Source organism: Pelodiscus sinensis, chromosome 10 (assembly GCF_052426305.1).
Source record: "Pelodiscus sinensis isolate ZL-2025 chromosome 10, ASM5242630v1, whole genome shotgun sequence".
Lineage (NCBI taxonomy): Eukaryota > Metazoa > Chordata > Testudines > Trionychidae > Pelodiscus > Pelodiscus sinensis.
The window spans coordinates 54,535,328-54,605,451 of NC_143061.1; the positions used below are offsets into that span (position 1 = coordinate 54,535,328).

Genomic DNA, 70,124 nt, shown 5'->3' on the forward strand with positions numbered 1-70,124 from the left:
GACCTTTGCCATGCTGGTTAACATGCTGCAAAGGCCGTTTCCCCTCTTTTGATCTCCACATCAGCTGCTGTGAACGAGTCACTTCCACACTGACTTGTTAGCTTCATTAATACAAGTCACTTCTTTCCTTTATCGTCCTTATATTCCCCCTGGCTCTGGAACTTCCACCCCAGTCCAGCTGATGAAGTGGGTTTTCCCCACGAAAACTTATGCCCTAAGAAATCTGTCTCTCAGGTGTTCACTAGACTCATTGTTTTACCAAAATTAAATGCTCTGTAAGCACAGTCAGTCTGAGCTGATTTTTTTCTTTTTTTGGTAGCTTGATTTAAATCAATGATTTTTTTGGTGATTTACATCCTTGATTGAAATCAGTCCACCCTGATTACTTGTTATTCAATTTGACAGCTCATTGCAAAACTGGGGAATCAAGAGTTAAACCAAATCACAGACCTGAGCTGGCATTAAGCTCTGGCAGCAGTTTAGGAAAAAGGCTGGTCTGCTGTCCGTGGGCTGAAGCCTTGGAGTCTGCAGTCCTGAAACCAAAGGTGTTTTCTGCTCAACTTAATGGCAACAAACAGGGCCCTAGATCATAACAGGGAGGAGAAATTGCCGGGACTCTACTGGAGCAGCAGGCTGTATGCAAGCAAACGGCAATGTGACGATGGTTCCAGTTAATACACAGTTAATCAAAATCTTAAGTCCAAAGCGGACTGAGAAATGTTACAAAGGGATCTCACAAAATGGGGTGATGGGGGAACAAAATGGCAGATGCAATTCAGTGTTGATATGTGCAAAGAAACGCCCATTGTCACACCTAATCCTAGCTATTTGTAGGATATAGTAAATTAGCTATTACTACTCAAGGAATATCTTGGAGTCAATGTGGATCGATCTCTGAAAACACTCAATCTGCAGCAGCAGTCAAAAAAGCTAATAGATTGCTAGAAACCATAGGAAAAGGATAGATAAGAAGACATCAACTATCATTATGTCACTATATAACTCTCTGATATGCCCTGTACCCACACATTGAATACTGCAGGCAGTTCAGTTTGCCCCAACTGAAAAACAGAGAATTTAGAATTGGAAAAAGGTTGCAGAAAAGGGCAACAAAAGGTATGACAGAGGGGGAGAAATTCGTGAATGTGTGGAGAAAGTGAATAGAGAATCCTCCACGTAATATAAAACTAAGGGGTCAGCGAATGCAATAATTAGGCAGCAGGTTTCAAACAGAGAGGAGTAACTTTCCCTCCCAACGTCCAGGCAGCCTGTGGAGTTCATTGCCGGGGACGTGCACAGGCCAGAAGCAGAGCTGGGCTCACACAAGAATTAGGTCGGTTCCGGGAGGGCAGGTTCCTCGCTGGCTGTTGGCCAGGAGGGCCCGGAGGGGAGCCCCGTGCTCGGAGCCGCAGGGACACGCGGGCTGCCCCAAGCCGGGGTGGGGTGACAGGACCCCTCAGCATTGCCTTGCTCTGCTCCTGCCTGGCACCCAGCAAGGCACTTCACTCCAGCCAGGTCACTCAGGGTGTGTCTACACAGCAGGGCTTCACTCGAAATCAGTGACGGAAACTGAGCTACCTCAGTCACGTAGCTTAGTGCGAAATTGGGAGCGTGGACGCAGCGCTTATTTGAAACAGAGCCTCTTCCCCCGGCTTCCCTTACTCCTCGTGCAGCGAGGGCTACAAGAGTTGGAGGAAGAAGCCCTGCAGCGTGACATGTCGACATGATTTCGACTCAGTTACTGCGAAAGAACCGCTGGTCATTTCAAGAGAATGTTGCTGGGTAGACATACCCTCACCGCCCGCCCTGCCAAGTGCGGCTCGTCCAATCTCTCCCTCCCACAGTGACCCAAGGGCTCTGCTCATTCGCTGCCCTGCTGGGGCTACTTCCCAGGGCTGGGTGGGGGGATCCAGGTGCTTTCCCATCCAGGGTTCCTCAACCCAGCAGCTCTGTTCTTTCCTCTCCCAGCCCCCACTGTCTGCCCTGCCCGGCTTCCTACAGCTCCTGGTTCTGGTTCAATCTGCTCCAGATCCAGCTCCCTGCCCTTTCCACCTGCAGCCTTCTGCTGCAAACTGTTAGCACTCAGTAGCCTGCTCCCTGGCTCTTCCTCCAGGTGCCGGCTGTGGGCTCAGTCCTACCCCCCTCCAGTCTGTGTTTGCTGGACACCCCATCACAGACTCCCCCACTCCAGATGTCTCCCCGTGGGAGGGGCAGGTATCGTCTCCCCTGCCTCTGACATAGCTAACCCCAGAGATCCCCCCCCCTCCTGCCCAGTGTCACTCACCCCCAGTGCAGGGCATCTCTTCCTTTCTTCCTGCAGGATTCTGGGTCATGCAAAGCCACCAGAAAGGCCCCTGCCCCTCTGGCTCTCCTTTCAGGGGCAGGCTGTGCAGGTAACAGGCCTACCTGGCTACCAGTCCTGCGTGAGTGGACACCCCATGGCAGTCGGAAGACCAGGCTCTGGGCTACATGCTCTGACCTAGAATGGCTGCTCTTATGTTCTTAAACTTCATCAGAATTCTCCTGGGAGGTCCCTGCAAACACTGGCCTCTGGGTGGAAATTCAGACCTGAGAGCTCGATGGGCTCTGGTGCTCAGGAAGCCACATTTCACACACACGCCCTCTAGTAGTTTCAATCTTTGAGTTTTATATTTCCTCCAGAAAATGCCCCTGCAAGTTGGCCCTGTGGGTGGTTGGAGGTGTCCAGCCCTGGGCCACATTCCCCTCTCTCTGGTCTTCACAATCTCCGCCCCAGCCCAAGCCACAACCCCGCAGTGCCGTGTGCACAGCTGTGTGGGGAGCGCTAGCGCCAGGCTCGCTCACCCCAGTGGGTCGGCCCAGGCTGGGAGGCTGCGGGCAGGGCGACGTACCCAGAGCCAGACACACCCGTTCCCAGGGAGACAGACACGCGGCCCTCCCTTCGGCCTGCGTCTGTTTAGGGGGCTGCTTAGTCCGCACCAGCGTGTTCCACCCCAACGGGCCCACGTGGCCCCTGCTGCCCCACACCAGAAATTCCCTGGGGCACGCTGCCCTCACCCTGCTTGCAACGGCGCCACCATGGAGCTGTGGGGCTGGCCATGGGGTACTCCTTGGTCATAAGGGACCGGCTCTGCCACAGACAGGGTCCCTGGCACAAAGGGCCTGGGAAGGGATCTGGCGTCTGTGAAACGACATGGTTAAATGACGAGGGGTAGTGGCCCCACACTCGACATGGAAACAACCAGGGGGAGGTTGTTGGCTCTGTGCCTGCACACGCCAGGTTTCCAGAGCTAGGGCAGGCCGATAATACACAATTCAGAGCTGTAAAAACACTGTAACGGGGCAATTTCCTGCAAGGTCCTGGACTGAGTTTCTGTTTCATTGTGGGTTGGGGGAGGGGAGCACAGTCCTCCAGGTGCTAATTCCAGTGTGTGGGGGGGAAACTGGGGAGGTGGTGGGAGTCACTGAGTTGTAAGACCTCCAGAGAGACCCCAGTCCCTCGGGGGGACCCCCCACCCTGCCTCACACTGGAGTCTCCCAGCACCCGCAGGCACAGGAAGGGTTTTGGGGTCACTAGGCCGAGTTTAATGGCTCGGGGCCTGTTTCCTGATCAGCAACTGGCCCGTCTAAGGGGGCCGCTCATCCTTAGGGAAGGCTTGGAAGGGCCGAAAACTGATTAACCTGCCTATCGCTGCTTGTGTCTTTTCTTAGACACAGCTGGAGATGGGGGGGGGGGGGTTACAAGGTTTACAGGAGCGGTCAACAAAGGCTTCCCTTGTCGACCGATCCGCGTCTAGACTCCCGCACTGTGCCAGATCAGCCGATTGCCAGCACAGCGCGGTGGCCATTTTTTAATTTTAATGAAGTGGGGATTATTTAAATCCCCTCTTCATTGACTGTGTCAGATAAACTATTTTACATGGCTCTGTCGGCAGAGCCACGTAGTCTAGACATAGACGCAGTTAGACATTGTAGAACACAGTCAGTCGACTCAAGAAAATGAACCCGAGACCCCCAGGAAAAATGATCTTCCCTGGCTTGGAGGGTTGGCCCAAATAAGAACAGTTTTAGGGTGAGGTTACAGTAAGCCTGAGTGTGTTAGAACTCCCGATGTGGATTTTGTTATTTTAAATTTGTAATTCACTTTGCTCTGCCTGTTTTCACTTGCAACCTCTTCGATCCTTGTTTGTGTTTAATAAAACCACCTTTATTTTCCATCGAGCCCAGTGGAAATACATATGATCTGGGGGAGCAATCGGCGTGTACATCCTCCTTTGATTGTGCAAGGGGCCTTACCTGAATGATTTATTTGGGGTTCTGAGCCCAGTTGGGGAGTGGGTTTCCAGAGTGCGGGGCCCGAAAAGGCATTCTCCTCAGATCTGAGGAGGATCAATGTCTGTGTTTGCTGCTCTTTGGCGGGGGAGAGGAGAAGGGGGACACAGTGAGAAACCCCACAGAGCAAGGAGGTGAGTGTCCAGATTACAAAACTCACGAGACCCTCAGGGATCATTCTTTCAGACCTGCCTCTTGATGTATGAACTCACGGGGATGGGAAGAGCCTTTGCACCTGGCTTTTGTTATGGGGCATCGTAGGCTAATATAACATTAAAGCAGGGGTGGGGGATCACTGACCCACAAAAAAATGAGTTGGGGGCTGCACACAAGTGAGAAGCCCATGACTGAGAGAGAAAAAGACGCTCCTCCCATTTCCCTCGCACACCAGAGCCGACGAGGGTCCAGGCTAGTAGATGTTCTGTGCTCCAGCCCTGTGGGTGGATGGCAGGGGGGCTGGAGTGCCAGCGTGGGCTCCCTAGTGTGGGGAGATTCCTGAGCCTCAGGGGCTGGATGTAGAGCCTGAGGTTGCCCACCCTCGCCTTAAAGAATTAGAGTTAGCTGATGTTTGGCTGAGGAGGCGTATTGTGTGTGTGTTGTGTTGTGTTGTGTTGTAAGGAAGGCCGCAATGGTTGAGTAAAAGAATCACAGTGGTCCCCTTGGAGATGTCCCTTGGGGTGCTGATCATGCCACTGACATCTGCCTTCTAGTTTTCTGGGGCTCCCCACCAGCCTGTCCTGGATCAGATCCTCTGATCTGCCCCAGAAAAAGCACAAAGTTGGCCTTACCGGCCCCCTGCAGAGCAACACAGATGCTGAATCAGTTCAGCTCTGGGAGAACTTAGCTACTAGGGCTCAGCACCCAGAAACCAACCCTCCAAAGGGACCAAAGTCCCCAAAAAAATCTGTCTTACTATGTTTGAAAGTTGTATACAGAGAACGCTTATGAGGTGTCTGCCCCCCTTTGTCAAAGTCAGAGAGATATGCACAGTGGTTACTCCCTGCCCCCCAGGTAACAATTATTTTCACTGTGCTTGATAAAAAAGAAAGGGGCTTTAATCAGTCCAAAGAGTGGGATTTAAGTGGCTGCAAGTGCAAACAGATCAAAGCAAGTTATTTAATTAAAATGACCAAAAAACACTAGCTAACTGTAATCTCCTGAGAAATTCATCTGCCATTGTGTTGCCCAATCACCTCGTTTTGTGAGGTCCTTTTGAAGCTCTTCACGGTGCGCTCCATTTTCCTTTGAAATCAAGAGGGAGAGAACTCTGGGGGTCAGGGTCCAGAAAGCAAAGAAAGCAGAACCAACATTCGATGGTATATTTTTAAAAAAAAACCTCTTGCTTTTCAAGCCAATCGCATGGTTTTGGGGCGTGACTGTCCTTTGGAGCGCTCTGGGTTGCCGTTGTGTTGTTTGTGGGGTGATGCCGACAGCAGCTGGCTGTGGCTTGCAGCAGGCGCTGGGGGCTGTTGGGTTGGAGTGATGTGAGGATTAAGCTAAAAGGATGGAGCTGTTAAAACACAAGTGTTCTTGTTTCACTGCAGAGAACAAGAATTACCTGCAGGGCTGGAGATGCAAACACTGATTGCCTGGCTCATGCCGTGTAATGACGGGGAGAGGCCAGAGAGGAGGCGGTTGAAACAACCATGAAGCGCTTGTCTCCACAAACGTAGCATGTGGCAAGCAAGGGTGTAAATCTATCCCTGGCCTCCCACGCTCTAACTGGCCGGGTGACTCCCTGCTGACATGAACTAGCCCTTCCCTAGTGTGCAGCAATCAACTCCCCTTTCCAAGCGGGGCAGCTCCTCCGACTGCCAGACACGGCGACCAGCCAACAGGGGATGGGTCCCTCAAAACTGCCTGGGTATGTGTACACTACCACCCTAGTTCGAACTAGGGTGGTAATGTAGTCAACCGGAGTTGCAAATGAAGCCTGGGATTTGAATTTCCCGGGCTTCATTTGCATCTTGCCGGGTGCCACCATTTTTAAATGTCCGCTAGTTCGGACTCCGTGCTGCGTGGCTACACGCAGCACAAACTAGGTAGTTCGGACTAGGCTTCCTATTCCGAACTACCGTTACTCCTCGTGAAACGAAGCCTAGTCCGAACTACCTAGTTTGTGCCGCGTGTAGCCGCGCGGCACGGAGTCCGAACTAGCGGACATTTAAAAATGGCGGCGCACGGCAAGCTGCAAATGAAGCCCGGGAAATTCAAATCCTGGGCTTCATTTGCAACTCCGGTTGACTACATTACCACCCTAGTTCGAGCTAGGGTGGTAGTGGAGACATACCCCCTGTTCTTTTCAGCCGCTCTGAAGCACCTGGCTCTGGCCAGTGACGGAAACAGGACCCTGGGCTAGTGGACGATTGGACTGGCCCGCTATGGTGGTCCTCACAATCAGATCAGCTTGCGCCGGGGAACCTGAATGCATGGCAGCAGATTTGACGCACGCAGTTGTGTGCAGCAGGCTGCTGGGGGACAGATTTACACCTTTATCCAGGCATTTAGACACTATCCGGAGGGCACACCGAGGGGTTTGGGAGGTGAAATCCACCCTTACCAAGAGACAGGATGCCGGGTTGGTTGCACAGACCTCTTCCCACAGTTGTTGCTCCAGTCAGTGGTCCCACTGCAGCAGCCGGGCAAGTCACTAGCTCTACGTAAACATGGATCTTCTCCCTTCCACTGGCCTGAGCCCAATGTGTCCTTCCGCCTCCGCCAAGCGCGGCTGGCCTTTGGGTTGTAGATATAGATCTTGTTGTTATGGTAACTGAGTAGGTCACTGGGGTCAGCCCAGCTAGTCTGGGCTTGTTCTAGTGAGTTCTGTGCCATAAAACGGACACTTGCACGTACGCAAGCTCTCTGCCTTTGCACTGATTTCTTCCTATCCTCTGAAACTCCCCACGACATAACAAGTGGCGACGAGGGTGGGATGCCTGTGCTGCCTCCAGCAACAAAAGAAATAGAAGTCAATGTGCGGAAACAAACTCTTTTTGGCTGTTCTGGAAGGTGGGGGTAAGAACTGACGGCGACACTGTGCAAACTGAAACTAAGATCAAGGAGCCAAGAGACTGGAAAAGAAAAAAAAGGGGGGGGGGAGTGCAGCAGCCATGGCTACACTTACAGGGCCACTGGGACCTTTTGTGGAGACGTTAGCGCAATGGCAGGTATATACTGAGCGTGTTGAACTTTTTGTTATTGCAAATGACATTAACGAAGAGAAGAAGGTGCCAATATTTTTAAGTGTCGTAGGGGCTAAGACCTACTCTCTGCTACGCAGTTTGCTGCTCCCTGTTAAGCCAGAGACCAAATCTTACAGTGACATTGTGGAAATCCCGGGGTCACGTTATGCTCCAAAACCACAGGTCATTGCAGAAAGGTACAGGGTCCATAGCAGAGACCAAAAAGAAAGTGAAACCATTGTACAATTTGTAGCCAATTTGAAAAAGCTTGCTGAACACTGTGAATTTAAGGAGATGTGAAATGATGCCCTACGGGACAGGTTAGTGTGTGGCCTGCACAGTGAAGCTATACGGAGGCATCTGTTCACAGAAGCTCTGCTCACCCTACCGAAGGCCGTTGATATTGCGGTCTCCTTGGAACTGGCCACACAGGAGGCACAATACCTTAGCGCACCCCCTGGGGTGCATAAAATGTCCCAAGAACCTACTCACAAAACAGTGGGGAGCCAGGCAAGTTACCGCTGAGGTAAGACAGGTCACCACGCATCAGAATGCTGGTGTAAGAACCTAGGGTGTATCTAAACTACATGGCTCCATAGATTAGGCTGATCGGCAAAGGGAAATGAAGCCGCGATTTAAATAATCGCGGCTTCATTTAAATTTAAATGGCTGCCGCACTGAGCCGACAAACAGCTGATCAGCTGTTTGTCGGCTCAGTGTGCTAGTCTGGATGCTCCCGCGCCGACCTGAAAGCCCTTTATCGACCTCCCCGTTATGCCTCGTAGGATGCAGTTTTGTACCTGAGATGGGAACAGCTGCTTAGGATACAAATTTGTGTGGAACAAATTTTTCAGGAGATTACAGTTAGCTAGTGTTTTTTGGTCATTTTAATTAAATAACTTGCTTTGATCTGTCTGTTTTCACTTGCAGCCACTTAAATCCCACTCTTTGGATTGAATAAAAACACGTTTGTTTTTTATCAAGCACAGTGTAAATAATTGTTACCTGTGTGTGTGTGTGTGTGTGTGTGTATAACACTAATTAGATTAGCTAGTAACCTATTAATTGAGCTCATTTGAAATAGGAATTGAAGGTGAATGGAGTTTCGGAGATTTAGTAAAGTGTAAAGCGTAGCTAGGCAGTGAACCCAGGATCCTAGGCTTAATGTAATGTTTACGATTTTAAATAGTATAGTCAGGGGAAATATACAGAACAACACAAAGTGCAGTTTTCTGGATTTACAAGAATCACAAACCGCTAAGGTGTATTGGGTAAAGAGAGGAAACAAAAACGTCCGCCAAAAGCAGGGTGTTCACAAGCCAAGAAATTAAGCTGCATCAAACGGTTCAAAAGAAAACATTACTTACCCGGAGGTACCAAAGACTCAGCCCCCACTTAGTCGTAGAGACTATAATCCAAATTCCGTACGCCGTCCGTCTGACAGACGCTGCTTTTAATTTGGGATTCTAAATCAACAGGAAGCAAAAGGTCACTGGATGTTTGAGTAGCGGCTCACAGATTACACCCACTGGGGAAGTGTATCTGAGCAGTTTGGAAATGAGGTAGTAGGCAGAGTGAACTGCTTTTCTCAGAATAATATTAAAATTAACACTAATCCTCTTAAAGAGTTGAAATTGAATCCTCTTGATTCATCGGGCTGCGTCTAGTGTTAGGATAGAAGGGAAAACAAACTCTTATCACTTACTAACCCTCCCCCGCTCTGAACTTGTGAGTAGCAGGCAGTAAGAAACGAGAGTAATACCGTTAGGTGCAATTCAATAAGTAAGATTGTTATTTGCATATTTGTATTGGTACATTTGCAGTCACAAACATTGGGGGCTGAATCGGTTGCTGTGCAATATGATTCCAAAACTAGGGGTCAAGTTAGTTGTGATTTCAAACATACCCAAGTTGGTAAAGGAAACCAGCAACGTACATTCTTTCTGCTCTGCACAGGAAGTTTCTTAGGAAAATGCAGCTGCGTCTGTCACCTACAATCTAGTTATTGTAACAGGTTTGAATTTTACAAGCAGAAACAAAGCAACCGCTCTCTTTCAATGTCTCTCTGACGCAGCCCACACAGCGATATGTGTTTACTAGTTTAAACAGTTTTACCGAAGAGCAAAAGTACGAAACAAATCAGAGCAGATCATTCGAGCGTGTCCTGTGAAACCATGTGACCATGCATTAAAGAGACAACAGCAACCAATCTGCTGCTGTTTAAAGGACACTCGCAGTCCTCATGCGGACAGAAGTGTCTTTTGTAGGGGCGCTCTTGTCTCTTGAGCAGCTTCCCAGACTGGCCAGTCGGTATTTGGATGGCTCTTTTGGCACGTGGCGGCACCTTTAAAAGGTGCCCAGAGAGTTAGGAGCTTTCTGCAGAGGAGATCCCTTACAGGGGCTTCAAACAGCCAGCGCTGTAGAGGCCCAAACTGGTTTTATTCCTACACTCGACTGTGTGGATCTGAGGAGCCACCCACTGTGCCAGCTGAATAACTGCACGGCCCTCGCGCTTCGGGCGCTGTAGTAAGGTCGGCACGGTGCCTGTGTGACTCCAGTGGCCTCCAGGAGATGTCCCACAATCCCCCGCTGGGAGCGCGCTGGTCCCCGGCGTGCACTCCAGGCAGGAGTGCGACTGCAGCGTGGCTGTTGCTGGAGGAAGTGCCCTTGTGCAAGCTCATTAGTATTAATTGTCCCCTTGTGCTCCCAGGGGAAGGAGTTGAAGCTGATTTTCACCATGACTGGGGTGCCCGGCAATGCAGCTCTAGGCCTGCTGCTCCTTCCCGGGTGTCTGGGAGCCATTTGTCTTGCCGCCGCTTTCTGCAGGGCAGGGCCATGATGGGCGGCTGCAGGCAGAAGGCCAGGCCAGTCCTCAGAGCCACGCAAGTGTGCCCTGCGGCAGCCAGCACCCCGGGGCCCTGTGGGCTCATCAGGAACAGGGGCAGCTCGGTGGGGAGGCCAGCGATGTGCTGGGGAGTGGGACAAGGCGGGAAGCAGGGGCAGGGCTGAAATAATCGAGGGGCAGGTTATTATCGTCGAATCCTAGAATCCTAGAGCGGGCAGAGACCTCAGGAGTCATCACGTCCAGCCCCCTGCCCAAGGCAGGACCAGCCCAACTCAATCAACCCGGCCAGGGCTTGGTCAAACCGGGACTTATTGTGGGGCTGAGGCCTTCCCCTCCTCATCCTCATTTGTATCACCAAAGCACCTTCCAGCCCCTGTCCTGGAGCAGCCCCCCCCGGCCCCCGTGCACAACCCACCACGAAAACCAGCCCCTGCCAGGGGAACGTACAGCCCAGAGGTCGGAGCGCCCGGGTGTGTGGAGCGCTCTGAGCCTGCGAAGGGGCAAGGGGGTGTTGAGTATTATTCACTATTATCGAATCTTCCACCGGCGTTGGGTCCCCCCATCAATCCCTTTCCTGCCCCCCACTCTCATTACCTCAGCTTCCTAGGGACGGTCGTCCTGCTTTGCTGGCCTCTTCCGCCCTTCTGAGAGGAACTCGGCCGGTGGGGAAGACGAACACGCCCTAATCATCCTAATCTCACCCGGCAGCCGGCAGCCTCTCCCCAGCCCCACCTGGCTTTCTTGGAAATGTGTCTTCTAGATAAAAGCTCCCAACTGCCGGCCGCTGTCTGACAGCCAAGGGGTTTGGGGGTGGCTCTCAATTCCCAGCCCCCGCTCCAGGGCAACCTCCTGGCCGGCACTGGACCCGTCTGGCCATTTTCAATGGATTTGCCAGTTGCTGTTAAATAATTTGATCTGCTGGTTTGTCCTGGGGCTGGAGATTTGCGTCGTTCTCACCGGCGCTGGGGCAGGACGGGAAAGTGTCTGTGCAGCGAGAGGCAGGTTCCTGCGCCCGCGGGTTCAGCAGGACCAGACCCAGCCTGTTGCATTCACAGCAGCTGTCTGCCCGGCAGCGCCCAGGCATGCGGGAGGGAGAGGGCTCGAGTCGGGGGAGGGAGGCGCCCGGAGGTGCCCCCGTTCTCTCTCTTGCACTGTGTGTGCCTGGCAAAGGGGCTGTGTGTGGAGGTGCCATGGGGGGTAACCCCACCCCACACACAGGGAGGGTTTCAGAACCCGAGGGGAAAAGGACCCTGCTCAGCCTCCTCGGGCCGGGTCTCGGGCCATGGGTTCGACAAACTGCAGAGCGCGCCCCACAGCCAAGCGGTTGCTATGGCAACGGGCCGGGCCTGGCTGCGCTCTGCTCGGCCGCGCAGCCCCCGGGCGCGGGTGCAGGGACTGCGGTGCTGCTACTGTGGGGGGCGGGGGGCGGAGCGGGACAGGGCAGAGCCGGGCCCAGAGGGTTACGGCCCCAGAGCGCAGCACGTGAGCCCCCTGCCCACTGCCCCGCCGGGTGGCTCCCAGCCCAGCGGCCCCTGCTCAGCCCCCCCCCCCCCCGCCAGCCCCGTCCCTGCGGTCACGGTGCAGTGCTGGCTCTGGGGAGCGGACGTGCTAGGAACAGCCCCGTCGCCGCAGCCTGGCACCGGCTACCCACCTGAGGATGCACCGAGGGCCGTGCTGCCTCTGCCCCGGCGCACACGCAGCTATTTGCACCCACCGCACCGAGCGACACCGGGAGAGGCTCGCCCCAGAGTGCCCCGTGGGTCAGAGGCTGAGTCAAAGGGGGGAGTAGAACTGGCATCCCCGTCTCAGGGCGCGGGTCCCCTCAGGCCTGGGCTAGGCTGTCAGGGAGGCTCCTCCCCGGCCCGCGTTGTGCGGAGCGAGGGGAGCTCAGCGCACACCTGCCAGACTGGGCCTTGCAGGGGCCTGGAGGCAGAAACTGAGGCGCAGGGGATCTGGCACCAGGAGTCCAGGCAGCGGCAGGGCCAGGCCGTGGCTGACTGGGGCTGTGTGGGTGGCGGCAGCGCCTGGCACTGGGGGTGGGTCCCTGGGTCCCGCGTGGGGCTCCAGGCCTCAGTTCCACGACTGGGTCTCCAGCCGGGAGGCTTAGGTGGGGAAATACAAATTCAGAGCCATTGGGCAGGGGGGAGCTTTTATTTAAAGGAGCATTTAAAATGTCGCTGTGCAGACGGCAGGATCCAGAGCTGAAGCAAAGAAAGACAAAAATTATCAATGACAATGAACATTTTGCATGGGGGAGGTTCGGGCTGCCATTCCCAGAGTGTCATTACATGCCTTGTGACTGAACATGGACATTACAGTAGCCGCTAGAGTCCTTCACTAGCTAAGGGCTTCATCACACAAGATGCTGCAATTTCCAAACCCATGTAGGGGGTCAGATTCTGAAAGGCTCCAGAGGCAGAGCGATGCCCAAGGGGATTTTCAAAAGCACTTAGGGGCATCTCTAGGTACCAAATACCTTTGAACATTTGACCCTTAGGTTCCTAAGTCACACTGATTTTCAGTGGAGTTCTGGTTCACAAAGCCAACATGACTCCTAGGTCATTTAGGTAAATTTTTCCCTGAAGGACAAGACATACTGAGTATTGGTGATGTCATGATATGTATACCGCACCCTCCGTCCCAACCCCCCACCCATCCACGCTTCCTACTGATTTAATTAGATCCTGGGAAAACTTGGGACAAGAGGTGGATTCTGACAGGTTCTCTCCTACAAAGTCACCTGCAAAGAGAAAATGGCCGAGAGTCACTGACTAAGAGAATGTGCGTGTTGTGTGCAGTTTGTTTTAGTCGCAGGAACATGAGGGCTGGAAGCGTCACCTTGTTCTGCTAGATGCCGTCATTCAGTCTTGTTTTGATGCAAATGGACATCTAGGCCTTCTGTGCCTAGAATAAGGGCCTTGTACGTGGTGGGGCAGTGTGTTTTGAAGAGATTTTCCACTAAGGTGTTACTTCCTGCAACCACAGGCTTGTGTTCCTGGTTCATGAAGTTCCACAGATGCAGAGCATAAGAGTTGCTGAAGTCGGGGCTTGTCTCCCAGATCTCATAGTACTGTCTCCATCCTTCATAAGTGATGGGGTAGAATCGCTGAGGATGTAAGAAGGAAATATTCTGGCAACTTAGATCCTCCACATTATGGAAATCGGTCAAGGTGCACAATGCTCGGAGTCTCCTTGTCATTAACATGGGGCCTTGATTTCCCCAAATGCCTCCATTGTAGTTTTGAACAAAATCCTCCATGCAATCCCAAATGAACCAGTGATGGTGAGGAAAGCCCAAAATCCCATTGCTGGAGAACTGGGAAGCCTGGGCCGCCAGGAACTTTGCCACTGGAATAGGCCTGATGGAGATGACATCAGTGTCCATGTAGATCCCCCCGTATTTCCAGAGGAGTGCAAGTCGGCTGGCGTCAGAGATGATATGAACCCAGTGCTTCTCCTGGGCTGCGTTAACCTGCAGAGTTGGAAAGGGAGCACAGAGATGCAATTGGCTGCTTTTCTTTTTCAGCTAAGTCACGTTGGTGGAAAAGGGCAAGAGCAGATACAGGTTTTACTCGGTGGGATTGTACAAGTGTGCTCAAGCCACAGCAAATCCCAAGAAACATCCAACATTGATCAAATAACGAGATTAGGAATCATTAACCGTTATTTCCCCAAACAACCGCCCATCGCAACTGACACTCTCACTGTCTGATCCAAAGCTATCATGGCTGCCAACAGAACCATACCGAGAAGTGCAGAGAAATGCAGTGACCAACACTTCTGAGAGGCATGGCTGGTGGAATACCACTGCCTTTTTTTTCTGTTGTTCCAAAATTGACCTTTGAATTCCCCTCTCACTTCTAGAGTTTGTTTTTAAACATTTTCGTTGCTGTCAGACACCTTTAACAAGCACTGAAATCATGTTTCCTCACCAGGAAAAGTTCTCTTTACATTCATGCTTGCTAAAATTATTCAAATACACCTTCTTTATCAAAAAATGGCCTTTTTGGAAAAGATGGTGATTAAGCATTTTGAGAAAATATAGTTACCAAAATTATTATCGGAATACTCTATTTGCCATAAATCCTACCGCCAGGAAATGGAAAATGTACATAACAATTTCAAGAAATATTTTGACGAATGCCTGGCAAAATGTCATGAAAAGAGGTCCATTTGGGGGTAATAAAACAGCTTCAAAATGTTTAAAAATATCACAACCAGTTTCTTTTCATTTTCTACCACCTCTACCTTAAATCTTGTTAAAAAATGTTTCCTCCTTTCTATTTCCTCTCACCTTATGGTACCATGGGAGCAGAGGTGTCCCCTGGAACAAACTTTCCATCTGAAGAGGAAAAAGGAAGACATTCTTCATAGCAGATAGAAGAGAGGAGGCAGAGGAAGTGGAATTTGAATCCAGCCGTGTGTTATTTTTCAACCCTTTCATGAAGAAGACAACAGGTCTGTCAGGGTAGATCCTGGCAGCAGATTCCACAGAACATGCAACCAAGGGAGGAGGCTGCAGGCGGTCTGTGGTCTCCACGAAGATGATGCTTCTGCTCTGGTTCATAACATCCTCTTCTGTCAGGAATGGCTTAGCAATAGGCTTGCATGAGAAGACACAAACAGGCTGCAGGGAGAATTCATACAAAATGACAAAGACAAAGACAAAAAAGAAGCAGAGCACTATTTGGATCTCCTTCAACATTCTTGCTTGTCCTTGGACCGGCGAGTCATAAAAACAAAGTCAGCGTCCACGGTTCACTGTTTATCGCTGGGAGACAAATACGACAGGAGAGGATTTCAAATGTTATTATTGCCTTGGATTATTTCTTATGCAATTGACAGCTTGTTGCAAAACTGGGGAATCAAGAGTTAAACTAAATCACAGACCTGAGTTGGCATCAGCCTCTTTGACTCAAGCGGCTCTTTAGGAAAAAGGCTTGTCATCCGTCTGCGGGTTGGAATCCTGAAGGGTGCAGCCCTCAAACCAAAGGTGTTCTCTGTTGAACTTGGTGGAGTTCACTGGCGTCGAAAAGGGCCCTAGATCATAAGAGGAAGGAGAAACAGACTTGAATCGAAGTGAGCTGCATGCTGCAGTCAAGCAAGGAACTCTACTGAGCTAAGAGGCGGTGAGGGTGAAGACATTTGGCTCTGCACGCAGCGTGGTTCATGATGGTTCTTACTTCTTCTGGCAGCTGGTTCCTAGAGACACGGTTGTTTGTACAGTAGTAGACATCTGAGCATCTGAGTTGCTCAGGCTGTTATCTGTTTTCTGATTCTGCTATACTCAACTATTGATTTAATTATAAATTATACGAAACATAGAGTTGAAGCCCACACGGGCACATCAAAGCCAATTGCCTTGAAGATTTCAACCCGGGCTCATAGTAAATTTCAATCCCTTGGGAAACCTCTAAATTCTAAAATATTTAATAGATAGTTTAGTTCGTAGAATCATAGAACCCCAGAGCTGGAAGAGACCTCAGGAGTCATCAAGTCCAGCCCCCTGCCCAAAGCAGGACCAGCCCCAACTCAATCAACCCAGCCAGGGCTTTGTCAAGCCAGGACTTAAAAACCTCTAGGGATGGAGATTCCACCACTTCCCTAGGGAACCCATCCCAGTGCTTCCCCGCCCTCCTAGGGAAATAGTTTTTCCTAATATTCAATCTAGACCTCCCTCACTGTAACTTGGGACCATTGCTCCTCATTCTGCCATAGTCAATACAGCCATGAAATGAAAACCAATGAAGTACATTACACCAAATCTTATGATACGATTTCCCTCTCGTTTTCTTGCGACGTATTTGTAAATAAATCAAAACTCACCGTCTTTGATAAGCAAAAGCCAGACAGAGAATACAGTCAGTTGGAAACCAATGCTGAATTTATTTTGAATAGGACATTTTTCCGAGGAAGGTCGGAGACTCGGTGCCTAAGAACGCAGGCTGCCTAATGCAGTACAGTCACGCCAGGTAGGACTTTCGGAGCAGGATCTTTGGCTTTGCTTCCTAGCCACGCAGTGGTGTTTGCACTCTATTTGCATTGTTGATAAGAAGAAGAAACGCTACATTTTCAATGGTGTAGCACTGCGAGCACAAGTAAGGAGGAGACACCAAAGCATGTGCCTTTGCGGCGCAGTGATGAGGACTTTCCAGTGGGAAATTGCGGCTTTGAAGGTGCACGGTTGCACTGCTAACAAAATGAAGGAGCAACGTGCCCAGCAGAAAGTTGTACCCGGGCTTAGGACAGGTGTTTTGAGCTGCTGGTGGAAGTGGGCACAGAATGATAGCTTATTTCACCTATTTGGGGCACAGGTTTATCTGTGAACACATGGAAACTAGATGTGGATGAGCACATGGAACCATTCCTCCTTGGACCTGAGATGGGAGACAGGGACATGCTGTCACATGCGATTTGTGCAATGTTCTTGGAGAGCTGCCACTTCCTCTGCAGAGAAAGGAGAGGTACAGTCAGATGGAATGGCATGGTACAGTCAGACGGCAGGGAATGGTACAGTCGGATGGCATGGCATGGTACAGTCGGACGGCATGGCATGGTACTGTCGGATGGCATGGCATGGTACAGTCGGACGGCATGGCATGGTACAGTCGGACGGCCTGGTGTACGAATCACTCCTGAGGAGTCTGTGAGGGACTGGCAGTTGTCCTCAGCAGCAGCCCCAATGATATGGCCATTTGGTGGTATCCAGCCACCATAAATGCCTGGTCTGAAAGTTCCCTTACTACTCTAGGCCTCTTCAGATGAGACACGACAAGCTCCCGGTCCGGGACACCACGGCTGTGGGGAGGTGGCTGGTGACGATAGAGCAGAACTCCTTCATGTTGCCGTAGGAAACCTCGCCCTCTGAGGAGGATACAGGGCCCCGGATGGGGTCTTGGATTAAGCCAGGAAGCTCTCTCATAACTTGCCTGTCATAGGGTACTGTAATGACTAACCCCACGACAAACTTTTATCTAGTACAATGTTGGCCTAACATGACAGCATCTTCCTACCCCAGCAATTCACTACGTGTCTGAATATGTAGGTAACACTTTCCCTCCCCCACTCTCAGGAGTCTGACATTTGAATTTCTTACACGTGCCACGACTGCAGAATGAACAGTGTAAAATTAGAGCTCGGGGCGTTGCAGATCTCAAACTGTCTGAGGGAAATAGTCATTTCCACACACCGGGAGGTTGGAGAATGACAGGGCTTTGCTGGGAGTACACTCAGACAGGCCATATCTTGACTAACAAGTTCCAGCATGTTCTCTAATGGAAGCCTGTAGTCTGGCAGCCCTGCCTAGTGACCCATAGCCCCTCAGGTATAACGTGGCCCCTGTGAGGGAGACTCACTTTGTAACTCCTGGCAGGAGTTCTGGCGACCTGGGGCCCGTGTGCGGCTTTGCAAGAATCACTCCTGTATCCTACTGACGAAGCTCACACAGGATATTGTAATAGAAATGTAGCCGTGTTAGTCTGGTCTAGCTGAAACAAAAACCAGGACTATGCAGCACTTTAAAGACTAACAAGACGGTTTATTAGGTGATGAGCTTTCATGGGCCAGACCCACTTCCTCAGATCAAATAGTGGAAGAAAATTGGCACGACCATATATACCAAAGGATACAATCAAAAAAATGAACACATATGAAAAGGACAAATCAAATTTCAGCTATTAGACAGGATCACAAAGAAAAAACAGTTTCTTGCCATTTCAACCAGAAAGGGCATTGTCTCCAGGACTTAACTACCTGCATCCTGCTTCAAAGGCATTTTAACACCAGACTTGAAAGAGAATCCTCTGAACTGTCATTCATGCTTAAATTTGACACTTTGCACCTAGGTCTCAACAAAGACGCTAATTATCTTACCCGTTACAAAGATAGCTTCCCCAATTATCACCTCTAATATCATTAGCTCACAGACATTTACCTCCCCCCCTCATCCCCCTTCTGTTCTGAAATTTGATTTGTCCTTTTCATATGTGTTCATTTTTTTGATTGTATCCTTTGGTGTATATGGTCATGCCAATTTTCTTCCACTATTTGATCTGAGGAAGTGGGTCTGGCCCACGAAAGCTCATCACCTAATAAACCATCTTGTTAGTCTTTAAAGTGCTACATAGTCCTGTCTTTTGTTACAGGATATTGTGACAGGGTCAGGCCGGAGGGGGAGTGGTTGAAGGAAAGTATTCAGCCCCAGACTGAGTAAGTCTCTGTACCCAGTGTGAACTAACAAGGACTAACCCAGAACCAAAAGGAACCTTCTGGACTCATTCAAGCCAACTGAAGCCCCGGGAGACAGTTGGGATGTTTCCGGAGTCCACTGGGGGGACTAATCAGAGCCTCTGGGGTCAATTAAGAGCCAGCTGGGACTGGTTAAACAAGGCTCCTCTGCAGTTAGCTGGGAGCGCGTGAGGAGTCTGGGGGAGGGAAGGTTCCCGGGGTCTGTGAGTGAGAGGTGTCTGAATGAGAGATGGGGACTGCGAGCAAGGCAGAGTGCTGTGGGGGAGCAGATACCACAGGAAAGGTTATGGGGGGTTGTTCGGGGAAGTGGCCCAGGGAAGAAGCTGCCGACTGGGAGCAGAACTGCTTTAGGGTCCTTGGACCGGAAGCCGGAGTAGTGAGTGGGCCTGGGTTACCCCCACCCCTCCCCATGGCACTAGCGAGTCTGCCTCTGAGGGGGATTTTCACCTCCCTGTGGACTAGCCTGTGATGAGAAGGGCTCAGGAGGCTGTCAGCTTTGCCCCTAGAGCAGGGCCAGGGGCTCTGTGGAAGGCACAGTGAGCCTCTGACAGGCCCGGCCAAAGAGTGTGCAAGGCCCAAGGCAGGACGCTGGGAGCGGGGCCTGGGACCAGCCGGGGGATGGTGAATACTCAGCACTACAGGGCCCAAGGCATTTGCCTGGCTCGCCTTGCCCTAGGGCCAGGCCTGGGCTCTGAGGCAAACACTGTCTGCCAGCGCTGGACCCATGCGGAACAGCTGGAGCGTCGCCACAGTATGTAAATGCTGACTGGGAACTGATCAGCTCCTGCCCTGGCCACGGAGACCACGACCTCTTCCTTCCCTTTCTCCCATCCTCGCGGAGCCTGACTTTGGCCACAGCCGGGAGCATGATGCTAGTTTGTCCCTGGCTGCTGAGTGTGACCTGGCTGGTGCAGTGAGGCCATGGCAGGCAGCTGGTGTGAGGTGCTCTCTGGTTCCCGCACGACAGAGCAATTTCATGCCGCTCCATGTGCTGTGCACAGCACCCTGGCTGGGGCTCCCCCTCTGCTCTCTTCATCCCCGTCTGACGCTCGCCTGGCCTGTTCTCAGCTCATCAGAACAACTTACACACGGCACACAGCGCTTCAGGTACGCAGGGCCCATCAGGAAAAGTGAGAGAGTTCCTCCCATCGAAATACGAGTGTGCTCCGCTCCCCCCCCCCCCCTCCCTGTGTGTCACCCTCGCCCCTGGAAACTCAGGGTTGCAGCTTCATTCCTGTTGTCTTTGTTTTCTGAACAGGTACTGTGTGGTTCCTGGTTGGAATAGCTCAAGGAGGATGTAGCATTTTAATCCTGCCAGACCGGAGCACAGCAAACATGTGCCATGATATGTTATCTCGGCGTGCTGCTCTTAATGGATAAATAACAGCCTGTGGATTATACCAAGAGGATTTCATTTACACCACGTACAGCTTTCCTTACACCGCACATGCCTAGAAACACCTCAGCGCCAGACTGAACGCAGCAAAAATGGCAGCCCTGGCTTGCCCAGACCTGCAGGCTAGGCCCGCAATTTCCAGTTCATTCCGCAGTGAAACACAAGGGTCGGAGTGTGTCCCCTGAACCCGACCGCGTCACACCAGAGAGGAATGCAATGAATACGTCTGTCCTTTCTCGAGGAACATCTGTACCGTCTGCCAAGCCTACAGCATACGTTTGGATAAAAATATGGGAGCAAATATCGGAACACCTCAGATCTATTACTTCAAGCTCCATTCTGGCTTTTATCTGGTACGATGTCGGCCTAACACGACAGCTTCTTCCGACCCCAGCGGTTCACTAACTGTCTGAATGTGTAGGTGACTCTCCTCCCCACCACCACCCTGCCCTGAGGAGTCTGACATTGGAATTTCTTATGCGCATCATGACTGTGGAATGGACAGTGTCGAATTAGAGCTCGGGGCGTTGCAGATCACAAACTGTCTGAGGGAAATAGCTGTCTCCAAGGCCGGGCGGTTGGCTGTAGAATGACAGGGCTTTGCTGCGAATACACTCGCAGTCATCCATAGGTTCTGCAAAGGGGTTACTTGGGTAACATGCCGGAACTGTGCAGTTTCATATGAGGCCAGAGGTAATAGTCCAGAAACTGCCAGATCGGTTGGTGATAGGCCTCTGTCACGGTGTGCTCTGAGACGCAGGTCCAGAGCACAAAGAGGGTGACTAGGGTGGCAGCCAGGAGGATGGCCAGCAGCATGCCCGTCAGGTGCCACAACACAACCAGAATCCACTTGGGGTTCAGCCTGCAGGATAAAGAGACACAAACACAGGGCACAATTACATAAACACACAATACATTACACAAACATACTGCATGTGACACACAACATATTACACAAACACACTGCACGACACATAACATATTAGACAAACACACTGCATGTGACACAAACACACAACACATTACACACGACACACAACACAGTACAAAAACACATGGCGTGTGACACAAACACACAACACATTACACACGACACACAACACAGTACAAAAACACATGGCGTGTGACACAAACACACAACACATTACACACGACACACAACACAGTACAAAAACACATGGCGTGCGACACAAACACACAACACATTACACACGACACACAACACAGTACAAAAACACATGGCATGCGACACAAACACACAACACATTACATAAACACACTGCATGTGTGTACTGTGTCCAGTTCTGGGCACCACATTTCAAGAAAGAGGTGGAGAAATTGGAGAGGGTCCAGAGAAGAGCAATAAGAATGATGGAAGGTCTAGAGAACATGATCTATGAAGGAAGACCGAAAGAATTGGGCTTGTTTAGTTTGGAAAAAAGAAGATCGAGGGGGGACATGATAGAAGCTTTCAGGTATCTAAAAGGGTGTCGCAATGAGGTGGGAGAAAACTTGTTCTTCCTGGCCTCCGAGGATAGAAGAAGAAGCAATGGGCTTCATCTGCTGCAAGGGAGGTTTAGGTTGGACATTAGGAAAAATTTCCTAACTGTCAGGGTGGTGAAGCACTGGGGCTGCGACTAGACTGGCATGATTTTGCAGAAATACTTTTAACGGAAAAGTTTTTCAGTTAAAAGTATTTCCGCAAAAAAGCATCTAGATTGGCACGGATGCTTTTGCGCAAAAACATCCGTGCGCAGTATAGACGCGCTTTTGCGCAAGAAAGCTCCGATGGCCATTTTAGCCATCAGGCTTTCTTGCGCAAAAAATTAAGGTGCCTGTCTACACTGGCTCTCTTGCGCAAGTATTCTTGCATAAGAGGGCTTATCCCTGAGCGGGAGCGGGAAAGTATTTGCGCAAGAAGCACTGAATTCTTGCATTAGAACGTCAGTGCTCTTGCACAAATTCAAGAGGCCAGTGTAGACAGCTGGCAAGTTTTTGCACAAAAGCAACTGCTTTTGCGCAAAATCTTGCCAATCTAGATGCACCCCTAGAGGTTGTGGCATTTAAAAATGGCGCCGGCCGGCTTTATGCAAATGAAGCCCGGGAAATTCAAATCCCGGGCTTCATTTGCAACTCCATATGACTACATTACCACCCTAGTTGGAACTGGGGGGTAGTGTAGACATACCCTCACACCCTGCAGGCGGCGCACACACATTTACTGGCGGGGACGCCCATGACGACTTTTTAAGACTGTATTGTGAGTCTGGGGGTCACCCCCCCAACCTCGTCTTATTGTCAATCCACGTCTCTGGGCCTGGCTCCTCAGCGACTCCTCTCCCTCTCGCTGCCTTTCTCCTCCCTCGCTGCTTTCCCGTGTGTGCTCCAGGCTCGCTGACGGGGAGGAGGGGGCGGTTACCCCCGACTCGCCTGAACCGCTGCCAGAGCGCCGGCGCGCGGCGTTGGCTCTGAGGTCTGGGGGAGGCCGCGACCTGGGCGGCGCTAAGGGCTGACTGCCTTTGGCCCCACCTCTTCCGGGGCGTGGCGCCGGCTCCCCTCACACCGTGCCCCAGGGCCCGCTGGGACTGTCGGCCCTGTGCTGTGTCTCCGTTTTTCTCATTGGTCTTGGCCCCTGGTCACTTCACACCGATGGGCAGGGCTGATTATTGCTGTTATCCCATCGTTCCAAAGATACGTTTAGCTTTTTTAAAATGGCTCGCCTCCCATTTCCCCCTGCTATTGCCCTTTGATTTACCACCTGTTTTATGGACCTCATCCCCCGGGTCCCTTTCGTACACCAGGATCCCTTTGTGCTAGGGTCTGTACAGCCCAGAACAGAGGCACTCCCAGTTCCTAGGGAGCTTACGGGGCCATGTCCCCAATTCCCATGTCAATGGACATTTAAAACGGCACTAATCCTCATCTAAATCCCTGAAGGCAGCCTTCAAATTCCTAGCCCAAGGTATTTTCCTTTAGTGGGTCCTATCCATTATGATTTGCTCATACATGTGAAACCTCCCTAGTCCGGCACTCTGGGTCCTGCCTGATGCCGAATCAGAGAATTTGCCGGACCACGGGAGGCCAATACCGTCTTGCAGCATCACCAGCACTTCCACTGCTTGCTGAGCTCTTAGAAGACATTTAAGGGAAAATTGGAGCTAAATCACAGCACAGAACACTGGGAGCCAGGGCTGGTGGCTGTAAACAAACTTTATAGGAGCGCAGGAAACTCAGTCACCCCCGTGATAAGCGAACATCCGGCTAACTAAAATCGTGCTGGACCACGGGGGTTGCTGGACCAGAAAGTGCCAGACTGGAGAGGTTCAACCTGTACTAAGTGAAGTGCTTCTGTATTGACTTGAGCCCAGATTTTTAAAGGTATTTAGGCACCTGAAGATACTGATGAGTGTCTGATGGGATTTTCAAAAGCATGCAAGGCAACCCACTAGACACCTGCCTGCATTCCTAGCTATCGAAATACCCACCCAAAGCTGCCCCCTTGCTCTGTTCTGTTCTTTCTTTACATTCTTGTCAGGTCCTAAAATAGCTTTTAAAACTGCAGCTGGTTCATAAATGTAAATGGGAACTTCACTAACCTACCACCAAAAAAGTGCTTCCTTTGCTTCTTCCCTTTGCCTCGTATTTTGTCTTCCTGCAGATAAAGAGAATTTTAAGAGACTTAAAATGCTTCCAATTGCAAAGTTGGCAAGAAGTTGTTGGAAGAGGCCGTTGGGTTACCAATGAGAGATTCTTTGCAATGTTCTTAAAACCAAAAGGATTCGACTTATGTTTTCACAGGTGACGCCCATCGATTAGTTTTGGTGCTTTGCTCCAAATGAAGAGATTTGTCACTTTCCCTTGTGTGTCTGACCAATGGGCTCCATCGTGCCCCTCAAGTAACCCTGCAAGTCATTGTGGACAGTTTTCTCAGTGCATCCACCCAATCCTAGAATCCTAGAACACTAGACCTGGAAGAGGCCTCCAGAGTCACCGAGTCCAGTCCCCAAGCACCATCTAGATCAGGCCTGGGTAAAATACAGCTCACGGCCGAATCTGGCCCGCCAAGCCACCAGATCCCACCCTCGAAGGCAGCATCGGGGAGCCCCAGGCAGGCGTCCCTGCTTGTCACAGGCCATGCAGAAAAGCAGCTGCAGGGCTCTGTTTTTGTTTTGAAACTGGAGAGGAGGGGGGAAGTTTTAGGAGCCGCCCCACCCCCAGCACATTCCTATTGGCTGGTTTCTGGCAGACACCAGCCAATGTGAGCTGCTTGTTAGAATAACAGGCAGCTATGAAGAATCATGCCCCCTCTCCTGGGCTCACGGCCAGGCAAACTGGCTGGCTGGGAAATCTTTAACCTCTGCAGGCAGGCAGGCTAGTTTGACAGCTGGCAAATAAGTCTCTTGGCCACAGCCTGCTGCTGGCACCCCAGCCCCTCCCTGCCCCAGTCATTGCCCCCCACCCCAACATACCCAAACCCTCTGTACCTTTCTTACAGCCATACCCTCTATCAGATCCGGCCCCCCAATCTCCTGCCCCAGATCACAATCCCCTCCTCCCCTAGGTCACATCCCAAACCCCTGCCCTCCAGTCCTGTGCCCTAAGTCACAACCGCCTGCTTCATCCCAACTCCCGCCCAGACTCTGGTCTCCTTCCTGCAGCCCAGTCCCTTACCCCAAGCTCCCTTCTGCACCCCACCTCCACCCCACATCCCGCATCTCCATTCATGTCATGCAGGAGTGCGGCCCTCGACCACTTTCCAAGCTTTTGGACTGCCCCACCCCATCAAAAATTATTGCCCACCCCTGGTCTAGATCATTCCTGGTAGATGTCTATCCAATCTGCCTTGAAATATCCCCAGTGATGGAGATTCCACAACCCCCGCTAGGCAATTTATTCCAGTGTTTAACCACCCTGACAGGTAGGAAGTTTTTCCTAATGTCCAGCCTAAACCTTCTTTGCTGCAATTTAAGCCCCTTGCTTCTTGTTCTGTCCTCAGAGACCAATTTTTCTCCCTCCTCCTTGTAACACCTTTTCAGATACTTGAAACTGCTATAATGTCCCCTCTCAGTCTTCTCCTTTCCAAACTAAACACGCCCAATTATTTCAGTCTTCCCTAACAGATCATGTTTTCTAGGCGTTTACTCATTTCTGTTGCTCTTCTCTGGATCTTCTCCCATGTCTCCACATCTTTCCTGAAATGTGGCACCCAGAACAGGACACAAGACTCCAACTGAGGCCTAATCAGTTCAGAGTAAGGTGGAAGAATGACCTCTGGTGTCTTGCTCACAACGCCGCTGTTAATACATCCCAGAATCATGTTTGCTTCTTTTGCAACAGCTTCACGCTATTGACTCATGTTTAGCCTGTGAGCCACTTGGACACCTAGATCCCTTTCTGCCGTACTCCTTCCTAGACAGTCGCTTCCCATTCTGTATGTGTGAAACTCTTTGTTCCTCCCTAAGGCTACCGCTAGACTGCAAGCCTCTTTTGAAAGAGGCTTTTTCGAAAGGTGCTTTCGAAAAAGAGCATCTAGATTACAACCAGTACTTTCGAAAAAGCAAGCCGCTTTTTGGGAGAAAGAGAACACCCAGACAATCTGGATGCTCTCTTTCGGAAAAGCACAGTTTGCATTACATAGCACCTTTTTTGAAAAGAGCATGAGGTTTACCATGGTCAAAAAAACAGCCGCATTCTTTCGATTTACTTCTGAAAAAACGCAGCAGCAGTCTAGACACGGGTAAAGTTTTTTCGAAAAAAGGCCACTTTTTTAAAAAAAAGCCTTCAGTCTAGACACACCCTGTGTGGAGTACCTTGCATTTATCCTTATTAACTTCATCCTATTGACCTCAGAGCATTTCTCCAGTTTGTCCAGATCATTTTGAATTATGCTAGCCTCCAATGTGCAGCAGCAGTCAAAAATCAAATAGAACGTTAGAAACTTTCAGGAAGCAGATGGTAATAAGACAAAATATTATGCCAACACCCAAAACCATAGAGCACCCAGACATAGAATACAGTATCAGTTCCGGCCACCCTATTTGAAATAAGCTATATTAGAATGGGAAAAGGTACAGAAAAGGTGAGTGGAAGTTGTTAGTGGTATAAAATCACAGTAGCTGTACCTGCAGTCACGAGCCGTTTATTACCCACCTGTGGTCTTAAGGAGAAGATGAAAGTACTTACCAGCTCAGCTTTGACTATTTCAAACATCAGGCTTTTGGGGTTAATGTTCAGGATGTTACTAGCTTTCTTTGGGAGAGTTCTGTAAACATCAAAGAAACTTGATTTGTTTGCAAATTTCAATAATTCCCATAAAATTCAATTTTCCGATTTGGTCTCTATAAACATGTAGCTCTGAAGGGCATCGTATTCTTTGTTAAAGATGATACATTTAAGACACTATGAGCATCAGACACTGGAAGAAAGGACGAGTAGAAAGGACCAGAGGTTAAAACCCTTCCAGCAACATAGGTACCAAGCTAGCCATGCGATGCAGTGCCATAGCAAAAGTTGCAGATGGAATCTTTTTCTACTCCCTCTTCTTACATTCCATGGAAACACTTCCCTATCTTACTAGAAAGTCTTATGTTTGGTCTGAAGCCAAAGGTGAAATTATTTGTCAAGGTTGTAGAAAATCATTCCTGGGAAAGAATGATTGATGTGTTTTATTTTGCGCACTCACTCGCGAGTGGCAGGTTTGTAGAATGTCAGTGTTGTAATGGACTCGACCAATCAGAAGGACCAAAGCTCAATAGATCCCAAGACTGCATTTGCCTACTTTGCTTAAGAGAACGTCCAGTCTTCTCCATCTTGGCCTGTCTGCTTTGAACCGCAGGCAATGGGACCTTCCACTGCTGTTTTACCCCATTGCCAGCCACCAAATATCTACATGTCTAGACTCTTGGCCCGTTATAAGGTTTTTGAGCCCCTGCTTACATTGGCTGTTCTCATTAAGCAATTTTTTTCCACATCTTGATAAGCAATAACCTCCCACAAAACATCTCGGCTATCCACTTTTACATTTGTGAGATGGCCCGTCCCGGCACTTGACGGGTTCGGTATCACTGCCTTGGAATTTCTCAGCAAATGCTCAGACTGTATCTTCACAGCCATCATGCTACACAAGACAACTCAAGAGACAGCCCAAAATTCAGGGTTGCCTGAAATGACCCAGGAGATCCCTTTCAGTCCCATGTCCTATTCTTGCTAGATTTTTGCTGTGTCTCCTTGTGATAGGAACAAAGATGGATAGAAAGAGAAAGATTTAGAGGAGAACAAGAGAGCACCCTGGATCTACCACTCAGAATTCAGTACAGAGGCAAATGTGAGTGAATATCCAATGAAAAGAAGAGATAGGAAGATTTTCAGCTGTGTTAGTCTGTAATTGAAAAAACTTAAAAAACAAACAATAGTTCTGCAGCACCTTAGAGACTAACAAAAAATGTAGATTGTATCGGGAGCTTTCATGGGCACAACCCACTTCAGATAGGAAGAGATTAGAAGATTATAACAATCCAGCCAGAGTATTGCTTATCAGTCATGCTTGTGTGTTAGGTACAATTTTCCAAGTTTACACAAAGAAAGACAATGGCTAGTTGTCAGCAAAGAAGTCGGACTTTTGTTTAAGTCCTTGTTGTGGTGTATATGTGAGTTTCCTCGCAGGCTGCCATTTCTGAGAATGCAGCAATCTTGGAAAATGAACCGGATTTCTGCCTTTGCAAAAGTATAGCCAAAACGCAGGTAGGAAACACTGACTCAGTGCTTCTGGTGACACCCTGCTGCAGCTGGAGAAGAAAGTACTGGCTATTATCTCACACATACACAGATAGCCTCTCTTTGTAACTCTCGTGGTTTCACAGTTAAGGAGATAAGTTCCTTGAAGGGCTTAGTAACATGACACCCCATGTTTGAAAGAGGCCCGGTATCCGGACAGATAATGACTGTGATGGACTGAAATAGCTATGGCAGACACAAATGGGCGGACTAGCATGTCAGCTTGACTCAGGCTGGCCGTTCTAAGTGAAATTCCTCGCACTGGCTCTCTCTCAACTTTGCACACAATACTACGTCCCCCCGTATCATCACTAAGGCTTTGTCCACACTGGCAATTGAGCCACAAAGCTTTTGTCCTTCACAGGTGCTTAGTCTCCCTCTCCCTGAACAAGAACTACTTTGCCCCTGGACAGTTTAGTGTAACCAGCGCTTTGCCCACAGCCGGGTTCTCCTGCTGACAACGCCGCAGCTCGTAGCGGGTGGAAGTTTTTTCATGGCAAAAGTGCCAGCAAAATGTGTTTGCACTGCCTGACTTTCAGCCCACAGCTATGTTGACACAGCGGGGTTGCTAGGAGCTTTGTAGTGCAGACCTACCACCAGACACTGGCCACCGAAAGCTTTGGTTTGCGTCCAGACTTACCGAGTCTTTTCCTCAGCAGCCGAGAGCTGGTCCTGAAGAGACTTCTCTTTATCCTGAAGAACCTTAGAAAGGGCAAATCCAGGAATTCATGCTTGGTTGGGTTCCTTTCCCAATCTTTTCTATCTCACCCCTTTGGGATCTGGGTGGATTCTGTTCAGTAAGGGTGCGGACAGACCAAACGCCGTTTGCGCCCTTGCTGCTGCCAATGGAAAGCAGCCTATGTGAGGTGCGCCACTCCTCTACACCCGCAGGACTTCGCTGTGATCCCCCCCCCCACTCCTCGGCAGGCCAGATGGGCCAAATAACCAGTTAGGCAGTTGATTAAGGTGGCTCAGGCGGTCAGGAGAAAGTGGGGCCCATAATGCCCAGGGAAGGGTGCAGAAGGGGGTGCTGGGAAAAGGCAGACGCTCCAAGGAGAGAGGGAGGAGCAAGTGGGGACTGCAGGCTCTGGTCACTCCCTGAGAAGAAGGGGGAGGCTTGGGGATCTGGCAGGCCCAGGAAGAAAAGGGGAACCAGAGGAAAGGAAGCAGCCCAAGCCGAGAGCAATGAAGCTGGGGAGAGAAGGCCTAGCCTGCTGAACTGAAGGGCCCAGGGCTGGATCCTGGAGACGAGGGCAGGCCTCTGTCCCCCATCAGTCACTGGTGAGTGGAATGAAGGCCATGACCAGGAAGACCACCTAGGATGCTTAAGGAGCGAAATCCCACCCGGAGAAGGGGAAATAGTGACGTGGCCAGAGGAGGAGCCAGGAAGAGGACACCGGTTCCCGGGGCTAGGAGAGGTGGACAGCAGAGATGCAGTGATGTTGGGTGAAGTGCAGATGGGGAAGCCCGGTCTTGAGCCAATCCCCAGAGTACCAGGAGCAGGCGCCGCCTGGCAGTGATGCACCCCATGACAATGACCATTGTGAAGACTTTAGAGTCAGCCATTATGGTGCTGTTCTGTGACTCTCGCCCTTCTCCACGCGCCTCCCAAAATCTCAACGGGTGTTTGCAAGGGGAAAAGCTGTATCGTCACCATCCTAGACCTGCACACGATGCTGTCCTGGGGTGTGTCTAGACTACAGGGTTTTGTCGACAAAGGTGGACTTTTGTCGACAAAACTATACCTGTGTCTACACTACCGCCGAGTTCCGTCGACATAACGTCAACAGAACTCGGCAGTTTTGTCGACGGCGGTAAACCTCATTCTACGAGGAATAACACCTTTTGTCAACAGAGTTCTGTCGACAGAAGGCGTTATTGCATCTACACTGTCCTTTGCGTCTACACTCTCATGTCGTCAAAGCGGCTTGCTTTGTCGACAGAACTGGATGTAGTCTAGACGCTCTTTGTCCACAGAAGCTTTGTTGACAGTATCTGTCGACAAAACCTCTGCCGACAAAAGCCTGTCGTCTAGACATACCCTCGGGGATGGACATCAAGTCTTGACAATTTTACCCCAAAAGACATGTGCTTCAGGGAGTTTTGATTGTCTGTCATAAATTTGAAGGCCTCCACAGGTGTGGCAGCCTTGTTGTGCTAGGAACAGCTGAGACACGCAGAGAAAGACGTCCCTACCCCCACCAAAATGTAACTATCTCAGAAGATGGGATGACAATAGGCAAAGGAAATGCAGCACCCTCATCGTACAGATGGAGAACCCTGGGATGCAGTGAGAGAGCCAAAAAAAAACCCCAAACAAACTCAGGTTTCCAGATGCTATACTAATCTAGTGCCTTAATTACAAGATCCATCTGGTGTTACAGGTTGAATTATGTAGGGCTTGTACCTTTAACCACGCTAGATGTGGAATCCTTACCTGGATTACTGCCTCGTATTCTTTTATTGATTCCTCCAGTTCTCGGATTCGCTGTTTCATCTAAAAAAGGTCACATTGAGGTATGATTTCATATGGCCGATGGGCTACCTTACTCCAGTGCCCTTTGTCTGGGGCGCCCATTGAATAGTGCTGCAGAGAGCAAACAGCACCGACTGTGACAGCAGGAATGTGAAGGTTTTGCCCACGAACGGTGGTGAAAATGTTCTCCTTACGTTGGCTGTGCGGAAGCAAGTGCACTACTCTTCAGTGAGCTTTGCCTGCATGCGGTTCAACAGGCCCTAAGTTATCTGTGCCTATACTTGTTAAAAAACAAAAAGGGGTGAAGGTATTATTTGTGAAAGGTTCTCATTTAACAGCCCTGAAGACTCTATCCTTCTGTGTGTTCACACACAGAAAGAAACGCCAGATACCTGGCATTGTTACAGTCTAGTAACAAGGGTGCTAATTGCTACTTCCTCACCCCCTGCTGCTTAGAGTTTGCTTAGAATTCCCCTTTTTTTTCCTGCAGAACGAATCAGTAATTACTGGTCAATAAGAAAGTCATGACGATGCTTGTGCTTCCTAAGAATGATGGGAAAGTAATAGATATTGCTTAGGAATTATTCAGTCAGTCATGCAACTATCTCTGTAGAATGAAAAGTTATATCAAGCCTGTATGTTACTTCTACCCCAGAGGCGATTCAAATTGGGCAGATTGTGGGAATTTCCACTCTCCAAACCTTCCAGGAAAACCCAACATGTCGAAGAGCTGACAGCTGACGCTGTGGGGACTGAAATGTGAAAAAAATCACTGTGCAAATTTCAACGGAAAATGAGTGCTGGAACTCAACTGTGCCGTAGCGACAGCATATTCTAGAACAATGCATTTTGGTTACATGGTTTGTATTCGTGTTTCTAAGATTTGGAAGGTCTGGAAGGCTTCTGTGCCATCTTAACCCTAAGAACAAAAAAGTCGTTCAGTCATTATATGTGCATTATAGATGCAGTTTCTTGCTGCTTGGGGTTTTTAACTCTCTCGCCAATATATTTATGTGCTTGGTTTCACTCCCATCTCCCCAGTTCTGTTTTGTGGAGCAGCCCAAATATTTCTCTTCTTCCTTGTTGTCATATCTATCAGATACAGGAGGCCTATTCTTATACCCTCCCTCCCTCCCATCCCATCCTTCCTGAGACAAGCTATGTATATGTAAACAAGCCGTTTCTTAGTAATGCAAGTCTTTGAATTCCTTCCAGTCAATCAACAGCTTTCTGGCATGGATGGGCCTTTAAGTAAAGGCTGTGCTCTGAGAGATGAGAGAGAGAAAGGGACCTTCCGGTTCTGTGAAGTGATGCTGTTGACTTGCACCCACAGTTGCGCTGTGTTTTTAGGCTAGGTGAGAAACGGAGCTGTTGATTGTTTTCTCTAGGTCTCATTTGGCTTTACCATGTTCCAAAAATGTCCTTCCTATTGCATACCGGCAGTAGTAGCTTGTACTGAAGGCACAGCTGAGACCCAGTTCTACCTGGATCAAATTAAACTTGTAATGTAGGCTACATCTAGACTGCAAGCCTCTTTCAAAAAAGAGCATCTAGACTACAACCAGTCCTTTCGAAAAAGCAAGCCACTTTTTCGAAAGAGAGCACCCAAGCAGGATATGTCTAGACTACAGGGTTTTTTTTGAAAAAGGAGGCCTTTTTTTCAAAAAAACTTCCCCTGCATCTAGACTGCTGCGTTCTTTCAAAAGTAAATAGAAAGAACGCGGCAGTTTCAACCACGGAAAACATCATTTTATGAGGAATAACTCCTTTTTTCGAAAGTGCTCTTTCAAAAAAAGATGCTATGTAATTCAAACTGTGCTTTTTCAAAAGAGAGCATCCAGACGGCCTCGGTGCTCTCTTTTGAAAAAGTGGCTTCCTTTTTTGAAAGTACTGGTTGCAGTCTAGACGCTCTTTTCCGAAAGAGGTTCGTAGTCTAGACGTAGCCTCAGTCTGGATGCTGTCTTTCGGAAAAGCACAGATTGCATTACATAGTGCCTTTTTTCGAAAGAGCACTTTCAAAAAAAAGCATTCTTCCTCGTAAAACAAGGTTTTTCGCGGTCGAAAAAACTGCCGCGTTCTTTCGATTTACTTTCAAAAAACGCCGCAGCAGTCTAGATGCAGGGGAAGTTTTTTCAAAAAAAGGCCACTTTTTTCGAAAAAACCCTGTAGTCTAGACACACCCATATTGACTAGTATATATTGATCTGTCTATACATTAACATGCCTCCTAATGGACCTGATAGATTTTGATTTGCCTTGGCCTGGGGCAATATCCCCCTTTGCCCTCTCTCTGTCAGAGGGCCTGATCCTTCCCTCGCCTAAATAATTAATGCCTACCTAAATGAGTTTACTGTACCTTTCTGAAAATCTCATCTTCCGCATCAGAAGCCAGTTTGGATTCCTGGAGCTTTTTCTAATAGGAGACAAATGTTCCATGAATATGTTTGGATCATACAACTTCCCAGCCAATATTACCTCCCCTTGCACCCCAAACCGTTCACTTCCATGCACCCCCAGGGAAGGGTGAACCACCCTCTAGGATCCACAGCAGTGGTATGAGAGGACAATATTGCTCCCACCATGCTTGCTGACCAAGGCACAGCTTTAGATTTTTCTCTCTTAAGTTCATAACCAAACTGGTTCAGGAAAGCTACCGAAAGGACTGGTGCCTGTAAACAAACTTTATGGGCTCACGGGAATCTCGGCCACACCCATGATAAGTGAGCATCTGTCTAAATAAAATCATGCCGGACCACGGAGGTTGCCAGACCACAGAGTGCTGGATTAGAGAGGTTCAACCTGTATATATTTTAGAGAGTTTGTGTGTTTGTCTGTTTCATCAAGAACTTCTCCTAAACTGTAAGAGCTAAGACTACCAAATTAGATATACAGCTTCCTGTTATCATGACTTAAAGCAGCGTAAGGGTTTGGTTGTGCCAGGAAAACAGGATGTGCTTGGTGTGGGCTTGTGTTTCATAAAACCAAACAGAAAAGAGACAGAATCACCAAATCAAGTACAGTCCTTAAAACTGACGTAACTGAGCGAATGTTGAAAGAAACGGAACCAAGATGAGCCAGCAAAATAGAATGAACCTGGAATAGAATTGCTTCTCAATCAACCTTACAGAAAAAACAGAGAAATTTGGAGTCACACTGAGTATGTCTAGACTACATGGTTCCGTCAACGGAGCCAACGCAAACTAGTTTACCTGACATAGTCAATGATGCAGGGATTTAAATAATCCCTGCTTCATTAAAATAAAAATAGCCGCCACGCTGTGCTGATAATCAGCTGATCCGGCACAGCGTGGCAGTCTAGATGCAGATCGGTCGACAGGGAAAGCCTTTGTCGACCGCTTCCTTATGCCTCATGAAACGAGGTTTACAGGAGCAGTCGACAAAGGCTTCCCTTGTTGACCAATCCGCGTCTAGACTGCCGTGCTGTGCTGGATCAGCTGACTGTCAGCACAGCGTGGCAGCCATTTTTATTTTAATGAAGCAGGGATTATTTAAATCCCTGCTTCATTGACTATGTCGGGTAAACTAGTTTGCATTGGCTCCGTTGACGGAACCATGTAGTCTAGACATACTCAGTGTGACTCCAAATTTCTCTGTTTTTTCTGTAAGGTTGATTGAGAAGCAATTCTATTCCAGGTTCATTCTATTTTGCTGGCTCATCTTGGTTCCGTTTCTTTCAACATTCGCTCAGTTACGTCAGTTACGTCAGCTGTGTCGACAGAGCCATGTAGTCTAGACATACCCACTGTGTTTTGGCACAGCCACAACAATAGTTAAGGTTTGGAAACTAGAAGAAAAGGTTGTTAGAAACCAAATTGACTATCGCCCTTTTTTGTTAAAACTTAGCAAATGCTAAGAGTTTATAGGGATATCAGAACTTATGGGGATGAATTAAAAAATACACTTGATGGAATTTCCATTTAAAAAAAATACTAAAAAGGTTTAACAACTTCTTTTTTTCAAGAAATCATTTGTACATTTTCCTTTTATTTAAAAAAAAAATATCTTAATTGAGTGAAGGACCCCATCAACACCAGGTAAATCTGGCAGTAAAGACGCATAGGCCCAGATCTTGAACTTGTGCATCAACAGAGCTCACTTGAAATCAATGGTGCAACAACATGAGGAGCGGGGCCCTGGACTGAGATGTATCGAGGGCCCAGAGGAAAGAGGTTCCTACTGAATTTCAGAGGGTCCTGGGTGCCTAGCTCACTTGGTCTGAGAAAAGTGACATTTGCAGTGCCTGACTCCAAACCCCACCTTTACGTGAATCAGCTCCATTTGTGTTTCAAGCTGGCTGGTTCTCTACTCACCTGTAGCTTATGGACATGAGCCCAGAGCTGCATGTGGCTGCGCTGGCTGGCTCTTCTCGATCCGGTCAGGGAGGAGATCTGAAATCAGACAGTGCCGTTGTTCTTCCTTTCCACGTAGCCAGGAAAGTCATTGCTCTTCCAACAGATGTAGCTGTTATGGGCCTAACCCTCCTCTAAGTGTAACTCCATGGAAGTCACTAGCGTACAAAGGTGAGAGCCACGATTGAGCCATGGATCTCCTCACACTTACCCTGCTATAGGTCAGGAGTAATTTCACTGGTCCCGGGCAACGCCGGGTAACCTTCTAGTGATTTAAACCCACAAGGCAGAGTGGAAGAAAGGAGAGATTATTGCCTCCTTTTATAGCTACGGTCTCAAGGGCAGGAAAAGTCAGGTGACAGGAAAAGTCAGGGCAGGAAAAGTTTTTCCGTTAAAAGTATTTGTGCAAGGGAGCGTCTATACTGGAATGTGCTTTTGCACAAAAGATTTGCTTTTGTGCAAGAGCATCCGTGCCAGTGTAGACGCTCTCTTACGCAAGAAAGCTCCGATGGCCATTTTTGCAATCGGGCTTTCTTGCACAAGAAATTGATGTTACCTGTCTACACTGGCCTCTTGCGCAAGAACACGTGCACAAGAGGACTTATCCCTGAGCGGGAGCATCAGAGTATTTGCACCAGAAGCCCTGATTTCATACAGTACAACATCAGTGTTCTTGCGCAAATACTTGCGGCCAGTGTTGACAAGCGGCAAGATTTTGCACAAAAGAGACTGCTTTTGAGCAAAATCTTGCCAATATAGACACAGCCCTGGAGTCTAGAGAAGAGCTGGAATTAAGCCGAGGTTGCCAGAGCTCTGCCTTAACCAAAGGGGCAGCCTTCCTCCCATAGGAAGAGAGGCTGGGCAGTCAAAAGCGAGACGCCGTCTGCTGTTGGAATCCGTCAGGGAGTGGAGCAGGCCTCAGTAATGGGTATCTGGGGAATGGATGGTGAAACCGAATGAATGGTACAAGGCAAGGAGGCGGGGAAGCCATTTCATTTGCAAACACAGCTCAGCACATTGCTGTGCGTGATTGCCTCCAGACCTCTCCGGGGCGTGCCTGGACTGCATTACATCTGCTGGCCGTATACAGACATGCTGACAAGCTGCTTCTCTTTTGTGCTAGAGAGAAGAGGAAACATCCCCAAGGGGCATGACTTGCTTTCCCTACATACCTCCTCCGAGAGCATGAGAATTCTCACATGTAAATCTTCATTGTCCTTTTCCTGCGGGAGGAACAAAGATACCTTGGTTGAAATGCAGAGGGCTGGCGCCGCGGTGCTGCTGGCAGAGATGAGAACGATTCATTTAGAACTACAGGTTGAACCTCTCACGTCCGGCACTCTCTGGTTCAGCAACCTCCGGAGTCTGCCGCAGTTTGAATTAGCCAGATGTCCACGTATCCCGGGCACGGCCAAGTTTCCCACAGTCCCATGAAGTGTGTCTACAGCTCTGTGTTCTGTGCTGTTATTTAGCTCTACTTTGCCCCTAAATGTCTTCTAACTGCCCAGTGGAAGGGTTGGGGATGCCACTAGACAATATTGACCTCCCGTGGTCCGGCAAATTCTCTACTTCAGCAAGAGTCAGGTCCTGAGGGTGCCAGACTAGAGAGGTTCAGCCTCTAGTGGTTTCCTTGCCCCACAAAACAGATCGTCTGCACTCCAGCTTACTTCCCTGTAGCACCGCTGATACCCAAGAGTCACACCAGAGTAGTGCAGCGCTGCATCAAGCCCGTTCTTCTTGTTTCGCCAAGGGAGGAGAGAGGAGGCCAAAGAGGACGGAGAGGCTAAAAGGTCTCTCTGGGGCCATCTTCCTGCCTCGCCCTCTGCCCTGGTGACTTCCATCCCAGATCACAACCTACGGTGGCAGCCCTGTGAGTCCTGTGCCAGGCGGCTGGACATCAGCAGAACAGCGCGGGAGGCTGGGTATGGTGCTGGTGCGGGGGACATTTCAAATAGCACGGATGAGGCTGTTGACTGGAGAGCAGGAAGGGGGCATATATACCCCACATTGGTTAACAAGCGCTGGAGCCCAGTTAACCCACCTGCTCGGCGCAAGGGGCAGGGCCAGGCTGGATGAAGGAGGACGCCCAGCTGAGGAGAAGGTGGGTGGTGCTATATAAAGAGGACGCTCAGAGCAGAAGGCTGTTGCAGGGACAGAGGGAGGGACTCTGAGTTCCTCACTTGGCAAGAGAGCCAGGGGCCACTGGGAGGAGCAAGGAGGAAGCCCAGGGAGAGTTAACTGATCCTTGGGGTCCTCCCCTGGCCCCAAAAGAAAGATGAACCTTTCAGCTCGCTGGGAGGGACCTCTGATGGGTAGGGGAGGGAGATGTCCAGGGAGGCAGCAGGAAGGCGTCTGATGGAGTAGCTCCTGGCTGTAGTAACCCAGTATCACGGGAGGGCCTGGTTCCCCCTACCAGCCACAGAGGGAAGGTGAGATGAGGCTCCTGATATAAGGGCGGTGGATGGTTAAAAGCCTGAGAGGAGGGTGTGAGGGTTGCAGGGCTGTAGAGGAGGGGCACTGTAGGACTGAAGCAGTTGTTGGCGTCGGGTGCTCAAGAAGAGCTGCTATGCCATGCTCCTAAATTTGAACTACCGTTATTCCTCCTGCAAGGAAGTTTAACGGTAGTTCGAATTAGGAGCTTTAATTCGAACTACCTAGCCCGTGCCGCATGTAGCCGCAGGCAGGTAGTTCGAACTACGGGGCATTTAAAAATGGCGGCGCCCGGGAACATGCAAATGAAGCCCGGGATATTTAAATCCTGGGCTTCATTTGCAAGTTCGAGTGCCTACATTAGCCACCCTAGTTCGAACTAGGGAGCTAGTGTAGACATACCCTAACAGCCTCTGGACTGGATCAAACTCCTCCACAGCAGCCTGGCTTCCCTTTTGTTCCAAAATCCAAGGGCAGAATCCCAGACTGCTAGGCCTCTCTTCCCATGCATATGGAGAGAACCCCCATCTCCCACACAAGAGTCACTTCCTTCCTATTTTTCCCAAGGGCTCATGGGAATTGTAGTCTGTGAGGCTGTATTGCAGCACACAGGGTCTTTCCAGAAAATAAGCAGAGGCACCTTTCGTAAGGGAATTACAAGATGATTGCTGTTAATAGCACAGTGTCCTATGAGAGCAATCTATACAATAATAAAACATTAGCCATTGTTGTTGTGAATCTCACTGAAACTCGAAATGTTGAATAATTCCATTATTAGGTACGATGGAACACTACCAGCTTCCACAGGTGAATTTCCTTTTCTGAGGCTGACACATGTTCCTCTTCCAGAGTTTTCTTGGCTGTTTGGAGCTCTGCTTCTAAAAGCGTTTTCATGGTTTCTGCCTGTTTTATCCTAGATGCAGCGGGGGGGGAGAAGAAACTCAGGACAATAAAATTATAATCCAAAGCGTGCTAATGTTGTAATGGGGCTGCTAAGGACAGATTCTGAGCTCGAGCGTGAATCCCTGGGTGACACTAATTTTTTCATTTCAGCTTATCCTTTGTGCTTCTGACTCTTTCGGCATCCTTTAAAGGGGAGGAGGTTTCAGAAGCAGGCTACCTTAGTCGTACAAGTGCCTTTGATGTTCAGCCTCAAAAGCATCAGTTCCCACAGGGTGGTTTGTGACTCTTAAAGGAGTTCGCACCATCCTCAAATGGGGTTGTGCGTGGATGTTGCTGTGTCACGCCACTCAGCATGACTCTGCCTGTATGCTGTATGAGGCCAGGTCTTCACTAAATGGAAGATCAACGCTGCCACGATTGATCGTCCGGAGTTTGATTTAGCGAGTCTAATTAAGACTCCCTAAATTGCACTCAGAGGGCGCCCCCATTGGCAGCTGCTACTCCTGCTTCTGCAAGGAGTAAGGGAAGCTGATGGCTATGGGGCTAGTGGGGAAACTCAAACCAAGGTATATCGACTCCAGCTACCTAATTAATGTAGCTGGAGTTGTGTATCTTGATTCACCGGTCTCTTTTAGGGTATGTCTACACTACCCCGCTAGTTTGAACTAGCAGGGGTAATGTAGTCATCCGCACTTGCAAATGAAGCCCGGGACTTGAATTTCCCGGGCTTCATTTGCATGAAGCCAGCCGGCGCCATTTTTAAATGCCGGCTAGTTCGGACTCCGTGCCACGCGGCTACACGCGGCACGGACTAGCTAGTTTGGATTAGGCTTCTAATCCAAATTAGCTGTACGCCTCCCAGGCTTCATTTGCAAGTGCGGATGACTACATTACCCCCGCTAGTTCGAACTAGCGGGGTAGTGTAGACATACCCTTAGTGATTATGATACATGGAGAGTGCCACTTTGCTCTGCAAATGGTGCCCTCACTGCGATCTGTATTTCCCGGAGATAAGAATTCATTAAAATGGGAGAAGTCAGCAAAAAGTTTGGGAGCTCTTGCTGGAAAGCTCTAGTCAGACACAGTGAGGAAAGAAAGAACCAACCATCTGTGGGTAGAGGTGTCATGTGTTATGGCGACATCGCTCCAAAAATCTTTTCGTAGGTCTATCTACTCCACTATAACTTCCACTTTTTGCACTCTCCCTCCTACCCAGACGGTGAATGTGGTCTCTGGGACACAATAAGCGTCCAGCTTTTCTTGTCCATGACGCTATTTGGACAGGAGAATATTCTGTTTGCTGACACAGCTTTGCCCGTGCCTGGAATTTTGGTGAAATGCTGCCCGGTATCATGGTCTGTCAAGATGATGTATTGCTAATCTAAACTGAAGTTGGAAACACGAATGCGCACAGGAGGAGAACAAGTGTAATTAATGACTTGGTGTGAATGTATCTCTAACAAGCAGCTGGGCTCTCACTGTATGACCTAGGATTGGTTCCCAGGTAATGGATGGAGATGTTCAGGTCGTGCATGAAGTGAATGAGCACATCCTAGTGCACAGCTTGCCCACAACATAACCCAGAAATTGCCACCTGCCTATGGTAACACAATCCATGTTGCACGGCATAGCGGTAACAATCCAAGTGCTGCATTTGCACCAGGGCCCACAAAGTGATGAGGTCCAGCTAGATGGAGAGGTCCACAAGCATGTCACCGAGTACAGGGGGCCACCACCCCACTCCCTCAAATTTGGCTCCACTGCACCACTATGGGCAGAGGGACAGTTGGGCCAAACTGGAGTGGTATTGAGACCAGGGGCACAGCTCCGGTTTGGCCTGGTTACCCCTTCGTCATGTCATGAGCAGCCAGGCCAAACCTGAGCGGTTCTGTGGGCTCGTACCTCAGGTCACAAGCCACTTGTCACTCAAACGTGGGCTGGGTGGGCGGGCGTTGGCAGTGAACAGAGCCGTCGGGGAGCCCAAATCAAGAGGAGTTTCCCCAGGTAGCAGAGCACTGCACTGGAGGGGGACAGATGTGGGGTGGGTGCTGATGAGTATCCAGGAATGTGTGGGTGCTGGATAGGGGGCTGAGTGTGAGTCGTTGGGGGTTGTGGGGTGAGAAGGGAGGGCTGGGAGTCTATGGGGTGAACAGTTCAATGCAGTGGGGTGAGTTGGGGGACTGAAGGTTTTGGCAGGGCATGATGTAAGGGATAAGCAACATTGTTGGTCATCAGGACCCCCCGGGGTGTTGATACGCACTGACTCCGAGTGAAGACGCAGCAGCCTGTGAACCCAGGTGGCCTGTTCCTGGAGCCTACAACCCGGCCGCTCTGCCTGTAAGCTGCGGGAGCAGACGGCAAGGGCTGAGGCCAGGGGACCCTAGGGATGTGAAGGGGGCAGTATTACAACATAAGAACATAGGAATGGCCAGGCTGGGTCCGACCAAACGTCCATCCAGCTCTGTTGTCCTGTCTGCCGACAGTGGCCAATACCAGGTGCCCCAGAGGGAGTGAAAAGCGAATCATCAAGTGATCCCTCCTCTGTCCCCCATTCCCAGATGGTGGCAAACAAAGGCTAGGGACCTACCCATCCTGGCCAATAGCCATTGATGGACCTGGTGCCCAGTGCTGAGCCCGCAGGTGCAGGAAGATGGAAACGGGACCGTTCTACCTCTGCAGAAGAGACTCAAGTCCAGTTGTGATTTTTGGCAGCTTGTCAATAACCTGTAAATACCAGCGGGTAAGAGAAAACCTTCCCCTCATGGCCCACGGCAGGGGTTCTTCCTCCTGTCTCTGAAGCAGCCAGGATAGGCCACGAGAAGGAGCCCAGCTCTGATGGTGCTTGGTCCCGCCATGAGGGCAGGGACTGGACCCGATGACCCCTTGAGGGCCCTTCCAGTTCTAATGTTCTAGGATTCTGTGATTCTCAGGAAGTCCCAGCACTACGCAGTGCCGACGGAAATCCCTGAGAAGCTTAACTCTCCAATCGGAACCCTCCCAGACCTGATCTCCTGCATGCTCTGCGCACACGCCCGGGACGCTGTGAGACTGTTGCTCAGAAAGGATGGGCTGATGGCCTGGTGGTCTTTGTGTACAGCTCAAGGCATCATTTCCTGAGAGAAAAGTGAGTGTCCAGGAAATACTCTTGAAACTAATAGAAGGAAACGAAAGGCAGGGGGAAGTGATAGGCCTGTTGACCTAGTGAGCTTCTACTATTCCCAAATTTTCCCTCTTCTCTTAGCTCGTCAGGGAAGGTGTAGATCAAGTCTTGTCAAGACCTGTCTAGTTGTTGGTAAGTGTGGGTGTATCATCACTGGATTGGCTGTTCATCTAACAGCGCCGGATGTTTGCCTTTACCTGCTCAGCTCCGCTTCCATGCTGCTCGTGGCTTTCTTTACATCTCCAATGCTAGCTTTGATGTTGTTCCTTTCCTGACACAGACGTTGAAGTTGCTCTTTCAGCAGGATGTTTATGTGTTGGTGCTGGAAGACCGAGTCATCTTTTGCTGCTCTCCAGATGTCCCTATCACGGGTACAAAAGAATATGGTAGCCTCAGAAAACTCAACCCCATGCAGATACCACATGGGTGAGGGTTCAGCAAATGCCTGGAGACATAGAACGATGTGTTTGATTGTACTCAAGGGGCGAGAGTTAAACCACACGGATGCTCCTGAAAACCCCACATCCTTGTACTTCAGAAGGAAATGAGAGTGACCTATGATTTAGGGACATAGATCCTGAAGAGTGAAGGTCTAACCAGCCCCTGGCTGATCCGTGCAATGATGGGGGGAATCTGTGTGTATGGGAAGCTGCCCTTGGTGTGCTTGGAAGCCCTGAGGGAAAACCAGGGTTGCTGATGGCACCCGGGAGAGAAGGGAAGAGGGCTGAGAGAGCACAGTGTGAATGAGGCATTCAGAGAGGGAGGTGGTAGTGGGTTGGCCTGGAGGTGCTGACCAAAGGAGTCTTACCCGACCCCATGCTCAGGGCTCGGGGAAGAGGCTAGACTTGAGGGGCAGGAAATGGAACTCAAGGGGAACGGGGAGGGGCCGAGGGGAAAATATCGATAGTTTGGGGGGAGAGGGAGGTGAGGAAAAATGTTGGGCGCCTCAGATGAGGGACGGCAAGAGACTGTGGGGGTGGGGCAAAAAGAAGAAGCCTGTGGAGGAGGAAGGGAGAGGAATGGGGTGGTCAGAGGAGCTGAATGCGGGGAGGCAGAAGGGGGAAGATACGGAACAAAGGAAAGCAAGACGGTGTGGAGAGAGGCGCCAGGGCGTGGGAGAGAGGAGAGGAGAGCGACCCCCCCGCCGAAGAACAACCGCTCACTGCCAGAGCCTCTGACTCGTTCCGGCTCCTGCTTCCACTGGCATTCATTTCTGCTCTTCACCACGCACCACAGGTGCCTCAGGCCCTGGAAGGGCCTGTGTGAGGAAACGTGGCAACAGCAGCTGGGAAACCCTTCCCCTGGCCGCGGGGCTGGCTGTGGGGATTCCATACAACCTCGCGCGATAGCTGGGCAACCCCCTACAACGGTGTGACACCCGCATGTCAGGCAGCAGAAGGCTTCTCTTCCCCAACAGGCGGTTGCTAGGAGACCCCCAAGGTTCCCTACCTACCACATGGGGCAATATGGAGGCTCTGAGTTGCCAGCTAAGAGGGCTGGCAGTGGGAGGAGGCGTACCTCCCTTTGCCGTAGGGGGTACCGCCCTATGGAGGAGCAGGCACAGCCTTCTTCCTGCCTGTTGAGGGGCCTGGCCAGCCTGCATGCCAGAGGAGAGCCACTATGACCACAGGGCGACCTCAGTAGACCAGATCTGCAGCGTAGGGGGGCTATCGGTGGAGTTCCTGAGGGGACAGCAAGGGTGTGGGGGGTGCTGGGGTGACCCAGTCCACATAACTGGCCTTTGATGAATCTTAGCTGAGGCTGGCACACACACACTGGAACCCAAACACACTCCGCTGGTGGGGGGTGTCATGGCTCCTTCCTCACTCTGGCATGATAAATGCAGAAGTGGGGGCCAGCAAGTGTACCCCAAACCCTTATCTACCAGGCTTTGGTATAAAACCTCCCCCAAAATCTTAAAAACCTAGATCCTGGGAATAAAACTTCCGCTGCCACCACCCAAATGTTGATATAGAAATCAGGGGAAAGATCATTTGGGAAATCTCACCCCTAAGATAAAAATCAGGGCACACAATTAACCACTGCCAGGTTAATAAAAAGAAAGGGAAGAACTTTTATTATTACAACTATATTCCTGTTGTAAGCAGAATGACTAGATAGGGAGGTGGTAAAATATACTCCTGGAGAAACTCCATGGGCCTAGAACTTAGTTACAAAGAAAAGCCAAAACATCTTTTAAGCAGTGCCAGATCTCAGATCCCATACCCGACCCATAAAACAATAAAGCCTAACGAAACTACCTAAACTTTACCCTACTTACAGAAAATGAAGAATGGTGTCTTGGAGAGAGAGAGATGCTTGTCCCTCTCTGTAGCTGCGGAGAACTCACCCAGGGTATGTCTACACTACCCTCCTAGTTCGAACTAGGAGGGTAATGTATGCATACCGCACTTGCTAATGAAGCCCGGGATTTGAATTTCCCGGGCTTCATTAGCATAAGCGGGGAGCCGCCATTTTTAAATCCCCGCTGCTTCGAACCCCGTGTAGCGCGGCTACACGGGGCTCGAACTAGGTAGTTCGGACTAGGGTGCCTATTCCGAACTACCGGTACACCTCGTTTCACGAGGAGTACCGGTAGTTCGGAATAGGACCCTAGTCCGAACTACCTAGTTCGAGCCCCGTGTAGCCGCGCTACACGGGGTTCGAAGCAGCGGGGATTTAAAAATGGCGGCTCCCCGCTTATGCTAATGAAGCCCGGGAAATTCAAATCCCGGGCTTCATTAGCAAGTGCGGTATGCATACATTACCCCGCTAGTTCGAACTAGCGGGGTAGTGTAGACATACCCCCTGAGAGACAAAAGGGAGAAAGGAAAAAAACCAAATTCCTTTGTCCCAGTTTGAAAGTCCCACCTACATTCCTACTGGTCACTCCACCTGGCGAGGTGTAGTTAACCCCTTAATCCCCAGGCTGCTGGCTAACCCTCAGAATCATGACAGGGGGCGTCTGTGAACTTGGAGCTAATTGCAGCCACTCCCTCTCTGAGGCAGGGTGGGCGAGCTGGTTTCCCTCCGAACACCGTTTTTATCATGCCGAGCTTCTATGTCTGAGTGATCACATAAGAACATAAGAACGGCCGTACTGGGTCAGACCAAAGGTCCATCTAGCCCAGTATCCTGTCTACCGACAGTGGCCAGCACCAGGTGCCCCAGAGAGGGTTGACCGAAGACAATGATCAAGCGATTTGTCTCCTGCCATCCCTCTCCAGCCTCTGACAAACAGAGGCCAAGGACACCATTTTATCCCCTGGCTAATAGCCTTTTATGGACCTAACCTCCATGAAATTATCCAGCTTCTCTTTAAACTCTATTATAGTCCTAGCCTTCACAGCCTCCTCTGGCAAGGAGTTCCACAGGTTGACTACACGCTGTGTGAAGAAGAACTTCCTTTTATTAGTTTTAAACCTGCTACCCATTAATTTCATTTGGTGTCCTCTAGTTCTTCTATTATGGGAACTAATAAATAACTTTTCTTTATCAGCCCTCTCCACACCACTCATGATTTTATAGACCTCTATCATATCCCCACTCAGTCTCCTCTTTTCTAAACTGAAAAGTCCCAGTCTCTTTAGCCTCTCCTCATATGGGACCCATTCCAAACCCCTCATCATTTTAGTTGCCCTTTTCTGAACCCTTTCCAAGTTCCAAGACCAAAATATCTTTTTTGAGGTGAGGAGACCACATCTGTACACAGTATTCAAGATGTGGGCTGGGAATTCACATGGGCTGGGAATTCTTCCCAGAATGCACCCTGTGCTGGAGAATTTAACGATAGTCAGGTCTACAGCTCCAGGACCACACTGTGGTACCTGGCCCCGACTCGGAGCCAAGAGACACCGAGTCTCCAAAGCCTTTCGAGGCGCGTGTTCGGTGAGTTCCCAGAAGTAAGTGCAGCCTGAGACATGGCTACTTAGAAACCTCAGAGACAGCGGGCAAGGACACTGTAGGGGTCACTGCAGCTGTTAGGATGTTGGGATTTAGTTCAATTTTAATTTTCTGCATTTTTCCAAACAGTGTGAGTGAAATTCAGTGGATGCTCCTTTGAAAAGCCCAGCCTAAAAGACTAATATTAAGGGAAGGCAAATTTTGGATTTCTCACAAGCTCTCAGATTTGTGTGTTTTTTAATTGAGAATAAACCACTCCACTTTACACGCACACCATGCAGCTGAATAGCAACTGCACAACTTGAGATGTGCTCCTCCCGGTATATTTCCTGGCCATAAAACACGTTCGGTGTATGATGCCAATGTGGAATATGGCTTCTTGGCTAGCCGCGTGTGTTTATGTCCAGTCCAAGACATGGACGGTCAGTTAATAATGCTCAGTTATAAATTTGATTTTGTGCACCCTGAACTATGTCCAGACGCCATCGCTTTACGGTTCTGTTCCAACCTATTGTAAAGGGGGATGCCGCTAAGAATATGAATCAAAGGCTCTTAAATATTATGGAGACAGTCAGCTAATACAAGGAAAAGCATGGGATACAAACCTCTAAAGAGAATGGTTTTTATATATCACAAGCGAAAAGGGATGGGGCATGTGTTTAACCAATAGAATTAAAGTATGCAAATGAGCAGACCACTGGAGGGGAAGAGATGGGAGAGATAGATCGTTAGAGATTTACCTCCACTACCCCAATTTCCTTGCGTGTGATGGAAAGCTGCAACCCCCGACAATGTTCTGCAGAGAGGAGCGGGGTGAATGAGAGGATGGGGGGAACAGGCTGAGAAATCAGGGTAGCTTCAACCATGAGCTTCCAGGGGCAGCCAGATTAGTAGAACAGTGCCAGGAGGGCTTGTCTGCAGGCTGACAAAATGCAGAGTTAGCACAATAAGGGGTGTCACGTACCAGGAATGATCTGTTTCTTCACCGGCAGCTGCAGGGACTCCAGAAATCTGCAGGCAACGATCATTTCTCTTTAATACTTTAGAATTAGAACTGAACCTATGCAGTTGGCAGTCTAGTTCTCCCCTGCTGTATGTGCCTCCCGGCAGCATGATCCAAGGCCAGGGCGTTCAAAACAAGGGTCCTATTCTTGGCTCTACCACTGCGACCTTAACCAAGTTGCTTCCTCACCTTATGCCTCTACTTCCCTGCCCTTTGGGGGTTGTCGGTTTAGACTCCAAGCCCTCCAGGACGGTATGTGTGCCTTGGTGCCTGGCACAACAGAGTTGTGAGCTTGTTTGGGACCCTGTGTCTGCGCCTGGAATATAAATAACAGGACCAATGCCTGTGCTTCCCAGATCTAAGCCAAATAATGTGATGACGAGTCTCTGTTCTGTTCCCTTCCGTTCCTACATTTCACCCCCTGCTCGCCTCATCTTCCTTTTCTGGGCTTGCATACGTTTGAGTCCCACTGCGTTTCCTCCCCTCCTTTCTTGACCCCTAGCCACTACTGATATCTTCTTCCATATTCTCCCCCTTGTCTACCCAAGCATTCACCCACTGTGGACTTCCTGCAGAAGCACCATCTGTGTAGGACTTCCTCCTTCCAGGCTCTCTGCCACTCCCACCATGACCTTACGCTCCCTTGGCTCCCAACCTCCTGGAAATGCCAGCCCTTCTCCATCTCTTTTCCCTTCATCCACTGGAGGCACTCCCCCGGGGAGCAGCCATGCCTCTCCATGTTCCTGTCCTACCACCACCTTCCAGCCTCCCCTTCCCGCCCGCTTTCCGCTGCGTCAGATGCTCCCCAGAACACTTTGCCCTGCAGAAAGCCCCAGCGATGCCCAGAGACACTAGACAAAAGGCGCAGGCTACACAAGAGTCTAGAGGAGAATCTGAGAGGGATTTGCTGGGACGTATCCTACCGGGTGGAAAGCAACAGGATCCCACCATGGGACAGCGCACCCCCGGGCTTTTCATCCCCGCAGTCCCTTTTGCAATGCCTTTTCCACTGTCCCGGATGCATCGTGCAAGACATGGGCAGACTCGATACACCCCGGCGCCACGAGGGAGTCCGCCATTTCCAGCGCTACCTTGTTTTCAGTCATGTCATGTCATCTGCCAGGAGTAATTCGGGAACCGCTTTTGCCACATTTTCCCAGTGGCTCAGCTACATGTCTGAGTCATCGCCGCAGCTACAGTGGGTCTGGTCCTGGGTCACGTGTCTCTCCGCCTCCTCGCTGTGCGCCTGTGAGGTCACAAAGGGATTGACACGTCTCCCGGGAACAGCCCTCTGGGCGGGCATATGAGAGTTCCCAGCAGGTCTGCTCCGAAGAGTAAGAATGATTTTCCTTGTGATTCATAAGGCAGTAGTGCAAGGAGAATATAAGAACAGCCAGACTGGGTCAGACCAAAGATCCATCTAGCCTAGTGTCCTGTCTGCCCCAGAAGGAGTGAACAAACAGCTTCTGACAAACAGAGGCTACAGACACCATCCCTGCCCACCCTGCCTAATAACCATTGATGGACCTAACCTCCATGAATGTATCTAGATCTTTTTTGAGCCCAGTTAAATTCCTGGTCTTCTCCACATCCTCTGGCGAGGAGTTCCACAGGTTGACTGTGCGCTGTATGAAGAGAAACTTCCTTTTGGTTGTTTAAACCTGCTACCTATTAAAAGGAGCCCCAATCATGGATCAAGAGCTGGTGGTCTTGAGCGTGATACATCCATGAATGAATTAATTACTAATAACCAATCAATAACAATGATCAACAGTACCATTCATTTGTAGTGGGATTATGATTAGTTATTAAAACTTGATATAAATACTGCCAATAATTAGTAATTCATTAATAATGAAGAGCCGCAATTCAACAGTTTGTTTTATCTTTATCCTTCTCCACGGTCCTTATTTACTGCTTATTATTCAACCGCTGCTGGGGCGACAGTATGATTAATTTCCTCCGGGGCTTTGCCTGGCGCTCCCCGCTAGGCTGCCAGAGAGCTTCATGAGTCGTAATGAGTTTATTGTCCCTAGGTCTCAGGTCCCCGTCTGTACAATGGAGATGCTGCTACCTCCTCCCCTCCATTGTACAGACGGGGACCTGAGACCTAGGGATTAGGGTCCCAAATCGGCCAGAGTTTTAAGTGCCCAATTTGTGGCACCGCGGGCCAGACTGTGTCAGAGTACACTGTATTTTTATGTGTAAGGTACAAGTCGCGTGGATTTCAGCTATTGCAGTAGATGTGCAGCACATCAGATCCTGCGGTCTCCAGACAGGTATGCAGAAAATAAGGGGGGAAGTTTAATGTAAATGACATGCCCAGGATCCAACAGGAAATCGGTGGCAGGGATAGAATTCACTTCTCCAGGGCAGCAGTCCAGTCACTAAACCTGTTGACCATCTTTTATTTCCTTGAAAACCCCAGGCTTGTGCACGGCTTGCCTTGCAGGTTCTGCGAGAAATCCTAGAACCGTCAGGGACCTCAAGAGGTCATCGAGTCCAGTCCCCTGCCCTTATGGCAAGAGCAAGCACCGTCTAGACCCAGAGTGTGTGTCTAGACTACAAGGTTTTGTCGACAAAAGTGGACTTTTGTCAACAAAACTATCCCTGCGTCTACACTACTGCTGAGTTCTGTCAACATAACGTCGACAGAACTGGGCAGTTTTGTCAACGGTGGTAAACCTCATTCTACTAGGAATAACGCCTTTTATCGACAGAGTGCTGTCAACAGAAGGCGTTATTGCATCTACACTGTCCTTTGCGTCTACACTGTCATGTCGACAAAGCGGCTGTCGTCTAGACGCTCTTTGTTAACAGAAGCTTTGGGATTGGTCCTGCCTAGAGCAGGGGGCTGGACTGGGTGACCTTCTGAGGTCTCTTCCAGCTCTATGGTTCTATGACTCTATGGGTGTGTCTAGACTACTGAGTTTTGTCAACAAAAGCGGACTTTTGTCGACAAAACTATACCTGCGTCTACACTACCACTGAGTTCTGTCGACATAACGTCGACAGAACTCAGCAGTTTTGTCGACGCTGGTAAACCTCATTTTACGAGGCATAACACCTTTTGTCGACAGAGTTCTGTCGACAGAAGGTGTTATTGCCTGTAGGGTTGCGTCTAGACTACAGGGTTTTGTCGACAAAGCAGCTTGCTTTGTCGACAGAACTGAATGTGTCTAGACCAGGGGTGTCCAAACTTTTTTCAAAGAGGGCCAGATTTGATGAAGTGAACATGCGTGAGGGCCGACCATTTTGCCTGACATTCTTTGAACCATTAAAATTAAATGCAAATTAACTATTTTATGCAAAGTTTATTGCAAACGGCATACTTTTCATTTCGTCACATGGATGACAAATCTAAACAGTGTTAAATCACTCTGCCTTTCATATCTGAAGGCCAGATGAAAAAAAAAATCCAGTAGGCTGAAATATATGTCAGGAACATTGTAAAGTACATATTATTGGTAATAAAGGTTGTCTGTCAACTTTTAAGTTCAAAAAATATGAACAGGAACATAACACCAAGTATACATGTTGTGTCCAAATATATTGATAACTGATTTAGACCAACTGACATTAACTGAGATTTTACAATGTATTCATCTCAATACATATGGATTCATTGGGGGGCCATAAAAGATAGATATTGCCAAATTACCTGGGGGGCCGTATTAAACCGGAACACGGGCCGCAATTGGCCCGCGGGCCGGACTTTGGACATGCCTGGTCTAGACGCTCTATGTCGACAGAAGTTTTGTCGACAAAACCCTGTAGTCTAGACGTACCCAGAGTGTGGTTATTCGGCTGGTTTCGTGTGGCCGGTTAGTGGCTGCTGCTTCAGAACTGGTTGGACGCCACAGATGTAGCTCATCCCTGACAGGTGTCTGTCTAACCTGCTCTTAAATGTCTCCAGTGATTGGGATTCCTCAACCTCCCCAGGCAATTTATTCCAGTGTTTCACCATCCTGACAGGAAGTTTTTCCTAATGTCCAACCTAAACCTCCCTTGCTGCAATTTAAGCCCATTGCTTCTTGTCCTAACATCAGAGGCTAAGAAGAATCCCCTGATTTCAGCTCCTGTGAGCCACCCTCATCAGCCATTGGCTGCCCACCAGAGGAACTGCCCATTTTACCCTCGGCTGCAGCCATCTCAGGGCAGACAGACGCTCCGGGGAATTTAGCTGGCTCACTCTAACAAGCCTTTCCTGCCACGGGCAAACGGAGGGTTTCAAAGGCCTGTAGGTTGAATAGATTTACCGATGGGGTGGAAGGCACCTGTCCGATATTGGGCGGCCCTCTCCCTTTCCTCCTCTGCCAAATTTGAAATGGCTGCTCCAAAATGGGGTGGTATCATGGGCAAAGCCACGTATTTCGCCTCAAGCTCCTCTTGAGAAACCGCTGCCCTGGTTTTTTGACATTTTCTAGACCTCCTCAGCCTGCTTTGGGCCTCGGTGACCTCCTGAGGCCTCTTCCCACCCTTGGATTCGACGATCCTATGTGCGTCCGCCGCATAGAACGTTTCAGCCCCAACAGTTACATTTGGACAAAGTTGGAGCAACTGGAAATGGGGATTTTAACATGGAAAGTGTCAGGGAAGCTCCCGCCATTATAATATTGAGCACCAGCTATTATAGGAGACCCTACCAGTATCTCCCATCACGGCACTCGCGTCTTCTGTGATAGCAGCTGTCACAACACACAGTTTATTTGGCCATCGCTACGCTCGGAGAGCATTTCAAATTTACTACGTTCGACTTCTGGGCACCTGCTTTTAAACATTCGAAGTCCCGTGTCCTCACTGTGGGGAAGCATCAAATGTCGTCCGAGGCGGGCTCGGTGAATGTGGACGCGCTACCTCAGACTCAGAGCCCCAGGGAGCGGCGGGAGGCCTCCCAGAAGCCAATTAGTCCAAATTAACGGCACTGGAGCATCCACACTCGCGTTATTTCGGACTTACACCTTCGGGAATAGCGTTACTCCCCGTGAAAAGCAGGACTACAGCGTTCGAATTCCGCCGCCCCTTTATTCCGGAATAACGGGCTTGGTGGTGTGGACGCATTGTTTACAAATTCAGCCTCGGGGGCTAATTTCGGACCCAGGTCCTAGTATAGACCAGGCTTTTGTGGCTAAATAGCCACTTCTTAAAAAGCCAATTGAGCACCGGATTGTTTCCGCAAGGGTGTTTTTTGCAAGGGTGATGTCCACACATGAACTTCGGCCAGTAATCTGAAAATGCTAACCTCATTAAACTGGGAAATGAACCCCGGCTCGGGCCCTGGCACTCGGGGAATTGCTGAACCCATACATCCACCATGACACCTGTGGTGAAAGGAGGTCTCTTCTCCTCACGATGACAGCAGCTTCTCCCTGGATCCCCATGCACTGTGGGGAAATCTACCCAAATGTGCCGTTACCTCACGTTTAAATCTGTGGTCAGCCAAGTTAGTCAGACTGCATTAGCTGTCCTGAAACTCTGCTTCTCCTCCTCTGCTCCTAGAGCAGGGGGCTGGACATCCGTGTTCAGTCAAGGATGGTTGCCGAGGTGAAGTCAGTCAGACCCCAAGCCAATTAGGGCCTGAAGAGTGAAGACCCAGGGCAGGGCAGATCTCTGTCGGGAATTCTATCCCCTGACATGTGTACCTCAGACCATGACAGTTCATTCAGGGACCCCTGTCGTGAGCTTAGCAGCTTGGCTACGTCTAGACTGGCATGATTTTCCAGAAATGCTTTTAACGGAAAAGTTTTCCGTTAAAACCATTTTCGGAAAAGAGCATCTAGAATGGCACGGACACTTTTCCGCAAAAGCACTTTTTGTGGAAAAGCGTCCGTGGCCAATCTAGACGCGCTTTTGCACAAAAAAGTCCTGATTGCCATTTTCGCGATCGGGGCTTTTTGGTGCAAAACAAATCTGAGCTGTCTACACTGGCCCTTTTGCGCAAAAGTTTTGCGCAAAAGGGACTTTTGCCCAAACGGGAGCAGCTTAGTATTTCCACAAAAAGCACTGATTTCTTGCAGTAGGAAGTCAGTGCTTTTGTGGAAATTCAAGCGGCCAGTGTAGACAGCTGGCAAGTTTTTCCGGAAAAGCGGCTGATTTTCCGGAAAAACTGGCCAATCTAGACACAGCCCTTGTGTCTGGCTACAGCATCTTCCAGAAGACTCTGCAGCCGCGGTGTGGTCTGATCCAACGACAGGGAGAATGGTCATTAGCCATTAGTCACCAGGGTTCTTCTGATTGCGGTCATCAGTGTGGGTCCCACCACAGGTATACCTGTGACCTAAAACCCCCCACGGCAGCCTGTCACCCGCTCCTCAGCCTGTGTCTGCGGAGGGCTCCCAAAAGCAAGGACAGAGGGCAGCCATGCCGATCGCAGCATCTCAAAGGATCAGCCTGCTCTCTGTGGTGAGCGAGTGTGAACGCGGCTCCCATTGGAGGTGACAGGACAGTAGCGATGAGGAACCTGAGGTGATAAGTTCAAATAGAGGGGCGGGATCAGAGCCAGCCCAAGTTACATGCTAACCGGGCTACCGTCCGGGGCGCCCCATTGTAGGGGACTGCCGCGCATGTGCCAGGTGCACAGGGTGGGGCCACACATGCGCTGGGTGCCCAGAGCCCTAGGGCGCCGTGTGCCCAGGGGCGGGACCGCACATGCGCCGCACTCCCAGGGGCAGGACCACGCTCTTGGGGCCTGGGACGCGCGAATGGCTCGGGCCGGCCCTGGGAAGGATCCCAAATCAGGCCTCTGTTTGAACTGCTAAGCACAGGCCATTGTCAGGACCTGTGGGACCAGCGCCTCTGTCTAACCTGGCCTTTGAGAGCCCCAAAACTGAAAGAGTTAGTCCTGTTCATTCTCCACTGAAGAGCTCTGGATACACCCAGAGAATCTTGAAAACACGACCCGGATACACTCGACCGACTCAGAAACCCAAAGGACTTCCAAAGCATAGTGGGGGTTTTAAACACCAACAAAAAAACACTCCTGATTTTTTTTTTAGCCTACCCCATGGTGGCTGGGTCTACACTGGTGCAATCTTGTGCAAAAGCGGCTGCTCTTGTGCAAAAACTTGCTGCCTGTCTACACTGGCCGCATGTTCTTGCGCAAGTAAACTGACGTTCTAAAGTATGAAATCAGGGCTTCTTGCGTCAGAACTCTGATGCTCCCGCTCAGGAATAAGCCCTTTTGCGCAACTGTTCTTGCGCAAGAGGCCAGCGTAGACAGGCAACATGAATTTCTTGCGCAAGAAAGCCCTATGGTTAAAATGGCCATCGGAGCTTTCTTGCGCAAGAGAGCGTCTACACTGGCATGGATGCTCTTGCGCAAAAGCACATCTCCTGAGCAAAGGCACATGCCAGTATAGATACTCTCTTCTGGAAGAGTTTTTGCAGGAGAACTCTTCCACAAAAGAGTTTTTGCGTGAGAATGTGCCCGTGTAGACGTAGCCGGTATGTTTTGTACTCTGACCCATGATTTTTTAATGTTTGGAGTGGGTAATCCTCAATACAATTCATGCAAAAATGCAAATCTGTTACATATGGCCCACAATGTAGCATTGCTCAGTTGGAAGGAATCATTTGTATCACTGGGTGGCACTATTGCTTCATGAACTAAAACTTCTACAGCTCCCTCTTATACCTCCAGGGATCTGAAATTCTGGTTAAATTCAGTTCAGGGCTTGCTCCAAGAGAGAAACTCCCCAGGATTATCTGTGCCCCAGAGTCAACCATAGAAGAAAACGTTCTAATGGCGACTTGTGTCTGTGTGGGGCACAAGGGGGAACTTGGAGGTGACACAGCAAATGACAAATGATTTGTAACATTGCCGAGACAGACGTGGCTTCCCTGGCAAGGTCTCCGAGGAGCTAGGGTTCAAATAACAACAGATCTCTTTTGAAAAAAATCCAGCTGAGATAAGTTGTTCAGGATCAGTGTGTGTGGGGGAAGGGGTTTTGTGCCTATCAAGAAATTCACATAGAGATTTGCCAGATATATTTAGCTGAGATCACACCAAAACGTCACCTCCGTGTGATTGACACTAATAAGTGCTAACACATTTGTTAAGCGAGGAGGAAAAGCAGGGAATATACTTGAGTCATGCATCAAGAGCCTGAATAGAGTGGTAATACAAGTTGGACCTCCTTCGTCCGGCACCCTCGGGACCGGCCTGATCCCAGATGAGGGATTTGCCGGATTAGGGGAGGTCATTTCTGGCCCCCCGTCACCACCTTTCAACCCCTCCCGGCCTTGCCTTGTCACTCCAATCAATGTGCAAACACAGTTTGCCATCACCTTTGCCAACAAAATATTTCTGCCCCCTCCCCATGAGTGGGTTTTGCTGGGGCAGAAGAGTGCTTCCGATGACAAAGCAGTGTTCACACTCACACTTGCCCAGGCAAAGCTGTCGTGGTTCAAGGTGTGTGTGTGTGTGTGTGTGTGTGTGTGTGTGTGCGTGTGTGTGTGTTAAGCACCTACACACGGCAAAGGTTTTGTCGATCAATTGCCAGGGCAGACAGAGCCTAAGGCTTAGTGTCATTGTAGTTTCTACAGCTCTACTAGTCACTGCACAAAAACAGGGCTTCTTCATTGAGTCTAATCGCTTTGGTCTCTAAAGAACAGCATGAAGAGGCCCCAATGGTGTCAGAGGCCTCTTTACAAAGCAGCCGCCTGGCCTGGTCAGATAGATCCAATCCTGCTCTCTCCTCTCCCCAGGACGTTACACCCTCTCTAGACCTAGGTCGATTGTAGAGTGAGTGTGTCTGTCTGGCTGTGTGTCTGTCCGCTAGGCTGTTTGTTTAAAAACACCTCCTAAAGGACCAGGGCCTCCAAATTTGGTAGGCAGCTTCCTCTTCCCCTAACTTAAGGCAAGGTCGGGGTTTGGTTGTACCAGGACAACCGGGAGCCCTGGGGAAAAGACTGGTTTCCATAACATCTCCATAAATATCTCCGTCGCTGGAGACTTTTAAGAGCAGGTTGGACAGACACCTGTCAGGGATGATCGAGTTGGTACTTGGTCCTGCCGTGAGGGCAGGGGACTGGACTCGAGGTCCCTTTCAGTTCTAGGATTCCCTGATGGACTCTATGAACATGCAAAGGGAGGGGCTGCTGTTTGGCGGGACGCACTAGGAGAGTGGCTACTGGGGGCAGCGAGTCTAGGGCAGAGTTTCCTGCAGCGTGGCCACTGGGGGAAGCTGTACCATCCAGGGAGAAGCCAGAAAGGCTGGGGCTATGCCATCTTGCCTGCTGGGACACCAGTAAGTATCCCCTTGCTCCCTAACCCTTTCCCCTCCTTTGCTGCGGTTTAAGCCCATTGCTTCTTGTCCTGTCATCAGAGGCCAAGGAGAACGATTTTCCCCCTCCTCCCTATAGCACCTTTTTAGATACTTGAAAGCTGCTCTCATGTCCCCTCTCAGTCTTCTCCTTTCCCAATTAACAAGCCCAATTCTTTCAGCCATCCCTCCTAGCTCATGTTCTCTAGACCTTTCATCGGTTTTGTTGCTCGTCTCTGTTCCCTCTCCAATTTCTCCACATCTTTCCTGAAATGCGGTGCCCAGAACTGGACACAACACTCCAACTGAGGCCTAATCAGTGCAGAGTAGAGGGGAAGAAGGACTTCTGGTGTCTTGCTCACCACACTCCCATTAATGCTCTGCCAGCATTCGATTCAGTGGGTCTAGTAAGGATACGCGAAATTGACCGCTGATCACGTCCCCATCGATTCTGGTACTCCACCGGGTTATGAGGTGTAAGGGAAGTCAACAGGAGAATTTCTCCCACCGATGCTGCGGGAAGATACGTCACCTCCAGCTATGCTATTCACATGGTTGCAGTTCCGTATCTTTGTTCGACTTTCTCTCGTAGATTTGGCCTTGGTGATGAATTGAATTCTCCGGTCCTCTCTTTCTTCCCTCTCTCAGTCAGGTGATTCTAATAACCCCAGAAAGAGCTGGCTGCATTAAAAAAACCACCAAAAACAGTTTGCCTTTTGCCAAAGTCAAAACGTTTGTCAGGAATGTGTTGATTTCAATGAAATTTCCCTTGGGAAAAAAATCCCTTTTTATAACTAAAGTCACAATGAAATCTATTGCCATCCCAACAAGACCTTTTTACTTTATGGAAATGAGACATTTCAACTCTTTCGAAATGCAGTGTTTTGACGGTAGGGAAGCTAAAGGTTTCGATGGTCCCAAATCGATATGTTTGCAATTCTTATCTCCTGAGATATCTCCAGATTGCAGCTTTTTGTTCCGATCTGACTTGCGGACCCGCCAAATTTCAGAATTTTCGGCAGCCTCAGTCCTAGAAGGAGGGTGAGAAATACGCTCCGTGGGAGAGGGTATGCGCCAGGTACCGGGTTAGTAAGCTGTATTCCGGTGTCATTCCATGCCACGGCCAAGATCTCAACCACTCTGCTGTCTCAGAACATAGAGGTTTCAAAGCGGCTCTGCTCCAGCTGCATCGTGCTGCTGTGGGTCGTGGCTTTGTTTAGATGCCACCTTGCCATGAGGATGCTCACCGCTGACCAGACTTGCCTGTGAATGACTTGTGTGCTGTGCACCGGGCGGCTCTGTGGCCCAGGGCTTTGGGGGGTTGTGCGCCAACGGTGCCATGCTGCGCCGGGGCGCAAGAAGAGGTAAAATGGGGCGGCTGTGGGTGGAAGGAGGGAAGAGACAAGGGGGAGGGGAGCGTGGGCAGCAGGTGTCAGAGGCAAGAGAGAGCAATGCCTTCCCAAACTGCCCTGCCCACAGCCCGGCCTCTGCTCTCTTCCCCCTTCAACGTGGCTCCCGAGTCCCTGCCCGGCCAGTCTCCCAGGGCTGCCCAGGCTAACGCCACTCCCGGATGGAGGCACCGGGCCCTCCCTTTGCTCTGGGGTCAGGGAGGCGGGGCTTGCATACTGCCTGCTCAGGAGTGGGTGGGAGGGCCTGGGGTCCTGCCCCTACCTTTGGGCCATAGTTGGAAAGAGCGGGGCTTTGTGTGGAACATAAGAACGGCCAGTCTGGGTCAGACCAATGACCCCTCCAACCAGTGTCCTGTCTTCTGACGGTGGCCAATGCCAGACGCCCCAGAGGGAGTGAACGGCACAGGGAATCATCCAGTGATCCCTCTTCATATTTTGGCCTTGGAAAGGGTTCAGAAAAGGGCAACTAAAATGATGAGGGGTTTGGAACGGGTCCCATATGAGGAGAGGTTAAAGAGACTAGGACTTTTCAGTTTGGAAAAGAGGAGATTGAGGGGGGATAGGATAGAGGTCTATAAAAGCATGAGTGGTGTGAGAGGGCCGATAAAGAAAAGTTCTTCCTTAGTTCCCATCATATAAGGACTAGAGGACACCAAATGAAATGAATGGGGAGCAGGTTTAAAACTAATAAAAGAAAGTTCTTCTTCACACAGCGTGTCACCAACCTGTGGAACTCCTTGCCAGAGGAGGCGGTGAAGGCTAGGACTATAATAGAGTTTAAAGAGAAGCTAGATAAATTCATGGAGGTTAGGTCCATAAAAGGCTATTAGCCAGGGGATAAAATGGTGTCCTTGGCCTCTGTTTGTCAGAGGCTGGAGAGGGATGGCAGGAGACAAATCGCTTGATCATTGTCTTCGGTCCACCCCCTCTGGGGCACCAGGTGCTGGCCACTGTCGGCAGACAGGACACTGGGCTAGATGGACCTTTGGTCTGACCCAGTACGGCCATTCTTATGTTCTGTCATCCATTTCCAGCCCCTGAGAAACAGAGGCCAGGACACCATTCCTACCCATTCTAGTTAATAAGCATCCATGGATTGAATGTATCTAGCTCTTTTCTGAACCCTGTTAAAATCCTGGCCTTCACCACATCCTCCGGCAAGGAGTTCCACAAGTTGACTGTGCACTGCGTGAAGAAAAACTTCCTTTGGTTTGTTTGAAACCCGCTCCCTATTCATCTCCTTTGGCGGCTCCTAATTCTTATGTTCTGGGAACAAGTAAATAACTTTTCCTTATTCACTTTCTCCACACCTGTCATGATTTTATAGACCTCGATCCTATCCCCCTCAGTCTCCTCTTTTCTAAGCTGAAATGTCCCCGTCTTTTCAATCTCTTCATGTGGCACCTGTTCCAAACCCCTCATCATTTTTGTTGCCCTTTTCTGAACCTTTTCCAATGGAAGGGGTGAGATTGGGGCCTTGCCAATCAACACCCATGGGGAGGAGGTCTGGTACCTTCACAGCCCTTTGCTCCCACATTGCCTGGATATCTGCGGGTATTATACAGGTTAACCCGGACACCAGAGGACATGCAAGTTACCTGCCGCGCAAGACAAGATACCCTGTTCAGTGGAGATGAGGTCTAATCAGGAGGCCAGTTCCTTAGATGGTGGAAAAGGTGCAACACCATTGGATGGAGCCATGGTGACTTACACCCATTCGGAACCCGGCGCACTCGGAGTGCCGGTGGGTTTCTCCTCGATCTCTGTCTCTCTGCTGTAAATCTCACGCAATTCTGTTTTGACACACGAAGCGCGTGAGGGGGGCTGAACAAGACAGAGCAGGGATCGCAAATCTCCCTTTTCAGCAGTGTATCCGGCATTTCCAAAGGCTTCAGAGAACAGAAGGCAGCTCGTTCCGTTAGTCACTTGGACTCGGAGCTGTTAGACATGGATCTTAATGGGGAGTATTGATTGAAAGAAACAAAGCGGTTTTTACCAAGGGATTTCTAGGCATAAATTAAAATATAAGGGACATTGGCTGGCTCACTCTCTGGACAGAAAAATACTGCACTACAAGATGCCCAGAGAGGCCTGGGGGTATCACACCAGAGAACGGGAGCGGTACTGAGTAGTAATAGCATGACAAGTGAACGGAGAATGGAATTAAGAGGAATTACCCCTCCTGGCACTATCTTGGAAAGGGAACTTAGACATACTGGCATCTGTTTGTCAGTGCTAACAGGGTCATCTGCAAATCACTTCGGCTACGTCTACACTGGCATGAATTTCCAAAAATGCTTTTAATGGAAAAGTTTTCCGTTAAAAGCATTTTCGGAAAACCGCGTCTAGATTGGCCACGGACGCTTTTCCGCAAAAAAGCCCCGATCGCCATTTTCGGGATCGGGGCTTTTTTGCGGAAAACAGTATTATGCTGTCAACACTGGCCCGTTTGGGCAAAAGTCTTTCGGAAAACGACTTTTGCCCGAACGGGAGCAGCATAGTTTTTCCGGAAAAGCACTGATGATTTTACAGGAGATCGTCAGTGCTTTTCCGGAAATTCAAGTGGCCAGTGTAGACAGCTGGCAAGTTTTTCCGGAAAAGCAAATGATTTTCCGGAAAAACGTGCCCGTCTAGACACAGCCTTCCAGTGAGAAACGGGGGCGGTCGGCCAGCTGCATGAATTCGGTTGTGAAGTGGCCAGAGGGAAGGCTGCTCATGGGATCGAAAAAGCTGAAGACACTAGGGCCAGTAGGCACCGTGCGTATGCTGTAGAGGCTTGCGATTTCATCCTGGCACGTTCCAATGAGGGAAGACTGAAAGAACTGGGCTTGTTCCGTTTGGAAAGGAGAAGACTGAGAGGGGATATGATGGCAGCTTTCAAGTTCCTAAAAAGTCATGACAAGGAGGAGGGAGAAAAATTATTTTCGTGAACCTCTGAGGCTAGGACAAGGAGCAATGGGCTTAAATTGCAGAGAGGGAGGTTCCCGTTGAACTTTAGGAAAAACTTCCTGTCAGGGTGGTTAAACACTGGAATAAGTTGCCTAGGGGGGTTGTGGAATCTCCATCTCTGGAGATATTTAAGAGTAGGTTAGACAGACACCTGTCAGGGATGGTCTGGATGGTGCTTGGTCCTGCCGTGAGGGACTCGATGACCTCTGGAGGTCCCTTTCAGTTTTCGGATTCTATGGTTCTGTGTTATCCCGGTAAGTGGAGACAATTCCTGAGTTTTAACTGCTTGTTCTGGGATTTGTCTCCAAGCTGCCCTGTTTTCCTGTATTAAATCAGTATAAAGATTCAAAAAACGCGACGTCTCTTCCCAGCCCCTCTGTACTGGTCCACAGCCCCCTCCAGAGCGTCGAACCACGGACGGCTGAGGCTGACTTTGTTGGTCTGCTTCCTTCTCCCTGCTTGGGGGGAAGGAAGCAACCTCCCGGGAGCCCCTGCTCTTCTGTGAAAGCCCACGCAGCCTTTGTTACAGGAGACAGAGTGTCACAAAGCCGCAGTCGGTCAGAGCTGGGAAACCGGGGTACCCGTATCCCGGCCTGAGCCCCAATGCGCTAGGCGCTGTACAAACACAGAACAACAGGTCCCTGCCCCAAGGAGCCTAGCACAGAACACAGGAGACGTCTTTCGCAACGGTGCTGAGACAAGAAATGAAGCCAGTCCAGACGATGTCCAAATTAGCAGCAAACAAGATTTAGTTTCCCATTCGGTAGCTGTGCTATATTCCGCAACTCGGGGGTGGGTCCAACGCTAACCTCATTCCGGAATTATTACTGGCTGCCATTATTGCTTATTAATTATTGACATCTCTTGGCCAGGAGCAACGTGCTTAGCTCTGTCGCACGGGGGGGAAGGACGCAGAACAACGAACAGGCACATATTACAGCGCGGTATCGGCGCGGCTGTGGATAAGGCCGCATCGCGCCGTCTGTTTAAAGCGTGATCTTCCTCGGTTCCCTAAAATTGACACGCTTGGGTGGATTCCTTTGAAATGTGGAGCCCCTCAGGAGAGCGTAGGGCGGAATGAACCACCCAAATTTGGAGTCTTGTGAGCTAGGGGTGCCAGAGATATAAGTACCCTCAAAATAGCCATAAAAAAACCCCCTTTTGTTGTTGTTTTGCTCAGACTTTGAGATCTAATGAGCCCAACGGTCTCAGCTGGTCATGTTTTCCCAAAGGGAGTACACGACACCCATCAGATCTTTGGGGGAATCCATTCTAAACATGGTAGTTAAGAAAATGTCTATTTTTTATACTGCGTATGCAGCAGCACATAACAAAGCAACGGTCAGGGTATCCTTTCTCGCCGTTTGATACGCTTTAAGACTCGATAGGGTAAAATCCAAGTGGTTGATTGCATGGCTCTGAGGTTGGGTGGGTCTTGTGGGGACATGGGGCTGCACCCCTGTTCCAAATTTGGGGCCATTTGATGAAGGGGTCCCTGAGCTATGGCTCCCCCCTCCCCAAGGAATCAGTTTCTTGCCACTGCCCGGCCTTGTGAAATTAAGAGTTCCTAATGACTGGATGAATCGCAGAGCTCTTGCTTGCTGTGTGCTCACCCTTCAGTGAGCGGCCTCGGGATAAATGAATCACAACCCCCCAAGTGAGCAACGCAGAAGGAGTTGGGAACAGAGCGGCTGGAAGGTTACATCGATGTGTATGACTCACGGGTGTAATCACAGCTTAGGGGGTGGGGAATTAACCACTGAAAGCTGCCTGGGAGCGGAGGGGTTATGGGGTTTTTAGGGGAGCAGAGAGAAGGTGCAGGATCACGTGAGGGAGGCACTGCGTCCCAACCCCCACGCTCTACTGGAGCACCCCGGTTTTCCTGCAGCCCTCAGCTCCGATACTGCATCCCCATCCTCCACCATACGGGGAGATCTGAGCCCTGGTAGGGGGACACCTTGCCCCTCATGTGTATGCCAGGATCTGGGGGTAGGGGGGCTGCTGCCCATCTCCAGGGATTGGACCCCCACTTCCTATTGCTCTTGCGTGAGCTGGGTTCGGGGGAAGGGGCTGTTGTCCTTTTCGGAGATCCATTCCCTTCTGTGAGCTGGTGTGACCTGCCCTTGTGGGTGGGGAGCTGAGACCTGACCCACTTCATGCATGCCACGGTCTCTGGGGCACCCAAGAGGGGGGGTGGCAATGCCCAGAGAGCCGGACGGTGCTGTTCACCTATCTCAGCGCCGGTGTCTCCGGCTGGGTGCAGCTCCCGGGCCGGGTGTTCTCATTCAGCTGTGAGCAACACAGCACGAGGAACGGGCCACTCACCTTTCCCAGCTTGTGCTACCCGGAGTAGGACCAGAGACCCCTGGCGGGCACTGTCTGAGGCAGGAGTTCCTGCAACACCAGCTCTGAGGGACCTGGGGGGAGCTGTTTTTCACCAAGTTTTGAGGTGAGATTTTGGGCCTATTCAGCTGTGCACATCAGTCGCTCTATGCACGAGGACTTTCCTTTATGCACGAGGACTTTCCTTTATGCACGAGGACTTTCCTTTATGCACGAGGACCGTTGGCCCCAGCACTAACCCACCGAACGCACAGATTTACTCCTCGACATTACGTACTTGCAGGCTCAGCACTTTTCTTGGTAGCCACGTGTCACGGAGCGCGGGGGACTCGCCAGGCCCTGCACCCCCATCCCGCAGCCAGACGGCAGGTAGAACACAAGGGCTGGGACAACACAGGGACAGAGGGTAGCACAGGGCTTGTTGGTACAGGACAGGAGCAGCCAGTCCTGGGGATAGGGGGGCCCGGAGCCAGGGCTCTGGGCCCCTGCCTGCCCCCCCCAAACCAGCTAGACTCCCTCCTCCCTAAGCCAGCTGAAAAATCCGACTCACCCACCCTGCAGGCAGCCCCACCCCCTCTTTTGTTCAGATTCCCAGGCAAGGTGTCACCTGGTTGCTCCCCCCACCCAGGCTCAGGTCACAGGACAGCCCGAGCGATCCGTGTGTACCTGCTAAAAGGGGGCAGCCTCCCACAGTGAGAGCCACACCCACCATCCCCATCCCCCGCCGGGTTGCAGCACAGTGCCCAGGGAAACTGAGGCACACGCACGGGGTTACAAGGGAACAGCAGAGGCCAGAAGGAATCCCACAGAGCATCACAAAGCAAGCAGAGCGGCCACAATCCCAGTATTCCCAGCCCTTCTCAGCCAGGGTCAGGTCCCCGATATATCCGATGAGGCACATACCCTGGCTCGCTCCGAGTGCTTATGGCCGCCTCATGAAGCAGCATTGCTTAAGGCCCGGAGTGGGGAACCGAAGGCCCGGGGGGGATGGGTGCGGCCCCAGGCTTGTCTGGATCCAGCCCCTGAAGCTTGGGGCCCCCCTCTGCACCAGCATCAGGGGGTGCCCCAGACCGGCAGCCTCCTCCACCCCATAATCCCTTCCCGTTGCAGGGCGGGGAAGCCCTAAGACTCGTGGGCCAGAGTGAGGCAAGCAGGGTCCGGAGCTGACCCACGGCAGGGGGGGAGTGGCTCCTGTACCCCTCTCCTGCCTAGATCCCTACCCCCAGCCTGCTCCTGCACCCCACCCTCAACCCTCTCCTTCTCCCTCCCTCCTACCCAGACCCCCCCGAGCCTGCTTCCTGGCAGGCCTCTCCCCACACCGCACCCCTCATTTTTGGCTCCACTCCAGAGCCTAGGGGGGCCCACAAAATCCACTAGCCCGGGCCCCCGTAGGCTCTGGTGTGTGAGGAGAATGTGGGAGTCTTTCTGCTTCTCAGTCAGGGGCCACGTCAGGGAAGGGGGGGCGTGGAGGCAGCGGGGGGGGGGGGGGTCTGCTTCTCACTTTTTTTTGGCCCCCAACTGATTTTAATGTGGGTCCACCCCACAAAGGTTCCCACGCCTGGCGTAAGGAGTACGGGTTCTGTTCCAGACTTCCCCAGCAGCCTGACCCGTGCGGCTCACACAGGGCCCGTTGGATGCCACGAGGGGCACCGCTGAGCTCCGAAATCTCTGGACAGGCCTGGCCTCATCTCTCCTCGGCCCCCCATTTTCTCCCTGGGCTGGGGCCACCCCCGCGTGCTCAGCCGGGGCCTGGGTGCCGTGCACGCTGGAGGCGGCAGCCGGCCCCGAGAGGAAAGCCCTGAGAGAAGAGACGTGAGGACCACGGGCCCCTCCGAGCGCCAGGCCCCGGGCCAGGGGCGTGGAGACTGCTTTGGACCCTTGGCTGCCCCAGGAGGGGTGGGGCACGAGGCGGACGGCGCCGGGGGGCTGTCACATGCAGCCAGGAGGGAGCGCGCCAGCGGGGAGTCCACCCTCCCGCAGCACCTCGGGGAGCAGCAGGCCACTGTCTGGAGCATCTCTCTAGAGACACAGCTGTCCTGTGGGACCGCAGGGTGATGCCAGCATGTCGCTCCGCGTCCACGGGAGCAAGCCCCACCCGCCCCCAGCCTGACCCGCCCCATGTGGAGGGCTGGGGCTGCCTATGGCCGGGCCCTTCCTGCCCCCCAGCCGCCAGGAGGGGGGAGCCGAGCCCGGCACGCTTGGGGCTGGCCCCTCCCGGCGGCTGGGGGGAAAGCTGGACCCGGTGCAGTTTGGGCCCCTCCCCTCCCGGCAGCCTTGGGTGAGGAGCAGCCAGGCCCGGCGTGGCGTGGGCCCGGACCCTCCCGGCGGCTAGGGGTGTGGGAATGCCTGGCCCAGTGTGGTGTGGACCCGACCCTCCCGGCGGCTGGGGGTGTGGGAATGCCTGGCCCGGCGTGGTGTGGACCCGGACCCTCCCGGCGGCTGGGGGTGTGGGAATGCCTGGCCCGGCGTGGTGTGGACCCGGACCCTCCCGGCGGCTAGGGGTGTGGGAATGCCTGGCCCAGTGTGGTGTGGACCCGGACCCTCCCGGCGGCTGGGGGTGTGGGAATGCCTGGCCCGGCGTGGTGTGGACCCGGACCCTCCCGGCGGCTGGGGGTGTGGGAATGCCTGGCCCGGCGTGGTGTGGACCCGGACCCTCCCGGCGGCCGGGGGTGTGGGAATGCCTGGCCCGGCGTGGTGTGGACCCGGACCCTCCCGGCGGCCGGGGGTGTGGGAATGCCTGGCCCGGTGCAGCTTGGGCCCATCCCCACCCCCTACCGCTGGGGGGAGAGTGGGGCAGCACCTCACCCCGACCCCCTCTCCAGCGGCCAGCCGGGGGGAATGCAAAAAGCCAGCGTCGGGAGGGGCAAGAGACCAGGGCAGCCTCGGGACTGGGCCCACCCCGGTGGCCAGAGGCAGCGGGGAAGAGCTACGGCCGGGACGGGAGGGAGGGCCGGGGCTGTGTGGCCTTGGCCCCGGGCTCCCCAGCTGAGGGGGGGGCTGGCAAGTGTAGCAAGTAGGGGGGCAGCCCCCTTTGGACTCTTCCAAGGTATAAAGCCGTGGCGAGGGTTTGCTTAACGGCACTCCGCTGTTTCCCTCCACCCCGTAGCTGGGCGCCAGACATGGAAAACAGAACCGTCGAGTAAGCTCGTGGATGGATCCGTTTTCCCTTTGATGCACCGTTCGCCACTTTCTCTAACACGGAAAGTGGCCTCACCTCCTGACAGGGCTCGGCTGTATATTCTCAGCACTTAAGGCTCGGCCTTCCCATTTGCCATCCTGGAGAACTTTTGACGGCTGTAACGAGACCTGCCTGTTCTCCCTGAACGCGAGCTGCGTTTGGTATTGATTCCAAGCCGCGCCGCAAAGCGCCAGCCTGGTCAATACTGTATTAGTCCAGCCATCGATCTCTCCTGGGCGAAGCGCGCCCACGTCGTTGAGATTAAAAACTTTACCGGGACTTCATGCTGTATTGATAGGAGTCAAATCAGAAGGCATCAGCGGGGGTGGGGGTGGATCCTGAACTGTTATCCATCACAACTAGCAATGAAACGAGCTGTCCTGTCTATATACAACCCTTGTGTGTGTGTGTATGTGTGTATAATATCTATCTATCTATCTATCTATCTATCTATCTATCTATCTATCTATCTATCTATCTATCTATCTATCTATCTATCTATCCCCACCTACCCCCTCTATCTATCTATCTATCTATCTATCTATCTATCTATCTATCTATCTATCTATCTATCCCCACCTACCCCCTCTATCTATCTATCTATCTATCTATCTATCTATCTATCTATCTATCTATCTATCTATCACACACACACACACAGGCTGTGTCTAGACTGGCAAATTTTTCCACAAAATCATCTGCTTTTGCGGAAAAACTTGCCAGCTGTCTACACTGGCTGCTTGAATTTCCTCAAGAACACTGACAATCTCATGTAAGATCGTCAGTGTTCTTGTGGAAATACTATGCTGCTCCCATTCGGGCAAAAGCCCTCTTGCGCAAATCATTTGCGCAAAAGGGCCAGTGTAGACAGCTCAGATTTGTTTTGCACAAAAAAGCACCGATGGCGAAAATGGCGATCGGGGCTTTTTTGTGCAAAAGCGCGTCTAGATTGGCACGGACGCTTTTCCACAAAAAGTGCATTTGCGGAAAAGCATCCTGCCAATCTAGATGCTTTTTTCCGAAAATGCTTTTAACGGAAAACTTTTCCGTTAAAAGTATTTCCGTAAAATCATGCCAGTGTAGACATAGCCAGAGGTTGAACCTCTCTAGTCCAGAACTCTCTGGTCCATAAACGTCCATCGTCCAGCATGGACCACTAGAACTGGAAGGGACTTCGAGAAGTCATCAGGTCCTGTCCCCTGCCCTCACGGCAGCACCAAGCACCCTCTAGATCATCCCTGATAGATGTCTACCTGACCTGCTCTTAAAGCCGGATGTCCACTTTTCATGGTGCTGGCCAAGTTTCCCCTGGTCCCATAAGTTTGTTTACAGCCCCCAGCCCTGGCTCTCGAGATTCTGGGCTGTTCTTTAGCTCTAATTTACCCCTAAAAGTCTTCTAACAGCCCAGCAAGCAGTGGCAGGGTTAGTAATGCTGCTAGACAATATTGACCTCCCACGGTCTGGAACATTCTCTCGTTCGGAACCAGTCACGTCCCCAGGGTGCCAGACTAGAGAGGTTCAACCTGTAATATCATGAGTTTTTGTGGGCAAAACCATTTCCTCCGATGAGCAGAGAGAAGGGGGGGGGGGGCTCTGACTTTATAGTAGAAAAAGAAGGGAGAGGGGGAGAAAAAATGGACGGTGCTACTGGCGTGCAGGTGAACTCAAATGCTGCTTGGATCCACCTCAGCTTTTTTCTTGTGCGGCTCTCTCTGCGGTCCCTGTTTGTTTGATTAACTAACCAAATGTAGATGTGGCACTTGGAGGCATTGAAAACTCTCAGTCTATTCAAAACCTACGTAGGCATGAGCCCGAAGTTCTGACCTGTGGGCATTCGACCTCAGGAACCGGGACGAGTGTCTGGATTTGCAGCCTCCGGGTTCAGTTGCGTGCTGTGCTTGTGCTGGGTCCTATGGCCTGGAACCTCACTTCCTTGTGGAGTGAGGTGATCTCCCCTACAGTAGTAGGTTCTTATCTTTGAGGCAAACAAGCCACAAAGGTGCATGGAGGAGGGGGATGGGAATGGGCCCGCGGATGACACACCCCGCACGCCTGAGGGCTACATGCATCAAATCTCTCTCAGGCTGCTGTTTTGAAGGACACTTTTCCCCTTTCCCATCAAGCTTTGCTGTCAGCCTAGTCCCATGAAAAGTCACCCGTTGGAAACTACAGTTCCCAGAGTCCTGGCCTTAAAGGGGCCCGAAGTGCGCTGGACAAGACCTGCCTTTAAATGCCGACTGTCTCTGACTCAAATTATTTGCCACTTGCCCAAAAGTACATTACGAGTTCAGTTTTGTGGGGGATGCTCCTCTATGAGAACACAAGAACGGCCATTCCTACCCATCCTGGCTAATAAGCAGGGCTCGACAAACCGCTGAATCTACTCGCCCGGGGTGAGTAGATTTCAGCTGGTCGCTCCGAGCGCCACATTCACCGGCGCTTTGCGCATGCGCAATGCTGGTCTGGCGCATGCACAGTGCGGGGCTGGCGAGTGGCTTTTGCCGGGGTTTGTCAAGCCCTGTCAATAAGTATTGATGGCCCTATCCTCCATGAATGTATCTAGTTCTTTTTCGAAGCCTGTTAAAGCCCTGGTCTTCACAACATCCTCTGGCAAGGAGTTCCACAGGTTGACTGTGTGTAGCATGAAGCAAAAATTCCTTTTGTTTGTTTTAAACCCACCACCTATTCATTTCGTTTGGTGACCCCTTAGTCCTTATGTAATGAAAACAATAAATAACTTTTCCTTCTTCACTTTCTCCACACCGGTCATGATTTTCTAGACCTCTATTACATCCCCACTTAGTTTCCTCTTTTCTAAGCTGAAAAGTCCCCGTCTTTTTAACCTCTCTTCCTATGGCAGCTGTTCCAAACCCCTCATCTATGAAAATTCCCTTCTGGCTCTCTCTCTCAAGGCTGCCCAGGTAAGAGTTAAAAAGACCCCGGTACTTGGGAAAGGGAATTTACTAGGTTTGTGCAATGTTCCAACCTACAGGCAACCAACAGCACCAGCAAATGAAACTTTTGCGAGTGTCTTTTCTCCCGGTGCTTACCCCTTCCCAGCTGTAATCAGAACACCGTACGGTTTGTATCCTTACTGAACAAAAAAGTGACCATTTGACTTTTTTTATTAAAGGGTTCTTCTCTCCCTTCAAAGCACTAAAAGCCTATCTAATTATGGTCTGACAAGGCAGCTTTTTGAGAGCGAAGCCCCAGTGTGCATCTTGGACGTCTGTGCGGTCGCGCTCGAAGAGGCTTCCGTTGGACATAAAGTCACAGCGGTGCAGGGTCGAAATGGAAAGCTCATTGAGGCCTAAATTGTTAGAGAACTCTGCCTGCGCCAGTTTCAATACTAATGAGCAGTAAGCCCCAGAGTCGCGTGATAAGTCATCCCCCGCCATGCGTACGGTGGGCCACTGGTCCCCAGCGCACTGCCAGCTCCTAAATGTCATTACCCTTCCATAGGAGAGATGAACATGGATGACACGGAGAATCTGTCCCAAGGTTAGATGCCTTTTCAGAAGAGACTAGAGTCAGGCAGCTGTTGAATAACAGGATCACCATCACCCTGCCGTTCGTTTCTTGCCATCGCTCCTCCTGCCATAGCTGTCTGCTCTCCCACTTCCCTTCCTCCTCCTTCCTCCTAAGAAACAGCAGATACAGGACCACTCAACCCTGCCTTCCTCCCGTCCAACACCGCCCCCCACTGGAGCCCACGGTCTCATCAGGAGTGACGCTCCAGTCCCAGTCCAGCCGGCCTTGTGGTCCAAATCAGATCCAGGCTGATCCTGAAGTGACATCGAGGGATCACCTCACTGTTCCTCTGCCACGGCTTGCAACTAGCCAAGGCATAGAGGTAATGAGCGCCTCAGCTGTTCTAGGCCACGTGAATGTAATGTATAGTCCTATTGTTTAGGGGTCTTTACTGTCTACTCATCGTCAGGGATAAGGAGGATTATAGAGTTATTATTACATGCTGTTCTATATCTTAAATTTATAATATATGGTTTGGCCCTACACTGAGACTCGGAGTTTTATTTGGTAAACCACGCGCCGGTGATAGATACGGCCTCAGGCGATCCCTTCTTCTGGGACTTGGGATATTTACCATCTTCACTACAAGTCAAGGCACGTCCAATCAGGGTTTTAAATTAATCGTTACTGCGTCCCAGGGTAACACTCCTAAAACCACATTTATGACATGTAAAAATATATATACTTTTCCATCACCGCACAAACTGTACTCTGATCCATGGACTGCCGGGTTTTTAAATGCATTTTCATCTTGATTTTTCGTTTTTTCATATTTTCTTTTAAGTGCCAATTTGAAATAAGAATGATCAAGCACTATCCCGATCAAATGACGGGAGAGATTTTTGGATCAGTTTGCATAGAACCGGCATTTCTTGCACACCTAGTTTACTAAGAAAAGTATAAAGCATTATTGATTTATGGTAAGACTACACCTATAATGAAAAACGAGTCTTTAATTCATACAGGCATCATTTGTATGTTTCTCTTTTAACAGGATATGCATATGAAGTGACTGTTGACAGAATACCGTGTATTTTGAGGCAGGGCTAAGGTTGCTGTGTTTTGATTAAATATGCATTAATATGCAAATTAATTGGAGGTGTGTTCGGGTGCTATTAAACTGTTACATGACCTGCGCATGTTTCACAGGACTCGGGTGTTGTAGCTGACGTGACAGGTAAAGTTGCTAGGTCGCAAATTACCTTGTCTTGCATTGATTTTTGTTGTGGTCTAACACTGGAAAGAGTGGATCAAATTTGTTCTGCAAATGAATTCTAATGATGGGCTACGGGCCAGGATTTCCAATGTAAAATTCCTCCACAGAATTCCCCTTGATCTTGACATGAGAGGCTTTGTCTTTACCAGGCACCTGCAGGAGCAGGTAGTTGTAGCTTGTATGTGTCTGCTTCCCTTTTGTCTCAGTATCTCCCCGTAGGAAAACCTGCTCCCTTC

At 50.5% G+C, this 70,124-nt stretch overlaps 2 protein-coding genes and 1 long non-coding RNA gene across 8 annotated transcripts; 1 reads left to right on the plus strand and 2 right to left on the minus strand.

Moving 5' to 3' along the window:
- The first annotated feature begins 7,142 nt into the window (after positions 1–7,142).
- LOC142830725 (uncharacterized) lies at positions 7,143–20,844 on the plus strand. The gene is made up of 2 exons (XR_016350384.1): positions 7,143–7,326; positions 19,844–20,844. It is a non-coding gene; the product is annotated as an uncharacterized LOC142830725 (long non-coding RNA).
- On the minus strand, positions 13,196–15,473 carry LOC142830722 (alpha-1,4-N-acetylglucosaminyltransferase-like). The gene is made up of 2 exons (XM_089780987.1): positions 14,633–15,473; positions 13,196–13,810 (listed from the first exon to the last, which is right to left on the minus strand). Exons 1-2 carry the CDS (start codon positions 15,041–15,043, stop codon positions 13,196–13,198), a joined length of 1,026 nt encoding a protein of 341 aa, XP_089637113.1. The 5' UTR covers positions 15,044–15,473.
- On the minus strand, positions 20,302–47,229 carry LOC102453010 (uncharacterized). Of its 6 annotated transcripts, none has more exons than XM_075937263.2 (12): positions 47,091–47,229; positions 46,189–46,315; positions 45,961–46,007; positions 41,291–41,455; positions 37,826–37,943; positions 35,773–35,823; positions 34,562–34,639; positions 32,587–32,643; positions 30,192–30,251; positions 28,395–28,456; positions 26,165–26,243; positions 20,302–20,843 (listed from the first exon to the last, which is right to left on the minus strand). In XM_075937263.2, the coding sequence occupies exons 4-12, from the start codon at positions 41,308–41,310 to the stop codon at positions 20,466–20,468; spliced, it is 903 nt and encodes a 300-aa protein (XP_075793378.2). In that variant the 5' UTR covers positions 41,311–41,455; positions 45,961–46,007; positions 46,189–46,315; positions 47,091–47,229; the 3' UTR covers positions 20,302–20,465. The 6 variants fall into 6 exon arrangements, with proteins under 6 accessions (XP_075793378.2, XP_075793375.2, XP_075793373.2 ...); XM_075937259.2 differs by lacking the exons at positions 45,961–46,007; positions 47,091–47,229 and adding exons at positions 23,578–23,633; positions 46,923–47,062 and having other exon boundaries at positions 20,627–20,843; XM_089780938.1 differs by lacking the exons at positions 45,961–46,007; positions 47,091–47,229 and adding exons at positions 23,582–23,633; positions 46,923–47,064 and having other exon boundaries at positions 20,707–20,843.
- Between the last annotated feature and the right edge of the window lie 22,895 nt (positions 47,230–70,124).

Coding starts and splice junctions, on each gene's coding strand:
- LOC102453010 (XM_075937258.2), bottom strand. CDS start 46,977: ATGAAAAGCCCGGGGGTGCGCTGTCCCATGGTGGGATCCTGTTGCTTT. Junction 41,456..46,188: donor CAGGGAAGTAGAGGCATAAG/GTGAGGAAGCAA, acceptor TACCCGTGATAG/GGACATCTGGAGAGCAGCAA. Junction 35,824..37,825: donor AAATTCACCTGTGGAAGCTG/GTAGTGTTCCAT, acceptor TTCCTCCCGCAG/GAAAAGGACAATGAAGATTT.
- LOC142830722 (XM_089780987.1), bottom strand. CDS start 15,043: ATGTTGAAGGAGATCCAAATAGTGCTCTGCTTCTTTTTTGTCTTTGTC. Junction 13,811..14,632: donor TGCTCCCATGGTACCATAAG/GTGAGAGGAAAT, acceptor CCAACTCTGCAG/GTTAACGCAGCCCAGGAGAA.